Genomic DNA, 68143 nt, shown 5'->3' with positions numbered 1-68143 from the left:
TTGTATAATTTATTTTTTTACGATTTGTTAAAAGGTTAGTCCTGTAGGATATGTTTTGCATTTATACATTAAACAGAAAATATTCATTGGATCTGATAAATTCATAATGTGTTTGTTACTCATCAAGTACTGCAATGATTCACACCAAGGACAAAGAAATGGCAATTAAGTCTGAAAAGAGAGGCAATTAAAAATCTATTCATATGCTAATTTGACCTCCTATTTCACCCACATCATAATTTATTTCACATGAAGAGTATTCTAGATGACATTTTAGAGAAGCTTCCTGAAGAATTCAACTTGCCAGAAATTATGGCTAAGACAGCGAAGCACAATCCTTATACAGTATTCTTGTTTGTTTCCAAAAATGCCAGTGTCTGAACATACTTACATTTGAGAACAGGAAATCATCTAAAGAACTGGATGTTGGACTGAGGGTAAAGTGCTTTGCAGTGCAGAGTTGATTTAGACAAAGTGTAGAATAAGAGTCAATTTTCAACCAAAAAGGCTTAGTTTAACAGATTTAGAAACCAGATATTTTTTCCCTTTTGCTTCAACTCAAGTTGCATTAAATTTCCCTGTGCTATTGTTATCTCCAGGCTTGACTTGACCTGTGAATCCATTGCAATAATGGGTAAATAAATAATGATTCTTATTTTTAGATAGGAAATGGCAAGGTCATGTCTATCATGACCTGTAGGATTCAAAGCCTCAGAGATATGTTACTCTGATTTATGTACAATTCAAACGTACTTGTTATAAATTTTAAGGAGAGTTCTTCCTCTGTAAGAGCATTAAATTTCTGAACAGAGGCAAGGCTGTGTTGTCTTAATGATTAGTAGCGCTGGAAACACATAGTTTTTAATCAATACTACATGAACAACAATCAACTTCACCAGTGAGTCTGCCAATGATTGCAGATAGCACTGGAGTCTGGCAGGTTTGCTAGTTGAGTCGTAGCGCTACACTGTACAGAAACATGCCTTTTGATCCAACTCAGCCACATACATCAAGATACCATAAAGCATAAGACCAGAATTGTGCCATTTGGCCCATTAAGTCTGCCGTGCCATTCCTTTGTTGCTGATGTATTATCCCTCTCAACCTATTCTCCTGGTTTCTCCCTGTACTTCTGGTGCTCTGACTGATCGCGAAACTATCAACTGCCACTTTAAATATACTCAATGACTTGGCCTCCACAATCGACCAAGGCAACAAATTCCACAGATTCACCAGCCACTGGAATCTGGTGATTCCTCCTCTCCTCCTTTCTTAATTGATATCCCTCTACACTGAGGCTGTGCTCTCTGATCCTCAGCGGACCCACTATACGAGACATCGTCTCCACGTCCACTCTATCTAGGTCTTTCAGTATTTGATTAGTTCAATGAGATTCCACCCCCACCTGCCACATTCTTCTAAACTCCATTGAGTACAGGCCCAGAAGCATCAAATTCTCTTCGTGCATTAACCCTTTCATTCCCAGAATCATTCTGGTGAACCTCCTCAGAATCTTATCCAATGCCAGTATATCTTTTCTTGCCTAAGAAAACTGCTAAGGTCCCCCAAACTGCTGACAATACTCCAAGTACGGTCTGACCAATACTTTATAGAGCCTCAGCAATACTTTATAGATCTTTGCTCTTGTATTCCAGTCTTCTTGAAACAAATGCTAACATTGCATTTACTTCCTTACCATTGACTAAACCTGCAAGCTAACCTTTGGGGAATCCTGCACAAGGACTCCCAAGTTCTTTTGCACCTCTGATTTTTGAATTTTCCCTCCACTTTGAAAATAGTCAATACCTTTATTCCTTCGACCAAAGTGCATGATCATACACGTCCCTGCATTATATTCCATCTGCCACTTCCTTTCCCATTCTCCTAGTCAGTCTAACTCCTTCTGCAGACTTCTTGCTTCCTCAACACTAGCTGCCCTAACACCTACCTTCATATCATCTGCAAACTTGGCCAGAAAGCTGTTTTCTAAATAATTGACCTCTAATGTGAAAAGAAGCAATCCCAAAACCGAATACCTAGTCACCAGCAGCCAACCAGAATAAGCCTTTTTTATTCCCACTCCTAGCCTCCTGCCAGTCAGCCAATTTTCTATCCATGCTCGTATCCTTCCTGTAATACCATGGGCTCTTATATTGTTAAACAGTCTCATGTGCGTCACCTTGTCAAAGGCCTTCTGAAAATCCAAGTAAACAACATCCACTGATTTCCCTTTGTTTATCCTGACTGTTATTTCCTCCAAGAATACAAACAGATTTGTCAAGCAAGATTTCCCCTAGGGAAGCCATGTTGATTTTGGCCTATTTCATCATGTGCCCCCTAGTACCCCGAAACCTCATCCTTAATAATTGACTCCAACATCTTCCCTACCACTGAATCAGGACAACTGGCCTATAATTTCCTTTCTTCTGCCTCCCTGCGAAGAGTGGAGTGACATTAGCAATAATTCATTCTAGAACCATTCTAGAACCATTCTAGAATCATTCTAGAAACTAGAGATTCTTTAAAGATCAATAATAGTGCCTCCAAAATCTTCTTGGCGACCTCTTTCAGAGGCCTGGGCTGTACACCATCTGATTCAGGATACCTTTCTAGCTTCAGGGCTTTCAGTTTCCCACGCACCTTCACCTCAGTAATAGCATCAACACTCACTTCTGTCCTGACTCTCTTGAACTTTTGCCATTCTGCTGATGCCTTCCAAAGTGAAGACTGACCCAAAACGGTCATCAAGTTTGTCAGCCAGCAGTCCAATACCTATTCTCGTCGTTCACTCTTTATATATCTGAAAAACTTCTGGCTTTATCTTTTATATTATTAGGTAGATTACTTTCATATTTCATCTTTTATCTCCTTATGGGTTTTTAGTTGTCTTCTGTTGGTTTTTAAAAGGTTCCCAATCCTCTAACTTCCTACTAATTTTTGCTCTATTATATACACTCTTCCTTTTATGCTACTTTTGACTTCCCTTGTTAGCCAGGGTTGCCTCATCCTCCCTTTAGAATATTTCTTCATCTTTGGGATGTATCTATCGTGTGACTTCCCAATTTCCCCTTGAAAATCCACTCATTGCTGTTCTGCCATCACACCTGCTAGCGTTCCAATCAACTTTCACCGGCTCCTCTCTCATGTCTCTGTAATTCCCATACTCCATTGTGATACAGATACATCTGGCTTTAGCTTCTCCTTCTTAAACTACAGGTTTAATACAACTATATTATGATCAATCTCCTAAGGGTTCCTTTATCTTAAGCTCCCTAGTCAAACCCTGTTTATTACACAATCCAGAATAGTCGATCCCTTAATGGGTTCAACAACAATCTGCTCTAAAAACCCATCCTGTAAACATTCTGCCAATTCTAGGAAGCCAAAATCAGCACCAAGCTGATTTTTCTAATCTACCCACATATTGAAATCCCCTATAACTATCGTAACATTTCCCTTTTTACATGCCTTTTCTATCTCCCATTGTAGTTTATATCCCACATTCTGGCTACTGTTTGGAGGCCTGTACATAAATCCCATTGGTGTCTTTTTACCCCTGCATTTCCTTAACTCTACCCACAACGATTCTATAGTTTCCAATCATATGTCACCTCTTTTTAAGAACTTAATTTCTTTTTTAACCAACAGAGCCACCTCTCCTCCTCTGCCTGCTCCTAACTATGATCTTCTTTCAGCCATGATTCAATGCCAATCTCTAAATGCACTACAAGTTCATCTACTTTATTCCTAATACTGCATGCATTCTAATATAATACCTTCAGTCCTGTATTCATCACCCTTTTTGATTTTGCTATGTTACACTTCCAAGTCAACCACTGATTGCATTTTTATCAGCTGCCAGACCTTCCTCAGTCTACTATGTACTGCATCAACTTGTATAACAACTGCTCCATCTTCAGCCCTATCACTCCAGTTTCCACCCCCGTGTCAAATTAGTTTACCCTCGAATTTGGTTGACAGAATACATGTGTATATATATATATATACCTTCCTGAGTTAGTCTCATATGCTTGCATTTAGCCTCCAAACTTTTCCAATCCAGGAACTTGTCCACATGCCTTTTGGGGCAGCAAAGTAGAATAGTAGTTAGTATAATGTTATCACAACACAAGTGACCCAGCTTCAATTCGACCACTGTCTGGAAGGAGTCTGTATGTGACATATGGGTGAGTAGGTTAATTGCTCAAATGGGTGTGGTTGGAACATTTTAGCATATGGACTGGCACAGTGGTAAGAGACTTTGTCTTGATTAACTAATTATTATCCAGGAAGAACTTGACTAGGATTAGTTTGATCTTGAGAGCATCATCAACTCATGATACAAATTGTATATCAATCAAGATATAAAGGGAGATGGTTTGGAAAATAAAGGGGAAATCAAATACAGTGCTTTGCAAAGGGTATGCATTTACTACTGGGAACAAGAAATTAGATAGCTAACTAGCAACATTTCTGTCAAAACTATCTCAACCAAAGGCACCTTTATGAAATCCAGGAGATGACCTGTATTTTTATGCTTCATCCGTTTGGGGCAAAGTCACATCATTCATTCTTAAGTTGTTAAGTGATTTTTGAGGTGCCAATATGACAATCAATGTGAAATTTATACATACCTCTTTCAAGCACATCATGGGTCAAAGGATGATCACCACCCTCCCTAAAGATGGTTTTGCAGTCAGGGCTTGGGTATAACTGGAGGTTATTTTCAATGCTTTTCCCGCTGAAATTAAGGATATTTTTCAAATCAGTTTATATAAAGATGTAGAAATATGCTGACTGGATTGTAAGAATTCAGGTATACAGATTAGTTACAACCATAGACCCTTTCTATTTAAGATTCAATTATGTTCTTTTGCATTGCTATAAACTTGGACTCAAGATCCTGTTTTTCCCACAGTTGTGTGGCTTTCTGTTTTTTTTTCAATTCTCAGTGTTAAAGATTAGTGCCTTGAATTGCATGTATAAATACGACATGACATGATTTGTTGCAAAATTCTGCAATTCTCCAGTGGAACACTTTGGAGCATTTAAAGCCACTCACACATGTTAAGTTGTTGCTGTTTAGATGATGCTGAAGCATTAAGAATTTTCATGCAAAGACTTCATTTTGTGAGATGTTATTCCACTGATTATTAAATGCTAATTTGGACCATAGATTTTTGCATGTTTTTTTTATCTTTGCAATGCTTACAGATACTTTAAGTGTTAAAGAGGGTCCTGGATACAGTTAAGAATCCTGCCATTAATGGACACTTATGACATAGCATGTGATGTAAAATCCTTCTTTATTTCCTAATGACCAGTCCAAAAGTCTTCATCCACACAGTCCACTGTGCTATTTTCCAAGACTACTTGATTGCAATCCAATTGAATGATGGGGCAGTTGCTTTGATCAATGATAACTTTCATTTCACTAATACAATCATCACTGAACTTGCTTCATTTGATATATTACTGAAACCCGTATCCATGCCTCCTCTGCTCCAAAAGAATTCTTATTGGTCTACTTTACTCTCCATGTAATTCTGCAGTTTAACCGTACACTTTGCCTGTTACATCTGTGGTCCTAATTAAGCAACACCGATGGTAAGTTTGGTAGATAGCACAGAAAATAGTCGTAGATTACAATGGGATATTAACAGGATGCAGATATCCAGTAAAGTGTTAAGTGATTCACTTTGGAAGGGCTGACTTGAAAGCAGGGTTAATAGCAGGATTCTTAACTGTGTGGAGGAACAGGGGGATCTTGGGGTTCACATCGATAGACCAAAGCTTCAATGTACATATTGAATTGACTTTATTACGTACATCCTTCACATGTGAATAAAAATCTTTACGTTACGTCTCTAAATGTGCAATTTATAATAAATAATATGTACAACAGGATAGTCAACATAGAAATACAGTTGTATCAGCATGAGTTAAGGAGTCTGATGGCCTGGTGGATGAAGCTATCCTGGAGACAGTTGGTCCTGGTTTTTAAGCTGTGGTACCGTTTCCCGGATGGTAGCAGCTGGAAAAGTTTGTGGTTAGGGTGACTCAGGTCCCCAATGACCCTTTGGGACCTTTTTACACACTTGTCTTTGTAAATGTCCTGAATAGTGGGAAGTTCACTGGGTTGTCTGCACCACTCTCTGCAGAACCCTGAGATTGAGGGGAGTACAGCTCCCATACCAGGCAGTGATGCAGCCAGTTAGGATGCTCTCAGTTTTTGGCCCTATAAGTAGTTCTTAGGATTTGGTGGCCCATACCAAACTTCTTCAACCATCTGAGGTGAAAGAGGCGCCGTTGTGCCTTTTTCACCACACGGCCGGTATGTACAGACCATGTGAAATCCTCAGTGTTGTTTATGCCGAGGAACTTCAAGCTGTTCATCCTCTCCATCCCAAGTTCAGTGTTGGGGTGAGTGAAGCTATCCCAACTGATTCGAGAGCCTGAAGGTTGAGGGGTAATAACTGTATCTCCTTCCTGAGGGCAGCTGCGAGACAAGAGATGACCTAGAGAGTGAGTGTCCTTGATGATGGATGCAGCTTTCCTGGAACAGAGCTCCTTGCAAATGTGCTCAATGGTGGAGGGGGCTTCACCTGTGATGGACTGGGCTGTGTCCACTACTTTTTGCAGTTATTTTTTGTTTGAGAGAATTGGCATTCCCATACCAGTCTTGACACAACCAGTCAATATACTCTCCATTACACATCTGTACAAGTTTGTCAAAGCTTTAAATGACATTTTATTCTGCACAAACTTCTAAAGTAGAGGCTCCTTTGTGACTTCTTTTAATGGCAGCTGCAGTGGACCCAGGACAGATCCTGAGGTGATAGCGTTGAGCCATTTGAAGTTGCTGCCTCTCCCTGCGTCTGCTCCTGATGAGGACCGGCTCACGGATCTCCGGTTTCCTCATGTAGTCGATAACTAACCATTTGGTTTTGCTGAAATTGAGGTTGTTGTGGCGCCACTGAACCAGATTTCCTCCCTCCCTCCTCTTTGCAGACTTATCATACTTCTGATCACTCAAAGTTGCAGCCTTAAGAAGGTGTATAGTGTGTTTGCCTTTATTACTCCGGAGATTGAGATCAAGAGCTGTGAGGTAATGTTGCAGCTCTATAAAACTCTAGACCATTGGAACATTGCGTTCAATTGTGGTCACTTTATAGGAAGGTGATGAAAGCTTTAGAGAGGATATACCAGGATGTCGCCTGGATTAGAAAGCATGTCATACAAGGATAGGTCAAGCGAGTTAATATTTTACTCTTACGAGAGGGGAAGAGGTGAAACGCCTCATAACTTTATTTAAACTTTCTAAATTGATCTTTATTGAAGTCTGTTCACTTATTGGAGGCAATTTTTTTCAGCTCCATGAAATTCTGAAGTTGAAGGAATTTGCTCCCCATCCACCCTTGATTTTATCTTTCAAAATAAAATATTAGTGAGACCAAAACACCTTATTTTTTTTACCTAAATGCGTATATGACAGCATAGATTTGCACTGACTCGTGTTAGTACTTCAAGAATTGATACCCTCAATAGGCTACTCCAGCAGGTAGGGAAGAATAGAATAATGTTTACCCAATGTCTTGTTCACAAAACCAAAATCAGAGGACCTACCTCTGTTTGGACATTCAATCTAAAGACCAAAGAGAAGCCTGCTAGAAAGATTATTTCTGGAGTAGCCTTGCTTCTATCAATTTAAAGATACATCGTCAAGTAGTAAAGATTAAACTGAAAATTACCTTTTAATCCAAGAATTAAATATTATTCAATATGTTCATGGACAGAATTGCAGAGAGGGGGCATTTTCCCAAACAAAGGTGTGTAATATACATCTCCCCCCCCTAAATGGCCATCCATTTTAATTCCAGTCATTCCCCCTTCTCCAGCCCTCTATCTCTTTCACCAACTTCCCAGCTCTTACTTCACCCCTTCCTCCCGATTTCATCCATCACCTTGTGTTTCTACCTCCCCCCACCTAACTTGTTTCCTCATTTTTTTTCTCTAGTCCTGATAAAAATCTCAGCCCAAAATGTCAACTGTACTCTTTTCCACAGACGCTGCCTGGCCTGCCAAGTTTCTCCAGCATTGTGTGAGTTGTGTGCAATTTATAAATTAGCTGTGTTCATTAATATCACAATTTGCCAGCAATAAATCCAATGTACAAATATAAAGATGACTTTGCAATGTAAGTAAGTGCAACGGACAGAAATGTATCCAGGTGATTGAAAGTCTAATGAATTGATTTTATCGTACAACACTTACTCATTTTTATTTTATAGTTTGCGTTAATGATTGAACACATTTTTACAACATTCTCTTTAGGCCAGAAATGCAAACTTGCAGACATAAAAAAAAGCACTCAGATTAGCGAACAGTCAAATCAAAAATCTAATGCTTTAATGTTGCTGGGTTATCAGACTCATAGCTTTAATAGCTTTAACATTTCCAGTTTTAATTATCAATCCTTACGATGTGTAAAGGACACATCAGATGCATGCATCAACACCATCAGATTATGCACAAGAGGACATCGTATTAACCCTCATTTAGTGTTAACGTGGTCACTGTAAACAAGATGTTACCACTGAACAGCATAATGTTTTCTTGCAACCTAGACAATAACATTACAATTAACACCAGAAAATGTAACAATGGTTTAAACAAACTTTTCGATTGCTAAGCTATTTATTTCAAAAAACACAAACTCAACAGACCTTATTTAGCTTCAATAACCAAGTGTTTCCAGGCATCAATTATGAAGCTAAAAATTAAAGTATGCTTTTATACATGTTCCACTAAGAAAATTAAAATGTAACATTATAAGCAGCCGCATCTTTACAAATCCTAGTTCTTGATTCAGTCTTCAGTTAGTTGTCTCTGTAAACTAAAGTAAAATACAAACATTACAGCAAGTAATCAAAATTTCTACCCATTACTAAATTAAGATGAGCTCTGGATAGACAAATGACAAATGTTGTATTTTGAAAGGGTCTTCAAAAATCTCATTCTTATTGTTGCCTGAGTTACTGTGCTATGGTGGATTCAACCGCAACATTCAAAGTCCAGAAGCCTGACATTTCCTTCCAAGATGGAAGCCATTTGGGCCCTTCATGTTCCTGTCACATACTGAACAAACTAATCTATTTCAATACTAATCCATTAATTACTCCCTACATTCCCCATCAACTGACTCAGATTCTATTACTTGCCTATAAAGTTGTTAATTAACCTATCGACAGATACATCTTTGGAGAGGTCACATGGTCTTGGGGAGAATTCACAAGCTCCACAGAAACAGCAGCGGAGTTCAGAACGGAACCCAGATGACTGGCCCCAAATAGAACCAGTTATACAAACTGTACTGCCCTTCCAGGGTTTAAATTTAATCCCTTAATTCAGGAACCGTGGATAACAGCTGAAGAATTAGCCAATATCCTAGTTGATGGTGGTAGTTTCAGGAGTTATGGCCAACTCCAGCAATTCTTTGCAATAATCAAGATCATATCATCTTTATTATCCCCATGGACAAATGACCACAAAATTGCACAGCACAGAAAAAGGCCATTTGGCCCACTTCATCTGTGGCGACATTCTAATCACACCTCCCACTATTTGTCTATTGTCCTGTATTCTTTGCAATTTAAGGGTTCAGAGTGGACAGTGGATTAATCAACCTTCACTATATAACATAAGGGACACCCTTGGATTCTGCAAGTCAAAATGTGCATCGGAAATCTGGGCAATGTTAAATAAATAGTTAGAAAGTTATATGCAGCAGAGGTCAAAGTTCAGCTGCATACACTCCATTCATTTGCACCTAACCTAATGAAGAGGAAAATATAGAGGACAAATCTAATTAGTATTATGTAGAGATTGAAATCTTTGAATGTAGAGAATGTTTTCGCCATTAATGTTGAGGAATTTATATTATTAATGTACAAATCCATATAGGTGCAGACAGCCAGGTGTTAGATAGATAAATGATAGTAGTTGTTAATAGACAGATGATAGGGAAGTGATACATAGAGAGTACAACAGTGGACAGGTAATAGCAAATGGATCATTTGCAACTAATTTTCAAGCTTTAATTTCAAAGACAAGAGAGGAAAATGGTCTAACTACAGAACTTCAAGATAATATTAAATCTAAGGATAAAGCATTAGGTTTGCCAAGGTGGCAGTTAGTGGAGTTGTCTCACAGCACTAAAGACCCAGGTTCAAACCCAGTCTCTGAGTGAAGCTTGCACATCCTCCCTGTGACTGTGTGGCTTTCCGTCTGCATTCCAAACAGCGTGCAAGTGAATATGAGAATGTGGTATTAATATGCAGATAGTGCATGTTTCCATGCTGTGTAACTCTTGACTGCCATATTAAAAAAAAGCAAGTCTTTGAGGACAGGGTGTCTGAAATCCAAAAAAGGAGAACCAGGACCTTAGGGGGAGGGGAAAAAAGAAAGGTGAAATGAAAACAAGAGCAACACACAAAGAACACACAAAACCAATCTGCAAGGACTTCATCGGCACGGGGGGGGGGAAAAAATCAAGAGTATTCAATAGAGAGTAAGGGGAATACGAAAGCAGCAAGTAGCTAGTGTTGGTCTTCAGAGGACAAAAAAAACCTCCCACAAATTAGCCTTTAATTTGCAAATGAAGATGTGGAAGAAATTAATCAGCCTGAAACATTAATACCAAGCTCCTGAGTATGAGAATATATTGTGATCACCACCTTTCAAAATACAATATACTCTGGAATGTTTCCTGCAAACAGAGGAAACAAATGTAACTCCACTATTTGAAGTAAAGAGAATACAGGGAACTACTAATTATTTCCTGACAATATTAATTGGGAAAATGTTGGAATGTATAGAAGATGTGATAGCAAATCTTCTAAAGAATTTGGTACAGTCATTGTAGCTTTACAAATGGGAAATATTTGGAGTTTCTTCGAGATCTACACAGAAATAAATGTGGAGTACTTGGGTTTTCAGAAAACCTTGGCCAAGATCCTACACGCATGGTGAATAAGGTCACAGGGCAGGGAATGGGGAACAGTGTATGAATGAAAATTGAAATTAGGTTAAAAATGGAAAATGGATGCAGTTACAAAGCCGTAAAGTGACCAGTAGATACTGGAAGGATTGGTTTCAGGTTCTCGTTGAGCAGACCAAAGTTCCACCTTTTCAAAGGACATGAAACTAAATCAGAAAAAGCCCAGTGAACAGAATGCAGAGGATTGGTTCAAGGACAGTAGACAAGTAAAATGGGAACCCACATCTGAAGTTATCCACATCAGAAGGGAAAATAAAAACGCTGTTTCTTTAAATTTTAAATGTTAAGATTGTTTAGTGTTGATGTTCAAAGAAATTTGCTGTCCTTGTAATCAAATCAGAAAACTGAATGGCAAATGCAGCAGGTAGTTGAGAAGGCAGATGATTCACTGGCCTTTACTGCTTTGATAATTTAAATACAACACTTCATTCCACAGTTATACAGAGTCTACATAAGACTTCCAAAAATACTGTATACAATTATGGTGCTACATGTAACTTGCTCTAGGAGGTGCAGCAATGTTTCACTTGACTGCCTCTGGGGTGCAACATCTGTAAAATTAATACAGAGTTGACTACACCTCGGAGTTCAGAAGGATAGACAGTACCCTCACTGAAATGTACTGAGAAATCAAGGGATATGGGACAAGATAGCGCATTGTACTGATGTAGAGAACAGCCACAACGTTATTGAATGGCACGTCCATCTTGAGAAGCTGATTGAGGGAAACGAAGGGCCCTATTATAGGCAAAATACGGAGAGGAAGCAGATACCTTTCACCAGGACACTGCCTGGATTAGTGGTTTATGAGTTACAGGAAAGGCTGTTCTCCCTAGAGCACTGGAGGCTAAGAGGAGACCTTACAGGGAGTTTTTAAATTATGAGAGGAATAGAGTAGGCAGTCAGAATTTTTACCCTTGGGGTAGGAACATCAAACACTGGAGCAAATGCTTTTAAGGTTAGTGAGAGAAGCTTAAAGGCATTTTTTTTTAATTTTCACTTTCCTTCTTCATTTATTCAGAGAGAGTAGCAGGTTCCTGAAATAGGTTTCCAGTAGAATCGGCCACATCAATGTGGTTCCAGAGGTTTTCAGATAAACACATAGGTATGGAATGGAGGGATATCGATGATTATATAGGAGGAGATTTCAAGGCTGACACAACAGCGTAGACCAAATGGTCTGTCCAGTATGTTCTATCGTACGAATGTACTACACCTGAAGAGATTTATTAGCAGCACGAGCAACGTTGCTGAGGTAGGCTGAAAGAGCCCGTTGTGCTATGATTCTCCCATGTTCTCATCACTTTTAGGTGGTGAAAGTAATTTGATACGGAAATGGATAAAAATCCTAATTGATCCCATTCCCTCAACAATCCAACTGATCCCATTCTCTTACCTTTCTAAATAGGCTTGAACATTGTCATATCCATAAAATTTTGCCAAATGAACTAGAATCCCAGTGGCACACCGCCCATCCCGACGACGGCAGAAGCTACAATTACAGATGCCTCTGCAAGGAGGGCACACCCAGTCCTACAAAAAACAAAGCAGTTACAACATTACAGAAGTCAGCAATGAAGAGGGGAGAAGTAGTTTTGATTCCTCTTGGTTACTTACAACTTAAAAGAACTAATTTAATGCACCATAAAATGAAGAAATGCTAATCCAGACCTGGGGCATGCTTTAACTGGCAATATTATTAATGTATGCCAAAAGGCAAACAGGTCTTAAAGTATTTAACACCAGCCAGAAGTAGTACAAACTTGTTTTAGGATTCAAAATAATTGCAATTCATATGAGACAAATAACTACATGAAAATGCACCCTTAGAAAGGTGTACATATGGAAGCAGCTACATACTGATCTTGTATTTTATCGGAACTGAATTTAGTAGAATACAGCATGCTACCACTATTTCATATGCAGATAGCATAAACTAGCGTTTTATCCTTTCAAACAGAAGAATGAGCACAGTAATTGTATTGCCATGGAAAAACTGTACAGTATGATCTGGCACAGTACAGCAAATGTTTAGTACTTTTATCTGTATACATACTGGATTTAAAAGGGCTGATCTCACATTTTCCCCGTATCGGTTGCGCAAACAAGGTCCACAAAACTGTCCTCTTACGCCAAAACAATCATGATTACGACAGATTGTTTTTGTATCTATCGTCTTCTGTCGACACTGATGGCATGTGCTTCCCTACATGCAGAAAGTGAACATTTTGCCCTTTAGTACAATATTAAAAGAACACGATTCAATTATAAAGTGTGGTATAAAATTATTAATGATTTCCTCAAATAATATTTAGCAGACTCCATATTTAGTTATAAAAAACTATACAAATTATAATCAATTTATTTACAGTAGAATTAAAATTAACTCCATTGATATGTTTAATCTTAGAGCCAGAGAGCATGGAAACAGGCCCTTTGGCCCATCTGGTCCATGCTGGCCATAGCATCCTCCATGTCACCCCAGTTACCTGCACTTGGCCCATAACCCCCGAGACCTTCCCCTCCGATGTACCTATACATTGTCTCGTGAATATCACAAGCTCAGACCTAGTACTCATTCCCTTCTGTGTAAAGAAGCTACATCACAGATCTCCCTGACATCTCTTCCCTCTTATCTTCTATCTGGCCCCTCTAGTTTTGTACTCTAACCCCGGGGAAAAAGTTATGAATGTCCATCTTTTTCATACCATTATTTTAAACTTCTAGACTCTGGAAAGTCATATAAACATGATAGGAATATTATGAAACAGACAAAATACAAATAGTTAATGATAATGAACAGCCATTCCTAAATGAAAGCAGCCCTGAAGTTCAATATACATGTGATATACTGACTTATTACCCTGTTAAACATGTAAACAACAAAATAGTGTACCGGTTTCTGGTTTAATGAAGATTTGTTCAATGGTGTTATTAAAAAAGTCTGAAAATTACCATACAACGATCGTATATTTTATCTTTAACAGTGATGGCAATATTTTCTAAATCCTCTTCTGTGATATCATCAGCAAGTCTGGGCTTACATTTGGAAGATCTTCGCCTCTTTTTCTTTAAGCTTCCATCCTATTAAGTGATGTAAAGAAACAAAATTTAAACCAGAAATTCAAATTAACTATTAGAAGTAACCTTAAACTATTCAGTCATGCAACCACAAAATTATAGCTATACAATTATCTATTTTTGTAGCAACTTTTAATCTAAAACTTCATGGATGAAAATTTACTGCAAAGGAAATGCTGTAATTATTGTGGTTACTGTAGTTTGTCATTTTTTGGCAAAATGCTAAAATAGAAGATCCTTTCCTGAAGACCAACTACCTCAACAAAACGTTCTGACAAATCATTTCTCAAGCGGAAGTTTTTCACTTGGTCCATAAGTTTGGTAGGAGAAATCGCCAACTTCTCCACAGAAAACCCCTTCGGAGGCCGCGCACTTCTTGTTGGATTCACGCGGCGCTCAATCTTTCCTTCAGAGAAAGTTCTTTTTGGGGTTCGTTTCTGTTTCTGAAAAGATAAAAGGTCACTGTACTTAAATAGAGTGGAACAAATAGATACCACATCATGCATACAGCTGAAATCTAACACATAAAAAACAATAGCAAATGTTTATATCACAGTATTTTGTTTGTACTGTACAGTAAAGGTATGTCAGTCCACATGCTTGTCTGGAGTGAAGGTGAAGCTAGTAGCTCTCAATGAAAGTTATGTTTCTTGGTAGTCAATCATTTACTGTATATCGATAGTAATTTTATTGAAAAATGTACTCTTGCTGCTTTTGTAAACTAGCCATTATTAAAAACCCCATTCACCCCGGACATTCTTCCTTCTCCCCTCTCCTATCAGGCAGAAGATACAAAAGCCTGCAAGCACATATTCAAGGATAGTTTCAAACATGACGATTAAATGGTTCCCAGGTACAATAAAATTGACTCCTGACCTCACCAACTACCTTATTATGATCTTGCACCTTATTGTCTACCTGCACTACATGTTCTCTTTATTCCGCATAGTTATTAATTTACCTTGTGCTACCCTCTTAATGAACAGATCTATATGATCAGTATGCAAAGAATGCTTTCACTGTACCTTGGTACATCTGACAATAATAAACCAATTTCAATTTTGGATTGTGGGCAATTAGACAATACTTACTGAAGGTGAAGGAGTCTGTACATTCACTGGAAAGAGTCCAGGGATTGTTTTTAGTTCTGCCATTAGTTTAGCAAGCTAAAAGAAAAATTCAAATAATACTTAAAAAGGTAAGAACATCTAAACAAATGTAAGATTAAAATCACAATATATCACCGGGTATGAGAAGCACAAAATTACACAACATACAAGGACAAGCTGAAGTTGCTTGAAGAAGCAATTTAGCATGCCCCACCAACCATACGTTAAAGCTATGCTTCTCATGTAAAAATGGTTATCTGCAAAACAATTACTTTTAGCGCCATCTTTAGTTTCATTTTGTCAGTGAATTTTAGTTGTATCCAAAAATATCAGAAGAGCGGAGAATTTCACATGCAAAAAACTGGGTGCACAGCAATCATTACTGATACATTTTTGTTGTAAAAATGAGCAGAAATTTATAGCAGCTAATTCAGACTGCTGAAACATGTTTTGGCTGCTGTGACTGTTGGTGTTCCACAGGTGTCTGTGTTGGGACCAATTCTTCTTACATTTTATGTCTGTGATTTGGATGATGGAATTGACAGCTTTGTTGCAAAGTTCACTGACTATATGAAGATAGGTGGAGGGGCAGGTAGTTTTGAGGAAGCAAAAAGGCTACAGAAGAACAGACAGATTATGAGAATGGGCAAAAAAAAATGGCAGATAGGAAGTGTATGGTCATGCACTTCGGTAGAAGGAATGAAAGCACTATTCTCTAAATGGAGAGAAAATACAAAACACTGAGGTGCAAAGGGACTTGGGAGTTCCTGTGTAGAATTCCCTGAAAGTTAACTTGCAGGTTGAGTCTGTGGTGAGGTGAGGAAGGCAAATGCAATGTTAACATTCACTTGGAGAGGACTAGATTATAAAAATAAGGATGTAATGCTGAAACTTTATAAAGCACTGGTGAAGCCTCACGTAGTACTGCCAGCACGTTTGGGCCCCTTATCAAAGGAAGCATGTGCTGAAACTGGAGAAGATTCAAAGGAGAGTCACAAAAATGATTCTTGGATTGAAAGGCTTGTCGTATGAAGAGCATCTGACGACACTGTACCTGTATTCACTGGAACTCAGAAGAATGAGGAGTGGCCTCATTAAATCCTATCGAATGGTAAAAGGCCTTGATAAAGTAGGGTATTTCCTGAGGTGGGAGACTCTAAGACCAGAGGACACAGCCTCAGAATAGAATGGGCATCCTTTTAGAATGGAGCTGAGGAGGAATTTCTTCAGGCACAGAGTGGTATATCTGTGGAATTCTTTGCCACAGGCAGCTGTGGAGGCCAAGATTTTATGTATATTTAAGGCAGAGGTTGATAGATTTTTGATTAGTCAGGGCTAAGGGATCCGGGGGGGGAGGAGAGAGAAAACTGGATCAGCCATGATGAAATGGTGGAGCAGATGTGAATTCTGCTTCTATATCTATGGTCTAAAACAGAGTACTTCCTACTGACACTAGGAAGTTTCCACATCAATACCACCTCTCTTTGTATCTACACAAAAGGAAGGTGCCAGGTAGAGAAAAGCCACTCTCCCTTCTGGGATGAAGGTAGTAAAGCGGTCAGCTTTGTCCCAGCTGGGAATCCCACTGACATCTGAGGCCCTTTGCACATTTTCCTACATAGCAAGATGAAGAGAACAGGGGAAAAAATATTGTAGATATTTGTCAGTATTCACCTTACATTTACACTACCCCATTCTGCTGACCTTGTGTCAGTGAACAGAAAAACATTCTGCTTATACAAGCATGAAGTAAATTAAATAGGTAACGTGGCTGCAAAAGGCACAAAACTGATTTGTGTGGACTTGCTTTTTGGATTGTCATTTCATTATTGGAAAAAAAAAAGCAGTCATTCCACAAATGTTATACAAATACTGTACATAAACGACAGGTCACATCCTCTGGCAAATAAGTTCTGAAAAAGTACAAGGAATCTTGCATACAGGACAATTGCATATATAACGGCTTTAATTGAAAGTATTTAAGCTGCTTCTCAGAATTTGTGCTGCTTTTGTCTGATCACAATTACACACTTCATTAACCGAGTATTTTGTAAAGCGGTACACTTACCATCTCTTTATTCTCTTTAATGTTCATAGCTCGCTTTAGCAAAACATTAGACCTCTTCTTCTTTGACCCAGAATCATCATCTGATTCAGATTCAGACATAGCCAGTTCATGCTCCTTTCTCTTTACTGGCCGCTTTGTGGGGAATTTAAATGCTACACGCAGTCCAAAATGGGTTTTCTTTGGCATTGGTTCCATTTCACTTTCAACAGAAGATATATCATCTTCATCCTCCTCATCACATTCAGTGAAACCTTCATCTTCATCCTCATCCTCAATTTCTGAATTTGCAGACTGCAATGAAGATAAACTTAAGATATGAACATCAACTAAAACAACACCTACAATATTATGTGAATGCTTTTATGCTACGGGCCACATTTACGATCTTTAACTTCAGATTCAGATCATTTACTTATCATAGGTACTGCATATTGAAACCTACAATGAAATACACTGTTTGCATCCACAACCCAAGGATGTACCAGGGAAGCAGACAAGTGTGACCACACGTTCTGGCATTGACACAACATGCCCACGATGTCCAGCAGAACAACCACAAGAAAACAACAAAGCTCAGACCCGTTCCTCCCTCACACCCACACAACCCCTCCAGTCCTCCAATCCCAGCAAAAAGAAAAATGGCACAGACACAAATGGGTACTTTCAGAAAACAATTTGATATTCAGTCTATTGCCATTTTACCCAAGTCAATGAAACAGATTTACTGAATGGCCAATTCAGTCACATCTATTGTGGTGAGGAGTGGCTGGGGGCCGACAATAGATGCAGAAGTAGACCATTCGGCCCTTCGAGCCTGCACCGCCATTTTGAGATCATGGCTGATCAATTACTATCAATACCCGGTTCCTGCCTTATCCCCATATCCCTTGATTCCCCTATCCATAAGATACCTATCTAGCTCCTTCTTGAAAGCATCCAGAGAATTGGCCTCCACTACCTTCCGAGGCAGTGCACTGAAAATCATTTACACTTGCCACTGTATTAGTAACTAATTTACTAATCGGGAGCAATGTAAGCATCTAAGAGGGCAAACAAAAATAGTAAAGTTTAATTAATGCGTTAATTCAGTCAAATACAGTCCTCACCTTCAAATCCAGCTCACCATTAGCTTCAAAATTGTTTGAAGGAAACCCTTCAAAAACATAATCAGTTGAGCAACTATCCTCTGTGAAAATTTCAATCAGCTCTTCTGTAATGTACTTGGACTGAAATTTGGAAACCTGCAAACAAAAAGGAGCAGAGCATGAAGTACAATTAATTAGATCTATGTAAACAGTGATTCACTGGTAGCTGCAAATATTAATATAATTCATAAAGTAACATTACCAACAGCTTCAACTTTCCTACAGTCATGAATGTTGACATACCTGGTCTGAGAATAATTATTTAAACTTAAGATAAAGTTACAAAAATGTCATCATTATACAGATTCACGAAGCAGGCATTATTGGCATGATATTTATTAGCCATCTTAAATTGTCCTGGGTTGGGGGGTTGGCAGGGGGAGGGGTCTACAAACAAGAAAAGCTTGCATGACACTTCTGGAGAGCAGATAAGATCTCAGCTTCTTCTTCACCCAGAGACTTAACGAATAAAATGAAGTTGCCAGTGTCATTTGTACTGGTGGGGTATTTTCCAATAACACTGTGTCTGTGATTGGGATGGGTTGCTAGGGTAGTGTTGCAAGTGTGATAATGCCACTTAGCAAACTTCTGGACAAGCACACAGATGTTCAGGGAATAAAAGCAAATGGATCATGTGCAGGTAGAAGACATTAACTGAATTTGGCATTATGGTTAGCCTGGATATTATGGGTTGAAGGGCACTTCTTACCCTCTATAGTTCCACGTACCCCAATCTCTGGAATACATTACCGTCCATTTCTTAATTAAGTATTTCTATTACAATGTAAATGCCCAGTAGCTATAAAGTGTCATTAGAGGCTCCCAAAATATGAAGGAGACGAAATACATGATGACAGGAAAGCAGGAGAGTGCAAATCATTGGGGAGCAACAGGTCAGTGATATTTACCACCATGTCGCAAGTTCGGAATTGAACTTCTGCTAATTTAAAGTCCGAACAATGTGGATAATTTTGTAGAATACACCATGCAGGACAAGGCAGTGCACTTGACTAGCACCACATCTTACCTCACATGGTAAAGTTGCAGATTAGACCACAAGCTACCACAGCAGAATTAGGCCATTCAGCCCATCGAGTCCTGACATTCCGTCACGGCTGATTTATTATCCCTCTTAACCCCATTCTCCTGCCTTCTTCCCGTAACCTTTGACGCACTGACTAATTGAGAACCTATCACCACCACTTTAAATACACTCAGTGACGTGGCCTTCACAGTCATCCGTGACAATGAATTCCAGACTCACCACCCTCTGGGTGCAGAAACTTCTTTTCATCTCTGTTTTTAAAAACAGGAAGTCCTTCTATTCTGAGGTTGTGCCTGCTGGTCCTAGACTAGCACTCTAGATAAAACATCCTCTCCACATATGGCACATTGAATGACAACCTTGCTATTTCTTTAGCATTTGTCTGTTTTTTCTTTTTAAAAAAAGAGGCAGAGTTACTAGCTCGATGCTCAACCCAGCATGGATGGAAGTCCTGCAAGGAGCCGGCTGGATCTGAATCTGGGACCACTTGCCTCGAAATCCAGTGTGGATGCCACTACACCACCAGCCGGCTTTTTCCACTCTATCCAGGCCTTTCAATATTTGATAGATTTCAGTAAGAACCCCCCCCCCCCCCCACAATTCTTCTAAACTCCAGCGAGTACGGGCCCACAGTCAAACGCTCCTCTTTCATTTACCCTTTAATTTCCAGAAACCATCTTGTGAACCTCTCCAATAGCAGGCAGCACATCCTTTCTTAGATCAGGGGCCCCAAACTGCTCACAATACACCAAGTGTGTCCGACCAATGCCATATCAAGCCTCAATATTACATCCCTGCCTTTATATTCTAGTCTTCTCAAAATGAATCCTGACATTGCATTTGGCTTCCTCACAACTGACCCAAACAGCAGGTTAACCTTTAGGGAATCCTACACAAGAACTCCCAAGTCTCTTCGCAGCTTTGATTTTTGAACTTTCTCCCTATTTTGAAAATTATCTACGCCTTTATTCCTTCTATCAAAATGCATGATCACACACTCCCCTACATTATATTCCATCTGTCACTTCTTTGCCCATTTCCCCAATCTGTCTCAGTCTTCAGCAGACTATCTGCTTCCTCAACAATGCTGCCCCCCCCCCCCACGTATTTTCACATCATCCTCAAACTTGGATACAAAGCCATCAATTTCATCATCCAGACCATTGACATATGTGAAAAAAGTAGTCCCAAAAAACAGTTCCCTATATTCCCACTCTTTCCCTCCTGCCAGTCAGCCAATTTTCTACCCATGCTAGTATTTCTCCTGTAATGCCATAGGCTCTTATCTTTTTAAGCAGCCTAATGTGCAGCAACTTATCAAAGGCCTTCTGAAAGTCCAAAGAGACAACATTCACCGATTTACCTGTCTACTCTGCCTGCTATTTCCTTAAATAATTCCAACAGACTTATCAGACAAAACTTCCCCTTAAGGATACCATGCTGATTTTGGCTGATTGTATCGTGTGCCTTCAGCACCCTGAAACCTCATCCTTAATGGACTCCAACATCTTCCCAACCACTGAAGTCTGGCTAATTGCCCCATAATTTACTTTTACTGCCTCACTCACCTTCTTAGAGTGGGGTGACATTTGCAATTTTTCATTCCTCAGGAACCATTCCAGAATGTAGAGATTCTTGAAAGATCATTACTAATGCCTTGACAATCTTTTCAGCTACCCCCATTTAGAACCCTGGGGTGTAGTCCATCTGTTCCAGGTGACCTATCTACCTTCAGACCTTTCAGCTTTCTCTCTTTAGTAATAGCAACTACACTCACTCTGCCCCAACACTTTTGAATTTCTGCTAAACTGATAGCATCTTCTGCAGAGAAGACTGTCGTAAACTACTTAATAAGTTTGTCTGCCCTTTCTTTGTCCCCTATTACTACCTCTCCAGCGTCCAATATCCACTTTCGCCTCTTTACTTTTTATTTATCTGAAAAAAACTTGATATCCTCTTTATTGGCTAGCTTTCCTTCTTATTTCCTCCTTTTCTCTTATTTTTTAGTTGCTTTTTAAAAGCTTTCCAATTCTCTAACATTTTACTAATGTTTTCTCTATCATATGCTCTCTCTTTTGCTTTTATGTTATCTTTGACTGGCATCTAACTGTACCAGCCAATGTCCTATCACCGTGGTTCCCATTCCCCTGCCAAACTAGTTTAAACTCTCCCAGGCAGCTCTGGAAAACAAAACTTGGTTCCCAGCAATAGAGAAGACTTTGAAGCACGATTTGATTTCAAGCCAAGGTAAAAGTCACTTCAGGCTTCCACAATCATTTGAATGACTGCTACAATCCTCACTTCCATTCAGGTAAAGAGATCAAACTAACAAGTATCCTGACCACTCTGTCACCAGTGAACTAGATGTGGCATTGCATGAATGTCTAGGCTCAAAACTAGCAGTCCACTGTACTGCCAGCCTCAACATACTCAAAAAGGTCCAGTTAGTGTGAAGAGAGCTAAATTTTGGAATTTCCAATCTAAGCAAGCTGTTTTGACATAATTACACAAGAATTCACTCATAGTTGCACAAAACACAAGAACCAGTAGGTTTGATAGTATTACTGACAAAAATTAACTGCATCTTTAAATTCCATTTTTACTAAATGCATCCTTAAAATTTTGAACAAATTACATCCTATTCATCTCCACTCACATTTATGCCCTGGTTAAATTTGTCCTCAGCAGAACCAAGTAATGCGTTGGATTCTTCATCTGGAAAACCGAAAAACTCTTCATCACTTGGTGCATCAAATATATCCGCCAAAAACTTTGGTATCTGTGAACATAATGAAGAAAGTAAGATCAAATGAGAGAAATTTATCTAGCGTACAGGATTTTAACACTTTGACAAGCAAAACTGAAAATGTTTCATTCCAGCAGTCTGGAGAGCTCAACAAAGTTAGCAAAATTAAATCTCTATGGTCAACCAAGACCTTTTTGAATAGCACAACAGATAGGAGAGGCCAAGCAGTAAATGAAAGCAAGAGCTGACTTTGATCTTAAGCTGTAGATTATCTGGAAAGAACTAAGAAGAGCATAAAGATAGAATCAAAATAACAAAAGAGTTTAAATACAGGCCACTTTAAATTACTGAAAACTGGAGCAGGGATTAAAAAGGCTACAATAGAGTTCAAACAAGGAAATAAAAGACTAAAAACGGAGATAATAGAGTGGCAATATAGCTGTCGGTAAATCAGATAAGCGCAAGACCATGCCGAAAGTTAAACAAAGTGGAACAGGTACAGATGCAGCACCCAAAGGTATCAGAGTGGCAACTAGTGGAGTGGTTGTGGGGAAAAAGGTCGTTACGCCTACATACAAAGACAGGAATCGAAAGGTTGAGTATGGTGCGAATAATGCTCTGAGTTGCATCATTTCAGTACAAGTATTGTAGGTAAAGCTGAACATAAATTCAGACATGGAATGAACACGTTGTAGTGAGACTTGGATTCAGGGAAGGCAGGACTGGCAGCTCAATGTTCCCAGGTTCCATTGTTTTAGACGTGATAGATCGAGAGGCATTGAAGAGGGAGGAAAGGCATTACTAGTTAGGGAAAATGCCATAGCAGTTCTGAGACAGTCCCCTTGGATCCCATGCCTCCTTACTTTCTCAATAAGCCTTGCATGGGGTACCTTATCAAATGCCTTGCTGAAATCCATGTACACTACATCTACTGCTCTACCTTCATCAATGTGTTTAGTCACATCCTCAAAAAATTCAATCAGGCTAGTAAGGCACGACCTGCCTTTCACAAAGCCATGCTGACTATTCCTAATCATATTATGCAACTTCAAATGTTCATAAATCCTGCCTCTCAGGATCTTCTCCATCAACTTACCAACCACTGAAGTAAGAAACACTGGCCTGTAGCGATGTGCTACACACAGCGCTGAAATAATGACACACAGTCGATAAGTCGTTTCGAGACTAGTTTATTCGAACTTCGCGGCGCTGGCATTTAATCCCCAGCGCCCGCCCTCTCTGGGCGGAAATGACGTCAGAGGTGCACTATCAAAGTCTCCCCCCACGCGCTGGCTATTTGTGAGCCGGTTCGCCTGCGCAGAAAGTGGGTTGCCACATAAACCCCCCAGAACCGGCGATACACCCCCTAATGTCCACATTCTGGAACAGCCTCTGTTTGGGAAGTCTGCCTCTGCGCCGCGGTGCCTGAACCTCGACCGGCTGCACCAAGCCCACATGGGCTGGTTTGAGTCGGTCCACCGTGAAAACCTCCTTTTTCCCCCCAATGTCCGGAACGTACATGGACCCGTTGTTGTTGATCACCTTGAATGGCCCCTCGTAAACACAACTGTAGCGGTGCCCGGTGTCCGTCCGTGCTGTGAAGTCGGTACGGGGGCCAGGTTGCTGAGCCTTTAGCGTAGCCCATCCAGGACTGCTGCAGGTTCTTCCTCTTGCCCCCTTGGGGCTGGTATGAACTCTCCCGGGACGGCCAGGGGTACGCCGTACACCAACTCGGCCAACGAGGCGTGCAGATCCTCTTTGGGCGCGGTGCGAATTCCAAGCAGGACCCAGGGAAGCTCATCCACCCAGTTAGGTCCTCTCAGGAAGGACATGAGAGCCGACTTCAAGTGACGGTGGAAGAGTTCCACTAGTCTGTTCGACTGTGGGTGGTAGGCAGTTGTGTGGTGTAGCTGCGTTCCCAACAGGCTGGCCACAGCCGACCACAGGCTGGAGGTGAACTGGGCGTCTCTGTCGGAGGTAATGTGGGCCGGTACGCCGAAGCGTGCTACCCAGGTTGCAATCAGTGCTCGGGCGCAGGAATCGGCAGATGTGTCAGTGAGCGGGACCGCCTCTGGCCACCTCGTGAACCGGTCTGCCATAGTTAGGAGGTACCACGCTCCTCGGGACACTGGTAGGGGGCCCACGATATCCACATGAATGTGGTCGAAACTCCGGTGGGTGGGTTCGAACTGCTGCGATGGGGCTTTAGTGTGCCACTGCACCTTGGCTGTTTGGCACTGCGTGCACGTTCTGGCCCATTCACTGACCTGCTTGCGAAGTCCGTGCCATGTGAACTTGCTGGAGACCAGCCGGACGGTTGTCCTGATAGATGGGTGCGCCAAACCGTGCATGGAGTCGAAAACTCGCCGCCTCCAGGCTGCTGGGACGATGGGGCCGGTAGCCACGTCGCACAGGAGGATCCTCTCACCTGGGCCTACGAGAAAGTCCTGCAGCTGCAAACCGGAGACTGCGGTCCTGTAGCTGGGCATCTCGTCGTCTGCCTGCTGCGCCTCCGCCAGTGCTGCATAGTCCACCCCCAGGGACAGGGCCTGGACAGCTGGTCTGGAGAGTGCGTCCGCCACAACGTTGTCCTTTCCCGAGACATGCTGGATGTCCGTCATGTACACGGAGATGTAGGACAGATGTCACTGCTGGCGAGCCGACCAGGGATCGGACACCTTCGTGAACGCCAAGGTCAACGGTTTGTGGTCCGTGAACGCGGTGAACGGCCTGCCTTCTAAGAAGTACCTGAAATGCCGGATTGCCAGATACAGTGCCAACAGCTCCCGGTCGAAAGCACTGTACTTGAGTTCGGGTGGTTGTAGGTGCTTGCTGAAGAACGCCAGGGGTTGACAGCGCCCCTCGATGAGCTGCTCCAGCACCCCACCAACTGCTGTGTCCAATGCGTCCACCATGAGGGCGGTCGGAACGTCCGTTCTGGGGTGCACCAGCATCGCGGCATCTGCCAAGGCTTCCCTGGCTTTAACGAAAGCGGCCGCGGCCTCCTTGTCCCACGTAATGTCCTTGCCTTTACCCGACATCAGGGTGTACAAAGGGCACATGATACGGGCTGCTGAGGGGAGGAAACGGTGGTAGCAGTTCACCATACCAACGAACTCCTGCAGGCCTTTGACCGCGTTGGGCCAGGCAAAGTGGCGGATCGCGTCTACCTTGGCGGGCAGAGGTGTTGCAACGTCTTTGGTAATCCTGTGGCCCAGGAAGTCGATGGTATTGAGACTGAACTGGCATTTGGCCGGGTTGATCGTGAGGCCGAAATCACTCAGGCGGGAGTAGAGCTGGCGGAGGTGGGACAGATACTCCTGGCGACTACTACTGGCTATAAGGATGTCGTCCAAATAGATGAACGTAAAGTCCAGGTCGCGTCCCACCACGTCCCTTAGCCGCTGGAACGTCTGTGCGGCATTCTTCAGGCCGAACGTCATTCGGAGGAACTCGAACAGGCCGAACGGGGTGATGAGTGCTGTTTTGGGGATGTCTGCAGGGTGTACCGGGATTTGATGGTATCCCCGGATGAGGTCTACTTTGGAAAAGATTCTTGCCCCGTGCAGGTTTGCTGCACAGTCCTGTATGTGTGGCACGGGGTAGCGGTCTGGAGTGGTAGCCTCGTTCAGTCTGCAGTAGTTGCCGCATGGTCTCCAACCCCCGGCTGCTTTGTGCACCATGTGCAGGGGGGAGACCCATGAGCTGTCCGACCTCCGTACGATCCCCAATTCCTCCATCCTCTTGAACTCCTCCTTCGCCAGGCGGAGCTTTTCTGGGGGGAGCCTTTGTGCGCGGGCGTGGAGGGGTGGTCCCTGGGTCGGAAAGTGGTGTTGTACCCCGTGTCTGGGCATGGCTGCCGTGAACTGCGGTGCCAGAATCAATGGGAAGTCCGCCAGGATTCTGGTGAATTCGTTGTCCGACAGCTTGATGGAGTCCAGGTGTGGGGCCGGCAACTTGGCTTCACCCAGGGAGAACGTCTGGAAAGTCTCGGCATGTACCAGTCTTTTCCCTTGCAAGTCGACCAGCAGGCTGTGAGCTCGCAAGAAGTCCGCCCCCAGGAGTGGTTGGGCCACCGCGGCCAGTGTGAAGTCCCACGTGAACCGGCTGGTGCTGAACTGCAGCTGCACTGTGCGGGTGCCGTAGGTTCGTATCGTGCTGCCGTTTGCAGCCCTCAGGGTAGGTCCTGGCTTCCTGTTGCGGGTGTCGTACCCCGTTGGGGGCAAGACGCTGATCTCCGCTCTAGTGTCGACCAAGAAGCGGCGTCCCAACTGTTTGTCCCAGACGTACAAGAGGCAGTCCTGGTGGCCAGCTGCCATAGTCATTAGCGGCAGCTGGCCCTGGCCCTGGCCCTTGCAGGGCGGGCGACAACGGTGGGCTTTTGTGCCCCACCACTGGTGGTAGAAACACCACTGTTCACTGTCCTCCTCACTCCTGCCTCTGTGTTGTGTGCGCCCCCCTGCTGGGCCTGGTCTGGTCTGCTGTTGGGCGTGTGGCTTGGTAATCTGACGGAAGGATGCCACGCTCTCCCTCTTGGCTTTCCACAGCACGTCTGCCTGGGCCGCCACCTTCCGGAGGTCACTGAAATCTGCGTCGGCCAGCAGCAGACGTATGTCCTCGGGCAGTTGCTCAAGGAACGCTTGCTCGAACATGAGGCAGGGCTTGTGTCCGTCAGCCAGGGACAGCATCTCGTTCATCAATGCTGACGGCAGTCTGTCTCCCAAACCATCCAGGTGAAGCAGGCGGGCACCCCGCTCACGCCGTGAGAGGCCAAAGGTCCCAATGAGCAGCGCTTTGAATGCTTCATATTTGCCTTCTTCCGGAGGCAACTGTATGAAATCCGCAACCTGGGCGGCCGTCTCCTGGTCAAGGGCGCTCACCACGTGGTAGTAACGCGTGGAATCAGAAGATATCTGCCGAATCTGGAACTGGGCTTCTGCTTGGCTGAACCACACGCGTGGTCGCAGCGTCCAGAAAGTCGGCAGTTTTAGCGAAACTGCGTGAACAGATGAAGAGTCGGTCATCTTTGGTCCAAATCCCGTTTGGACCGTCGGGGTCACCAATGTAGCGATGTGCTACACACAGCGCTGAAATAACGACACGCAGTCGGTAAGTCGTTTTGAGACTAGTTTATTCAAACTTTGCGGCGCTGGCATTTAATCCCTAGCGCCCGCCCTCTCCGGGTGGAAATGACGTCAGAGGTGCATTACCAAAGTCTCCCCCCGTGCGCTGGCTATTTGTGAGCTGGTTCGCCTGTGCAGAAAGTGGGTCGCCACAGGCCTATAATTTCCTGGGCTATCTCTACTCCCTTTCTTGAATAAAGGAACAACATCTGCAACCCTCCAGTTCTCCGGAACCTCTCCCGTCCCCATTGATGATACAAAGATAATCGCCAGAGGCTCAGAAATCTCCTCCCTCGCCTCCCAAAGTAGCCTGGAGTACATCTCGTCCGGTCCCAGTGACTTAACCAACTTGATGTTTTCCAAAAGCTCCAGCACATCCTCTTCCTTAATATCTACATGCTCAAGCTTCTTAGTCCACTGTGTCATCCCTACAATCGCCAACACGAGTGAATCTGCAGATGCTGGAAATAAATAAAAACACAAAATGCTGGCAGAACTCAGCAGGCCAGACAGCATCTATGGGAGGATGTAGTGAAAACGTTTCGGGCCAAAACCCTTCATCAGGAGTGCAGTAACAAAATCGCCAATTTCCTTTTCCATAGTGAATACTGAAACAAAGTGTTCATTAATACCTCTGCTATCTCCTCCGGTTCCATACACACTTTTCCATTGTCACAGTTGATTGGTCCTATTCTCTCATGTCTTATCCTGTTGCTCATCACATCCTTGTAGAATGCCTGGGGGTTTTCCTTAATCCTGTCCGCCAAGGACTTCTTATGGCCCCTTCTGGCTCTCCTAATTTCATTCTTAAGCTCCTTACTGCTAGCCTTATAATTTTCCAGATCTCTATCATTTGCTAGCTTCTTGAACCTTTCATAAGCTTCTTTTTTCTTCTTGACTAGATTTACAACTGCCTTTGTACACCACAGTTCCTGTACCCTACCATCCTTTCCGTCTCATTGGAACGTACCTATGCAGAACTCTACGCAAATATCCCCTGAACTTTTGCCACATTTCTTCTGTACATTTCCCTGTTCCCAATTTATGCTTCCAAGTTCCTGCCTGATAACCTCATATTTCCCCTTACTCCAATTAAACATTTTCCTAACTTGTCTGTTCCTATCCCTCTCCAATGCTATGGTAAAGGAGATAGAATTGTGATCACTTTCGCCAAAATGCTCTCCCACTGAGAGATACAGAAGTATTTGGATAGACAGCGACTGTTTAGGGATAACCAACATGGCTTTGTGCATGTTAGGGCATGTCTAACTAACCTTATAAATTTTCAAGGTTACCAGGAATGTTGATGAAGGAAAGGCAGTGGATATTGTCTATATAGACCTTAGCAAGGCCTTTGACAAGGTCCTGCTTGGGAGGTTGGCCAAGGCTAGTCATTTGGTATTCAGGATGAGGTAGTAACTGGATTCAACATTGGCTTCAAGGAAGAAGCCAGGATGAGATAGCAGATGGTTGCTTCTCTAACTGGAGGCCCGAGACGAGTGGTGTGTCGTGGGGATCGTTATTGGGTCCACTGTTGCTTGTCATCTATATCAATGATCTGGATGATAATGTGATAAATTGGATCTGCAAGTGTGTGGATGACACCAAAAGAGGGGGCACAGTGGGCAATGAGGAATGCTATCACGGCTTGCAGAAGGATCTGGATAGGCTGAAAAGATGGCTGATGGAATTTAATGTGGACAACTGCGAGGTGTAGCACTTCAGGAGGACCAACAAGGGTAAATCTTGCACAATGAATGGTATGGCACTGAGAAGAGGGTAGGACAAAGGGATTTGGGAATATATACATAATTCCTTGAAAGTGGCACCAAAGGTTCATAAAAAAAAACTCTTGGCACATTGGCCTTCATAAATCAATGTAGTGAGTACAGGAGCTGGGATGTTGAAGTTGTACAAGACGTTGGTGAGGCCTAATTTGGAGTACTGTGTGCAGTTCTCATCGCCTACCTACAGTAAAGATATCAACAAGATTGAAAGTTCACAAGGATATTGCCTGGACTTAAGGATATGAGCTATAAGGAAAGGATGAATAGGTTGGAACTTCTTTCTCTAAAGCATAGGAAATTGACAGGAAATTTGATAGATGTATACAAAACTATGAGGGGTATAGATAACGTAAACAAGCAGGATTTTTCCACTGAGGGTGGTGAGTGGAATAAGCTGAACAGTGGAAGTGGAAATGATGGATCCAGGTTTAAATTTCAATATTTCAAAGAAGTTCAGGTAAGTGTACAGATGGGAGGATATGGAGTGCTATGGTCCAGGTGTAGGTTGACAGGGATAGGCAGTATAGTAGTTCAGCACAGACGAGATGAGACAAAGGCCCTATTTCTGTGCAGAAGTGCTCTGTGACTTGGCAGAAGAAACTGTGATAAATGATATGGTCTGGTAGCCATTACGTGGAGGCAGCTCATGTCATTACTTGACAATTCAAAGGCATCGCAACAATGAGAAAGAATCTTCGTTCAGAAAAAGAGAATGGACACGTTATCTGATGAGGAGAGGCTGGAAGCTGGACAAACTAAATATATATCAGATAGTATTTAAAAGACCAAAAGGAGACTTCATTGAAACATATCACCCCAAGAAGTCTTGATGTTGGTCTTGGCTAGAATCAATCCTGTCTAAGCAAGGACTTTGACCCACTGCAATTTGCCTATTGCCACAATAGGTCTACACTGGATCTCAAAAACAGAAAACTATGAGTTCTGGTGAGAGGATCATTTTCACACCTACATTTTAAAAGCGGGGTTTGAGGCCACTGCTGTTTTTAATTTACGTTAATGATCTGGAAAAGCACATAACAAATAAACTCATAAAGTGTGCTGATGACACAAAATTAGAGGGACGGGCTGATAATCTGGATGTGGGCAGATACATGATAGATTAAATTTAATATAAATAAATGTGAAATATAACATACAAGTAGAAATATTAGATATAAATATACAATGGGAGGGTTTAAGTTAGAAAGTGCACCGCATGAGAAGGATTTGGATGTCCTGGCAGATATCGCTATCAACATCTAGACAATGCACAGAAGCAATTAGGAAGGCTAATATAATGTTGGGCTATTTAATGTGCTCAGTGGAGTTCAAGTCTAGAGATAATCTCCTTAAGCTGAATAATTTCCGACAGATGTGAAGGCACGGGAGAGTTCAGAGAAGGGTGACTAGACTCATTCCAGGTCTGCAGAGTATGAGCTATGAAGAGATTGAAAGAATTAAATCTTTTTAGCCTAAGAATGCGTAAAATGACAGTGGACATGATAGAGGTGTTCAAAATCATCAAGGGTATAAGTAAGGCGGATGCCAGCAGCTACTTCAAAATTAATCTATCAAGGGCATGGGGCCATAGGTGGAGACTGTTTAAAGGAATTTTTCAGACTGACATCAGAAAGGATTTCTTTACACAGCGAGTTCTGGACACATGAAACAAACTATCTAGCTGTGTTGTTGAGAAATTTTCAAATTTGAGCTTGTGATGTTGTTGTTAATCCAAACTGACCGAATCTAAAAGTGAAGAAATCAAGGTCCCAATTGCACAAGGAGGTTTTGAGGCCAAGATCTTGAAGCTTATTAATTTGTTTTGAGATGAATGTCGAGCTGTAGTCAATAGACAGCATCCTGATGTATGCACCTTTGCTGTCCAGATGCTCTAGGCTTGTGTGAAGAGCCAATGAGATGTTATCTGCTGTGGACCTGTGGCTCCAGTAGGCAAACTGGAGAGGATCCAAGTTGTTTCTTGGACAGGAGTTGATACTCGTCATCAATAACCACTCAAAACATTTCAACATTCAAGACAACACAAACACGAGGAAATCTGCAGATGATGGAAATGCAAGCAACACACACAAAATGCTGGTGGAACGCATTTATGAAACGTCCAGGCAGCATTTATGAAACGTCGACTGTACTTCTTCCTATAGGTGCTGCCTGGCCTGCTGCGTTCCACAAGCATTTTGTGTGTGTTGCAACAATCAAGACAAGATGGTTTGATGTTTAATATTCTGGGCATTATTTGCTTGTTTTATTTTGCTGTTTGTGCTTTGGTTGTTTGAACAGGTTCCACGGAGTTTCTTTCTTTCGTGGCTGTCTGAAGGAAGACCAGTCTTGGGGTTGTATTCTATATACATACCTTGATAAATGTACTTTGAATTTTTGACTTTGATCCTGTTGATGCAAGTGCTACTCTTTGATAGTAATTGAGGCAGGTTACCACGTTCTTCTTAAGCATCAGTATAATCGAAGCCTGCTTGAAGCAGGGGGCTACCTCCCAACTGCTGAAGTGAGAGGTTAAAGATCTCAGTGAACACTCTAGCCAGTTGATTAGCACAGGTCTTTAGTACTTGGCTATCTGGGCTGGATGATTTTCAGGGATTCGCCCTCAGAGACTGAAATCACAGGATCACCGGGGGCTGTGGAAGTTGGTGGTGGATCCACCATGTTTTGACAAGTCAAAGCAAGGACCGAAAGTATTGAGCTCATCTGGAAGCCAAGCCCTGTGGTCACCCACGGTGCTTGATTTTACTTTATAAAAAGGTGATATTTAAACAGTAGTTGAGCCCTGTGTTGATTTAAGTTTAGTCCAGAGTTGCCACTTCACCTGTGAGATGGCATTCTGGAGATCGTACCTGGACCTTTTATAATTTTCTTGGTCACTAGACTTGAATGCCTCTAACTGAGGGCCCTCAGGTTACTAATCTCATGGTTTATCCAGGGAAGATTGGGGAAGACTCTGAATGATCTTGTGGGCACACACTCATCTACAAACGTTTTAATGAAGTCTGTTGCAACCATGGTGTATTCATTCAGATCTACAGATGAGTCCTTGAACAGGGCCCTGTCCACCGAAATCGAAGCAATCCCATAGCTGCTCTTCTGCCCCCTGCGACCACCCCTTTGTTGTCCTAACCTCTGGGGTTTTCTACTTTAGCCTCTGCCTGTATGCAGAAAGGAGAGAGACAGCCAAGTGATCAGATTTACTGAAATGTGATCAGGACATGGAAATGTAGGCACCTTATCGTAGTATAACAGTGTGCTGGGAACCTTGGTGCTGCAAGTTATAAGCTGATAGTAATTGGACAGGGTTTTCTTCAAACTAACCTGGCTGAATTACACGACTATGATTTGAAATGCGTCAGGGTGGACTGTTTCTTGTTTGGAGATGACATCATGTAATATCTCAAGCACTTGACTATGGTTGACTGCTCGTGGTTACGTAAGATGCAGTCAGGATTATGGAATTCCCTCAGTAAATAGAACTGACAGCATTTGACCATTAGGTGTTCAAAGTGGGGGAAACATGAGTTTCTATGACACACACACCTCCATCTTTTACCCTTACTGAATCAGCAGTTCGGTCAATCAAAGGTATTGAGAAGCCTATGGGTCTGATCGCCGTACCTGCCAGGATGGGAGTAAGCCACGTCTCATTCAAACAAAGAACGTAACTATCCCTCATTTCCCTCTGATACAGCTATCTTGCCCTCAGATCCTCAATTCTGTTCTCCAGTGACTGCATATTTGCTAACAAGATGCTGGGTAGAGAGGAGGTCTCACCCCTGTATTTCAGACTGGCTTGGAGGTCCCGCCCCTCCCTCCCCCCCAACCATTGTAATGAATCTTCAGGTTGTGAAATCTGTACATCATTAAGATGATTTAAAAGTACATTTCTTCAAGGGAAAGTACACACTGCAGATTGCAGTGAGAGTAATCCAAAAGAGATACATTTAGAAACATTGTACATATCCCATATAATGTCACCATGGATCACTGGCGCCATCTTCTATCTTAGTATAACAGTGGTCTAGTGTGTTGGGACTTCTGATGCTCAGGTTATATACTAATGGTTAATTGGACAGGGTGTACCTATTTCGGAAATTAAGTATATTTAAAATTAAGCAGCAAGGCTCAAGCTCAGTCGGAATTGTTCTAAAATAATGCAACTAATTTGCTTGTTTAATGTAAACACTATCTATTACTAAAAACAAAATCTCCTTTACTACACCTGATAGAGGTGTATAAGATGATGAGAGGGCACAGTTTTAAGGTGCTTGGAAGTAGATACAGAGACATCAGGGGTAAGTTACCTTTTTTTTTTACACGGAGAGTGGTGAGTGCGTGTAATGGGCTGCCGGCGATGGTGGTGGAGGCGGATACAATAGGGTCTTTTAAGTGACTCCTGGACAGGTATATGGAACTCAGAAAAAGAGGGCTATGGGTACTCCTAGGTAATTTCTCAGGTAAGGACATGTTCAGCACAGTTTTGTGGGCTGAAGGGCCTGTATCGTGCTGTAGGTTTTCTATGTTTCTATTATATTTTAGGCTACACCAGAACCAAGTCACTGGCTGAAAATCTATTAGCCCTTTTCCCTTAAGGCATCTTTTTTTCCCCCGAAAATATTCTTTGGCTTAAATTAATTTAATACCTCCAATACCTTATTCTCTTCCTATACTGGCCCAATCCATTCTGTTTAAGGTCATTGCTTCAATTTCAGTTCAATCCATTGCTTCAATTCAGAATATAATTATGTATCAAGTGGCATTGTGAAGACGTCAAATTCTACCAAACAACACACACAAAATGCTGCTGGAACACAGCAGGCCAGGCAGCATCTATAGGAAGAAGCACTGTCGACGTTTCAGGCCGAGACCCCAAATTAAACTGCATCAGCACATTTTGATTTGCCCCTAGTCACAATGACCAATTCTTGATGCATGTTCTTCAGCTTTTCTTGGATCTACCCCTTTTCCCCCACAGGACCTTACATGCCATCATCAGGCAGGCAAGGACATCAAGAGTTCTTGAAATGTGGCCGTACAATTTCCACCATCTCTCAGCGTAGGTTACAATTTCAGAGTACATTTATTATCAAAACTTGTATGCCATATACAACCTTGAGATTCATCTTTTTGCAGCCAGCGACAAAACCGAGGGGGGAAAAAAAGCTTCCATGAAAAGTCCCACGCCACAAAGACTGCCAAACAAGTCGTACGAAGGACAAAGAAAGTAAACAGACAATGCACAGAACGTGAATCAGAGTCCCCGAAAGTGAGTCCCGCAGCCACGGAACCAGTTCAGCACTGAGGCAAGTGACCACGACTGGATAAAATTTCTTCTATGACTTCCAACTTGCCACATCCTAAAACACCATATTCCAAGCTTACTTTTAAGCATCAGTGTCTTACCCCAATTGAAACTTCCCAGAGAGAACCACAGAATACACCAGCCAAGTCACAAAGCTAATGAAATTCTGATCCACAGCAATAATTGACTGAACATTTTAAGAAATTCTGAAAAAAAATCTTAAGTGGCAGGGGTTGAATTCCTACACACACTCTGCTGTAGTCTTCATTTCTAACTGGCTTTTGCCAAACTCGTTTTGTTTCAGGGGATCTGGTCATGTCACTGCTTTGCATCGTTGGAGTAGGTTTGAAATCGAGCTATGAGCACACGTTTGACAGACATGCAGATCTAAATGTTTGAGCATGGAACTTAGTGAGTGACGTCCTCTACTAAATCAGAATATTGACAAAACTGAAGTTAAACAAGGAATAGCAATCATGGAAATATAAAAGCAGGAAGTGCTCTAATCACATTCAGGTTATGCAGCCTCTGCTTACAATCCACAAATGCTGCCTGATGTATTGTGCCTTTGCAGCATTTTCTGGTTATTTTTCAGATTTCCAGCACCGGCAGTTTTTCCTTTTATTTGCACCCACCAGTAGTATATCAAGGAAAAAGTCTAATTTCATATTCTGAACAACCAAATTCTGAACAACTAAATTATGAAGTCGTTTATACATAGCTCCACTTACATGTTTAAACTGTCCACATTCATTCCCAATATCAGAATCTTCAAAACCCATAAATTCTTCATCATCACTCTCTGCATTAAAGATGTCTGTAACCATTTTTGACATCTATAAAATGTGGGGAAAAAGTCAACTATTAAATTTTAAACATAATAATGTAAAAATAATTGCAAAAGCGCTATATCAAGTAAGAGGCTTAATGTAATTATGCTCGTAATTGAGTATTAAGCAAAATGGTATTGCTAAGGGAAAATATTGCAAACATTAGTTTCCTTCCTGTTGTGTTGTGTTTATGTTTAGCGTAAACAAAGATCCAAACACACGACTACTGCGTCATGTTGTTGATGACTGTGAAAGAGCACCGAAGAATGACAACGTCGTGACGGTTATAATTATTAAATTGCAAATAGGTCGTTATGAAGAATTCAGTAACTTTTGCAGCTCTTCAGATTGCTCCGCCTATTCAGTAGGAAAACTCTGTAATAACACGTGTCACTATTATGCAGAGTTCTCTTGGGGCTAAAACTTTACTTTAACGTATTCACATTCTGCTTTATGCGAGAAACCGTGGTTTTAAACTGGAAGCCAAGCTCGGTGGGATTTCTGACACTCCAGCACTGGCCGACACTGGAGAAAAATGAACTTTTAAGATATTTCGCGCCATCCGATTCCACGCCAGCGTTACCTACCCGGTTAAGAATGGAAAGTGGGACGGTTAGCGGACAGTGCAGTGGGGAGGAAGAATCACTCACCTGGCCGGGGGGCTGCGCCATGCCGCAGGTTAAATGTCCCGGGATTGGGACCCGGAGCGCACGGATGGACCCGGAGCGCTCGCCGACTCGGGACAATGGAACCCTGCGCTGCAATCGGGCCAGCCCCGCGGGGGAGCCCGCCGCTCCGTCCTCACTCCCCACACCAGCTCCCGTCCTCCTCCCATCACTGATACACACCTACGCACAGTTCCATGCCATATCTATCCTTTTACGCACTTTACTAACCAGTGACTTTGAAAGTCTTGAGTAACCTTCCACTTCCCAAGTCTTCGCCCCCCCCCCGTTCCACAGATGGTATCGGCCATCAATTTAGAAAGGCGCTGTATCTTTTGGCGCGAAAAGCTGCGCTCGGCTTTGGGTTGTAGGAAGTAAAGTTCAAAGTGCAAAATGAAGTTCAGAGTACATGTGTGTCAGCGCACATGCAAACCCGAGATTCTTCTTTTCCCTGTCGGTATGCTGAGCGGATCTATAAAACAGTAAGTGTGAACAGGATCAGCCAACAACAAACTGTGCAATTGCAGATATAAATAAATAACAATAAGCAAGGGGAGCATGAAATAACAAGAGAAAGAGTCCTTAAAATGAGATAATTGGTTGTGGGAACACCAAAAATAGAATGAGTGCAGTTATCCCTTTTTGTTCAAGATTGAGTACTATCTGTTCTTGAACCTGGTGGTGTGAGCCCTGAGACACCTGTACCTTCTGCCAGATGGCAAAAGCAAGAAAAGAGCATTGCCTTGGTGGTGAGGATCTTTGATAAAGGATGCTGTTTTCTACAGCAACATTTAATGTAGATGTGCTCAATGGTTCAGAGGGCTTTACCCATGATGTACTGGGCCAAATCACTACCTTTTGTAGGATTTTCCACTAAAAGGCATTGGTGTTCCCATACCAGGCTGTAATGTGGCCAGTCAGCACACTTTCCACCACACATCTACAGAAGTTTGTTTAGGTTTTTGATGACATGCCGAATCTCTGCAGACTCTTGAGGAAGTAGAGGCATTGTCATGCTTTCTTTGCGATTACATTTGTATGACATGTCCAGGACAGGTCCTCTGAGATTCTGACACCCAGGAATTTAAAGTTACTGATCCCCAATGAGTACTGGCTCGTGGACCTCTGGTTTCCCTCTCCTGAAGCCTACAATCAGTTCCTTGGTCTTGCTGACATTAGGTGAGAGGTTGGGGTCTACAAGTGAGGAAATCCAGGATCCAATTGCACAAGGGGGTATTGGGACTCAGGTCTTGGAGTTTACTAATAGTTTTGAGGGGATGATGGCATTCAGATTAGTTTTGAGGGGATGATGGTACTGTAGGAGGTTATGAGATACAAACACTGCCTCAGCTGTCGAGCATCCCTTGTTGATTCCAGTCTAGCCTGGAATCTACTTCGCCCATGAGATGGTTTTTCAGAGATCATACCTGCACCTCTTGTAACATTCTTGATCTCCAGACTTAAATGCCTCTGATCTGACCCTCAGCAAGTTCCAGATTTCATGGTTCATCCAGGGCTTCTAATTGGGGTAAACCCTGAACGATTTTGTGGGGACACAATCATCCGCAGTTGTTTTAATAAATTCTGTTACAACCCTGGTGTAGTCATTCAGATCCTTACCTGAGTGCCTGAACACAGCCGTCTACTGACTCAAGGCAATCCTGTAACCGTTCCTCTGCTTCCCGTGACCACCTCTTAGCCGTCCTGATCTCTGGAGCCTTGCTGTTCAGGCTCTGTCTGTATGCATGTAGTAGGAATACTGCAAAATGGTCTGATTGGCCAAAATGTGGTCTCGGGAAGGAACAACAGGCTTTTCTTATCATAGTGTAGCAGTGATCTAGTGTGTTGGGACCTCTGGTGCAACAGGTGATGTACTGGTGATAGTGGCTCAAGGTTTTCTTCAAACAGGCTTGGTTGAAGTCACCAACTGTAACTTGAAATGCATCGGGATGGGCTGTTTCTTACCTGCAGACAACATCGTGCAGTTTTGCAAGTGCTTGCTTATAATCAGCCATTGGTTGTGTAATAACTGTGGTCAGGATGACGGATGGGAACACCCGATGCTGTTAGAATTGTCTACATTTGATCACTAGGTGTTCTAAGTCAGGGGAATAAAAGGTCAACATAACCCTTAAGTCTGAATGCCAAAGACAATTGACTAAAAACTGTAAAACCTTCTGGTTGGATTGGTGGGGCAGGCATATCCACTCTTAACCAAGTCTCCATGCAACAAATTCCTGATTCTGCAGCTGTGCCCTGAGATCATCAGATTCCAGCAACTGCACATTCACCTACAAGATGGAGAAGGCCTCATTCCTCACTGTCTCAGCCTGGTTTGACTTCTGCCTCTCCTGCCATGTTTCTGTCCATGGCATGGACCCTAACAGGCACCGCGCTTAACTGCTCTGCTAGAACTAATGACTTATGCTCTGCATTCAATTGTCGAGCATGAGATCTGAAGATCATTGATGTGATTTTGTAGTCTGTTGTTAAGACGAAATTTACGTGCTGCAGAGTGCACTGAAAGTAATTCAAAAGAAGTATATTTAAGAGGAAAACTGCAACAATTTTCTGCAGCCTGCAGAGAGTCACCAATGTATACCAGCGCCATCTTGCAGAGTTTTGTACAGAGAAATAAGGACTGTTAGGAAAATCTTGATGAAGGGTCTCAGCCCGAAACATCGATTGTTTACTCTTTTTCAAAGATGCCTCCCGGCCTGCTGAGTTCCTCCACCATTTTGTGTCCATTGCTTGGGACAATTTAGTGGTGTTCCACTTACTTGTAGTATTTTGATTTCTTTATTAGGAGTTTGAAGAGATTTGGCATGTCAACAAATACATTCAAAAACTTCTATGGTTGTACCATGGGGAGCATTCTGACAGGCTGCATCACTGCCTGGTATGGAGGGGCTACTGCACAGGACCGAAAGAAGCTGCAGAAGGTTGTAAGTCTAGTCAGCACCAACTTGGGTACTAGCCTACAAGGTACCCAGGACATCTTTAGGGAGTGTCGTGGTTTCTCGTGCCCCACAAATGACCAGGAGACGCAGAAGATTCTTCAAGAAGTATTAAACTTTAATTTGCAAATCAAAGCTGAGACAGTCATTGAGCTAGTCGCTGATTGCCCACCGATCCTTGTACATAGCATTTTTTATAGCAATCTCCTGGTTTAGTTGTATTAGCATATCCAATCGGTCTACAGTTGCGTATCACAAGTACATCCGCCACTATTGTTTCTACCCATTGACTTAATCCTGTTCTAATCTACATCTCTTAGCTACCTCTCATTAACACACCATTGTCTTCTACATTCTCCTACTAAATTGGATACATGCATAGCAAATAGCAAGTTCAAAGCTGACTACATAGTTTTGATTACACAGCAAACAATGCAACTTTTATACTCCAATAGGAGCGGTGTTTCACAAAGGAAGTGTCCATTATTAATGACCTCCAGCACCCAGGGCATGCTCTTTTCTCACTGTTACCATCAGGTAGGAGATACAGAAGCCTGAAGGCACACACTCAGTGATTCAGGAACAGCTTCTTCCCCTCTGCCATCCGATTCCTAAATGGACATTGAAGCTTTGGACACTACCTCACTTTTTTTTAATATACAGTATTTCTGTTTTTGCACATTTTTAAACCTATTCAATATATGTAATTGATTTTACTTGTTTATTTATTATTATGTTTTATTTTATTTATTATTATTTTTCTCTCTCTCTGCTAGATTATGTATTGCATTGAACTGCTGCTACTAAGTTAACAAATTTTGTATCACATGCCGGTGATAATAAATCTGATTCTGATCTTTTCCTAACAGCTGCTGGCTTAAAGGAATAGTTAGTCTATCAATTTAGTTACTTACAACCTGGAGACCAGTTCGTTCAGCATTTATTTTTTTAAAAAGATGTAGATGCCAGATATAAGTGCATAATATGGTGAGTTTGTAAGTTTTGCAACCTCTTCTGGAAGTTCTTTCTTCCCAAGGTCCAGAAGAGTTTTAGATCAGGGAACATCTGAAGTGGGAAAAGTAGTTAATAGTAACCTCAAGAGATTCTGCAAATGCTGGAAACCCAGACTAACATGCACAAATACTGGAGGAATTCAGCAGGTTAGGCAGCATTTATGGAGAGGAATAAAGAGCCTATGTTTCAGGCTGAGACCCTTCATCATTAACCTCTCTCTTCAGATGTTCCTTGATCTAAGTTTCCCCGATTTTCAGTCGTATTTATCTGCATTTGCACAATTTTGCTTTTGTACCGCCTTTTCACCAAGGTCACTCAACACTACACTTCATCCTCTGCCAACTCTCAGGGTCGATGAACTTGATGTCATGATCCACACCAGGTCATACAGACACCTCCCAAAGGCTGTGGATTGCCGTGATTGTAGCCCAGAAAAGGTGTATTTAATATAGTTAGTAATTTTATCTGCTGCTGGCAAAATGTTGCCGCACCTCGCGAGCACCATGGCTAGAAATGAGTTTCACTTCTCAGGGCAGCTCTGGCACCTGTAAAGAAATGTTCCAGTGGGATGGGCTCCTGACAAATTGCAGAAATAGGGCTGCAAACAGGGCTTTGAATTTACTATAGTAAGTGGGGTGGGGGGGATCTAGTGGATGGGATGTTCAATAAATCAAAAAATGAGGGCAGTGGCACGGGATAGTGAAGGAATAATGGCACTGAAATGTAACAAGGAAGAACAAAAAATAGAAGTGAAAGCATGCAACAGAAGTGATAAATTGCAAAAAAAAACTAGGATATATATCAAAATGCATGTAGCATTTGCAGCAGGAGTGGTGGTCCGATAGCACAAATAGCAACATATGAGTTTGATCCAGAAGCTATTATGGAGATGTGGTTGCGGGGAGATCAGGAGTCAATGTTCCCTCTAACTTGTAATGACCGGTGTGCACAAAAATCTTGTGCTGTGCAGGTTTTTGCCCGGTAACAACGTGTGTACTGAGTTTTATGTATAGAGGTATTCATTTTAACAGATACCAAAACACTGTCAGTAAGAACTTTGATCTCCTCTGGGTTTGATTGTCCTCACTCTCGTTCATCTGCACTCTGGCAAATCATACGAGGCAGGCCTGAAGGAGGTAATGAAGGATTTTCTCGTTGGAGCTTTTGCACACAGTACATATGTGATTTGCTTGCTAAATGACAGTTTGAAAAGTCAGGTTTCCAAATATCACTTCACTTCTTCCCACTTGTAAATTCTGCAGCAACTTTTGCATTACAACAATACACACAGTTTCTGTATTGTACATAAATATTTCTCGTAGCTGCACATTCCTGACCTCATGAGCTATCGGTATAGCAGTTTCTCCTGTTTCATTAAGCCATTCCTCTTTAAATGAACTAGCAGCTCTTTTGTGCTTCACGCCCTTTGCTTCTTTGGAATTTGACATTGTGAATCAATAATTTATTCAATAAAAACAGTATAAATAAGCCAGTTCTAAAATCTACAGAAATATCATCACAAACTCCATGCTGTCAACACTGTCCACATAAGGAACCAGAAAAGGAAATATAATTGTGTATGATTGCGAGATATACTTAACATGCCAACGAGATAGAGGGTGACAACCTTTTGTGCGCTGTTTAAATTCCTTTGTGCAAAAAGTAGCAAAAGATGCGTGGGTGTACATGCACACACCTTAGAGGGAACGCTGTCAGGAGTGGGTATTTAATATTCCGCTTTGCTATTTTTTATTAAAATAAACTAACTTCATTCATAATAATAAAAAGGTATTTACAAGAATAAACCATGCAATGCCTTTTCACTCTTGCATTCATAGACAATACATTGATAAGTAGATTTCTTAAATCCAATAGCAGTGTTGCCACTCGTGGCCCCCTAAGGTGGTACACTACTACAATAATTGAGGGGCTTCCTCACCCGGCCACTCACTACCCAGTAGCAGGTGAACTCTACGCTGGTTCTTAACCACCGAGCCTTTGCAGTAGCTGCACCAAGCTTCAGTATGTCCCTCAGCACCTGCTCCTGCAGCCTGGAATGTGGCAGTCAGCAGCGTTCATCTGCGGACTGCTCCACGTGGTGGCAGACAAGCAGGCTTTGGGCAGACCAAAGGATGTCTTTCACCGATTTGGTGATCTTCCAGTGGCACCTGATGTTCGTCTCTGAGAGCATCCCTGGGAACGGCCATAGATTGGAGAGTCTTTGGTCATGCAGTTACTCGGGATGAATCATGACACGGGCCTTTGCATCTTTCTTCATACCCTCTTCACAAACCCGGAGCAAAGAGGCGAGCAGGCAGCGTGTGGTGGAAGTGGTGCTCCCGGCATCCAGGAATGATCACACAGCCCTCCGTTTTTCTTTGATCCATGTGCTTATCTAAGTGTCTCTCAAATATCCCTGAACTATGTACTTCTACAACACCCCTGGCAGTGAGTTCCACATAGCTACCACTCTGTAAAAAACCTGGCTCTGACATCCCCGCTATAGGGTCCTCCCAATTCCTTAAATTGCTGCCCGTTTGTATTAGCCATTTCCACCTTGGGACAAAGCTCCAGCCGATCTCTGCCTCTTACCATCTTGTACTCATCTATCAAGTCACTTCTCATCCTCCTTCTCTCTAAAGAGTAAATCATAAGATCACTCAACTTATTCTCATAAGACATGCTTTCTAATCTATGCATCACCCTGGTGAACACAGGTGCTGGAAATCCAGGCCAACAAACACAAAGTGATAAAGGATCTCGGCAGCTCAGGAAGCATCTACGGAGAGAAATAAACAATTGACATTTCAGGCCAAAATGCTTCATCACGTCTGGAAAGGAAGGGAGATGAAGCCAGAATGAGAAGGTGGAGGAGGGGAAGAGGTACAAGCTGGCAAGTGATAGGTGAAATCGGGTGAGGAGGAAGGTAGGTGGGTGTGTGGGACAGGGTAGATGAAGATAAAAGCTGGGACATTATAGGTGGAAGAGGTAAAAGGAGGAAGAAGAATGAATCTGATAGGAGAGGAGAGTGGACAATGGGTGAAAGGGAAGAAGGAGGGGCAAGAGGGGAAGTGATGGGCAGGTGTGGAGAAAAGAACGGTTGAGAAGGGAGCCAGAATGATGAATGGAAAAAGAGAAAAGGGGGATGCTGGAGAAATTACCAGAAGGTAGAGACATCAAAGTTACTGGAAGTTAGAGAAATCATCCTGGTAAATCTTATCTGCATGCTCTTCAGAACTTCCGCATCCTTCCTATGATGAGGTGACCAGAAATGAAGGTTTAACCAAAGATTTAAGAGCTGTGGCAATACCTCATGACACTTGAACTCAATCCCATGACTAATGAAGGCCATATGCCTTCTTAACCACCTTATCAACTTGTGCAGCAACTTTGAGGCATCTATGATTGTGAATCCCAAGATCCCTCTGTTCTTCCACATTGTTAAGAATCCTGCCATACTGCCTTCAAATTTGACCTTCCAAAGTGAAGCACTTCACCCTTTTCCAGATTGAACTTGAGCTGCCACTCTCAGCTCAGTTCAGCATTGTATCGATATCCCGTTGTAACCTACCAGAACCTTCTACACTATCCACACCACTACGAACCTTCCTGTCATCTGCAGACTTACTAACCCACCCCTCTACTTCCTCATCCAAGGAACGAAGAGCAGATGTCCCAGAACAGATCCCTGCGGAACATTATTGGTCGCCGGCCTCCTGGCAGAATGACTTCTATCTACAGCCACCCTCTGTTCAGTGAGCAAGCCAATTCTGAATCCACACAGCTAAGTTTCCCAGGACCCCATGCCTCTGACTTTCCAAATGAGCCTACGAAGGGGAAACTTCTTGGAAGCCTTACTAAAATCTGTTCAGACCATATCCATTGCTCTGTCTTCGTTCGATAAATCTTTGTTACTTCCTCAAGTAATTTAATCAGGCATGTCAGGCATGACCTGCCCCTCACAAAACCATGTTGACTATTCCTAATCAGACTATGCTTTTCCAAATGCTCATAAATTCTGCCTTTAAGAATCCTCTCCAATATTTTCCCACTACTTTCAGAAGATACACTGGTCTATAAGTGGCAGGATTAACTATATTCGATTCTTGAACCAAGGAACAACATTTGCAACCCTCCAATCATCTGGTACTACTCCTGTGGCCAGTGATGACACAAAGGTCATTGCCAAAGGTGCAGCAATCTCTTCCCTTGCTTCCCGTAGTAACCTGGGGTGTATCCCATAATCCCCGGGGCCTAATGCATTTCAAAGGCTCAAGTGCATCCTATTCCTTAACCAACAAGTTCCAGCAAATCAGCCTGTTCTATGCTGACCTCACAATCATCAAGGCCCCTCTCACTGGTGAATACTGATGCAAAGTATTCATTAAGAGCCTGCCTACCTCCTCTAACTCCAAGCACGTTTCCTCCTTTACCCGAGATCTGTCCTAACCTTACTTTAATCATCCTCCTGTTCTTCAGGCCTTCTCATGCCTCCTTCCAGATTTCCTTAGCTCCTTCTTGGCTACCATGTATCTTTCAAAAGTTCTGTCTGCCCCTTGCTTCCTAAACCTTAAGTAAGCTTCTTTCTTCCTTTTGACTAGATGTTCTACACCTTTTGTCAGCCACAGTCTCTTCACCCTGGCTCAATGGGACAACCTGTCCAGAACCCCATGCAAATACTCTCTAAACAACTTCTACCCTTCTGTTGTGTATTTTCTCAATTTCATCGTTTCCAATTTACACTCCCAAGTTCCTGGCTAATAACGTTACAGTTCACCCTCCTCCAATTAAATGCTTCCTCATGCCATCTGCCCCTATCCCTGTCCAAAGTTATGGTAAAGGTCAGAGAGTTGTGGCCACTGTCACTGTAATGCTCACCCATTGAGAGATCTGTCACTTGACCAGGTTAATTACCTAGCGCCAAATTCAATATGGCCTCTCCTCTAGTCAGCCTGTCTACATACTGTGTCAGGACACATCCAACAAATTATACCCCATCTAAATCTTCTGCACTGAGATGCCAATCTATATCCATGACAACAACCTTGATATTTTTGCATTTTTGTAAAATCTGCTTCCCAATCTGCTCCTCGGTATCTCTTTTGCTATGTGGAGGGGGGGGGGGGAGGGTCTATAGAAATCTTTCAATGGAGAGATTGCTCCCTTCCTCTGTCTTACTTCCACCCAAATTGACTCAGTAGAGGATACCTCCAGGATATCCTTCCTTGCTACATTTGTGATACAATCTCTGATCACCAATACCTCTCTTTTACCTCCCTCCAAGCCCTGCAAGGGGGGTAGCTGAGGGATTACAGGTGTAATCTAAGATATTAATTACTTATTATAAGTATTTGATCCTCAGTGCCTCAAAATGAACTATGATCACAATCACCTCATCTGGTGCGAAATCACCATTCTGTTAGACTGTGCTCGAAGAACATTATGGTTGTTGAAAAGCAATGTGACGCTTCTGTATTTGGTATATCATGAGAAACCCAGACTAAAGAAATCGTGCTATTTCCGGGCCTGGGTCATGTATTACTGCTCACTTTTGCAGTACAGTGTTAGCTAATAGAAATTCCTATGCTCTCACCATGCAGTGACACAGTTCCTGTGAATTAGGGTATGGTGTTCAATGGGGTAAATTTCAGAATCTGCCCTTTCAAATGGTCTTGACTGCATTTCTCTAGCCCAAGGTCCAACAGAGATATCGCTGCTCAACTTTATGTACGCACATTCAGGCAGAGTCAGTTTTAACCTGAACTGTGATGATGTCATAACTTTTCCCTTTATTGAGGGTGGACTTAAACAATAGACGATTGACCATGGTCATTAACCCATAACGAAAATGACAAGAGGCAGACCAACTGATAAAGTGAGTGATAAACTGATCAGTGAGTGAGTGGGCCAGTAAAGGAGTGCAGATTTGAGGCTTTGACTTGAGAGATTCTGGCAGTTTTGGCAGTTGGACTGTACAATCAAGATTTGAATAGCTCAGCAGAAAGCCGTTGATTAGACAATCAAGATTTGAATAGCTCAGATTCAGCAGAAAGCAGCTGATTGGGCAATCGAGGTCAGGTGACTAAGCACTTTGAAAAGCTCAAACAAATAAATAGAGGGTTACCTCAAGTGGAGCGGCTTGTGGAAAGCAGCCAGTGAGTGAGTGGGCCACTGAAGGAGTGTAGATTTGAGGCTTTGACTCGAGAGATTCTGGCAGTTTTGGCAGTTGGACTGTACAATCAAGATTTGAATAGCTCAGCAGAAAGCCGTTGATTAGACAATCAAGATTTGAATAGCTCAGACTCAGCAGAAAGCAGCTGATTGGGCAATCGAGGTCAGGTGACCAAGCAGTTTGAAAAGCTCAAGCAAATAAATAGAGGGTTACCTCAAGCGGAGCGGCCAGTGAGTGAGTGGGCCAGTGAAGGAGTGGAGATTTGAGGCTTTGACGAGAAGAGGCAGAGGACAAGCTTCACTCCAAGTGAGGTTCCTTTCAAAGAGAAAGTTTCAAAAGTTGAGGCAAGTATTGGGTAGGTCATGGCAGCTGAGATCAGTGCTGTGGTTTGTTCATCCTGCAGCATGTGGGAAATCAGGGATACTTCCAGTGTCCCTGACGACTATGTGTGCAGGATGTGTGTCCAACTGCAGCTTCTGGCAGACCGCATTGAGCATCTGGAGCTGCGATTGGATTCATGCTGGAGCATCCGCGATGCTGAGAAAGTCGTGAATAGCACATTCAGTGAGTTGGCCACACCGCAGGTAAAGGCTACACAGGCAGAAAGGGAAGGGGTGGCCACTAGACAGCGTAGCAGTAGGCAGGTAGTGCAGGAGTCCCCTGGGGTCATCTCCCTCCTAAACAGATATACTGTTTTGGATACTGTTGGGGGAGATGTCTCATCAGGGGAAGGCAGCAGCAGCCGAGTTCATTGCACCATTGGTGGCTCTGTTCTGCGGCACAGGAGGGAAGGAAAAGGACTGGGAGAGCTATAGTGATAGGGGATTTGATTGTAAGAGGAATAGATAGGCGTTTCTGCGGCGGCAAACGAGACTCCAGGATGGTATGTTGCCTCCCTGGTGCAAGGGTCAAGGATGTCTCTGAGCGGCTGCAGGTCATTCTGGAATGGGAGGGTGAACAGCCAGTGGTCGTGGTGCACATAGGTACCAACGATATAGGTAAAAAACGGGATGAGGTCCTACAAGGTGAATTTAGGGAGTTAGTAGATAAACTAAAAAGTAGGACCACAAAGGTAATAATCTCTGGATTACTACCAGTGCCACGTGCTAGTCAGAGTAGAAATAGGAGGATATTTCAGATGAATATGTGGCTTGAAAAATGGTGCAAGGGGGAGGGATCCAAATTTCTGGGGCATTGGAACCAGTTCTGGGGGAGGTGGGACCGGTATAAACAGGACGGTCTGCACCTGGGCTGGACTGGAACCAATGTCCTAGGGGGAGCGTTTGCTGCTGCTGTTCAGGAGGCTTTAAACTAATGTGGCAGGGGGATGGGAACAAGTGCAGAGAGACAGTGGGGTGTAAATTGAGGGTAGAAGCAAAAAGTAGTAAGGTGAAAAGTAAAAGTGGCAGGCAGGCAAATCCAGAGCAAAAAGCAAAAAGAGCCACTTTTCAACATAATTGTATAAGGGCTAAGAGTGTTGTTTAAAAACAAGCCTGAAGGCTTTGTGTGTCAATGCGAGGAGCATTTGTAACAAGGTGGATGAATTGAATGTGCAGATAGTTATTAATGAATATGATATAATTGGGATCACTGAGACATGGCTCCTGGGTGACCAAGGATGGGAGCTCAACATCCAGGGATATTCAATATTCAGGAGGGATAGACAGGAAAGAAAAGGAGGTGGGGTAGCATTGCTGGTTAGAGAGGAGATTAACACAATAGAAAGGAAGGATGTTAGCCTGGAAGATGTGGAATCGATATGGGTAGAGCTGCATAACACTAAGGGGCAGAAAACGCTGGTGGGAGTTGTGTACAGGCCACCGAACAGTAGTAGTGAGGTTGGGGATGGCATTAAACAGGAAATTAGAAATGCGTGCAATAAAGGAACAGTAGTTATAATGGGTGACTTCAATCTACATATAGATTGGGTGAACCAAATTGGTAAGGGTGCCAAGGAAGAAGATTTCTTGGAATGTATGCGGGATTGTTTTCTGAACCAACATGTCGAGGAACCAACTAGAGAGCAGGCCATTCTAGATTGGGTATTGAGCAATGAGGAAGGTTTAGTTAGCAATCTTGTCGTGCGAGGCCCCTTGGGTAAGAGTGACCATAATATGGTGGAATTCTTCATTAAGATGGAGAGTGACATAGTTAATTCAGAAACAAAGGTTCTGAACTTAAAGAAGGGTAACTTTGAAGGTATGAGACGTGAATTCGCTAAGATAGACTGGCAAATGATACTTGAAGGGTTGACGGTGGATATGCAATGGCATGTATTTAAAGATTGCATGGATGAACTACAACAATTGTTCATCCCAGTTTGGCAAAAGAATAAACCAGGGAAGGTAGTGCACCCGTGGCTGACAAGGGAAATTAGGGATAGTATCAAGTGCAAAGAAGAAACATATAAATTAGCAAAAAAAAAGCGGCACACCTGAGGACTGGGAGAAAGTCAGAAACCAGCAGAGGAGGACAAAGGACTTAATTAGGAAAGGGAAAAAAGATTGAGAGAAAGCTGGCAGGGAACATAAAAACTGATTGTAAAAGCTTTTATAGATACGTGAAAAGAAAAAGATTGGTCAAGACAAATGTAGGTCCTTTACAATCAGAAACAGGTGAATTGATCATAGGGAACAAAGACATGGCAGACCAATTGAATAACTACTTTGGTTCTGTCTTCACTAATGAGGACATAAATAATCTTCTGGAAATAGTAAGGGACCGAGGGTCTAGTGAGATGGGGGAACTGAGGGAAATACATGTTAGTAGGGAAGTGGTGTTAGGTAAATTGAAGGGATTAAAGGCAGATAAATCCCCAGGGCCAGATGGTCTGCATCCCAGAATGCTTAAGGAAGTAGCCCAAGAAATAGTGGATGCATTAGTGATAATTTTTCAAAACTCCTTAGATTCTGGATTAGTTCCTGAGGATTGGAGGGTGGCTAATGTAACCCCACTTTTTAAAAAAGGAGGGAGAGGGAAACCGGGGAATTATAGACCGGTTAGTCTGACATCGGTAGTGGGGAAAATGCTAGAGTCGGTTATCAAAGATGTCATAACAGCACATTTGGAAAGAAGTGAAATCATCGGACAAAGTCAGCATGGATTTGTGAAAGCAAAATCATGTCTGACGAATCTTATAGAATTTTTTGAAGATGTAACTAGTAGAGTGGATAGGGGAGAGCCAGTGGATGTGGTATATTTAGATTTTCAAAAGGCTTTTGACAAGGTCCCACACAGGAGATTAGTGTGCAAACTTAAAGCGCACGGTATTGGGGGTATGGTATTGATGTGGATAGAGAATTGGTTGGCAGACAGGAAGCAAAGAGTGGGAGTAAACGGGACCTTTTCAGAATGGCAGGCAGTGACTAGTGGGGTACTGCAAGGCTCAGTGCTGGGAACCCAGTTGTTTACAATATATATTAATGATTTAGACAAGAGAATTAAATGCAGCATCTCCAAGTTTGCGGATGACACGAAGCTGGGCGGTGGTGTTAGCTGTGAGGAGGATGCTAAGAGGATGCAGGGTGACTTGGATAGGTTAGGTGAGTGGGCAAATTCATGGCAGATGCAGTTTAATGTGGATAAATGTGAGGTTATCCACTTTGGTTGCAAGAACAAGAAAACAGATTATTATCTGAACGGTGACCGATAAGGAAAAGGGGAGATGCAACGAGACCTGGGTGTCATTGTACACCAGTCATTGAAGGTGGGCATGCAGGTACAGCAGGCGGTGAAAAAGGCAAATGGTATGTTGGCATTCATAGCAAAAGGATTCAAGTACAGGAGCAGGGAAGTTCTACTGCAGTTGTACAAGGCCTTGGTGAGACTGCACCTAGAATATTGTGTGCAGTTTTGGTCCCCTAATCTGAGGAAAGACATTCTTGCCATAGAGGGAGTACAGAGAAGGTTCACCAGATTGATTCCTGGGATGGCAGGGCTTTCATATGAAGAAAGACTGAATCGACTAGGCTTATACTCACTGGAATTTAGAAGATTGAGGGGGGATCTTATTGAAATGTATATAACTCTGAAGGGATTGGACAGGGAAGATGCAGGAAGATTGTTTTCGATGTTGGGGAAGTCCAGAACGAGGGGTCACAGTTTAAGGATAAAGGGGAAGCCTTTTAGGACCGAGATGAGGAAAAACTTCTTCACACAGCGAGTGGTGAATCTGTGGAATTCTCTGCCACAGGAAACAGTTGAGGCTGGTTCATTGGCTATATTTATTTAAGAGGAAGTTAGATATGGCCCTTGTGGCTAAAGGGATCAGGGGGTATGGAGAGAAAGCAGGTACAGGGTTCTGAGTTGGATGATCAGCCATGATCATACTGAATGGCGGTGCAGGCTCGAAGGGCCAAATGGCCTACTCCTGCACCTATTTTCTGTGTTTCTATGTAAAGAAGTATGGACAGTTTTGTGTGGAGTATCTGAAATATGAATTAATACCAGCATCAAGCAACCAACATGCCTGCTGTGTGAAGTACTTTTCACTCATTTTAATGGACTAACGAATACATCTGTGGGATTCAAACCTATGCCAGTAGTCCAGCAATTTAACCACCTTGTATACTTACACCTGCACCTGCATTTAACTCAAGAAAATTGTGCATGTAGCTTATGTCTACGAGACCACTTCAGTCCTCTTTGGGTGGAAATGATGTCATTAGCCTGCCTTTCTTCTCCTTCCTTGCATTGTTTCAAAAAGGAACTTTAAAGGAAACTCTGATGATGACATACCAAGTAGATTCAAAGACCCATTATCTTTTGAATCATTTACAGGAGTCCATGCAAACACAAACTTTTATGCCCTGTTTGAACTTCTCTTTGGGGAATAGTAATTGCTGAAAAGGTGTTTAGGGCACATTATGTTTACAAAAGATTTTAATTTTCAATTACGCATGCCAGAATAGAGAATCAAAATGTGTTGTTTTAATGTCTTCACTTCTATATTTCTGGATGTGCCTAGATATTTGCCTTTAATTTCAAGTTCCTTTTAACCACAGTTTGACAGCTGCATGATAACCACTAAAACCCCACTTATATCAACACGGGGATGCAATTCAGTCCCCGTGAAAAATAAGACACAGTATAATCGAAAACAGAGGATTTATACTGTATATGTACTGTTAGAGTGATTTTGGGGTTTGGGTCATTTACATTTAGCAAATGGCTTTGGCTACCAGTCTTCTGTTCCCTGACAATGTATTGTGGGTTTAATTTGGAACAATGCATTTCCTAAAAGCTGTGAATCCTAGTCACAGACGATGCTGTCGTCTGTGGGATGTGAACCAGAAGGTGTGAAGCTTGTAGTTTCAAAGAAATCATTACCTATACTTTGTAAATATGGAATTGTCCTTTATGTTTAGCACATAAAATACCAAGTAAATGTATTGTGGATTCGGTTTGGAACAATGGATTCCTAAAAGCCCAGTCCAAACGCTGCTGCCGTCTGTGGGATGGATGCAAATCAAAAGATGTGAAGTTTGTATCTGGAGCCTCAATTGTCTATATTTCATAAATATGGAATTGTACTTTGTCTTTAGCAAATAAATATTGAGCCCCACATTGGGCCAGCAGACCTTTCCACTGAAAGTGTCTCCATATGATGCCTACTGTACCTTGTTTTGTCGAATAAAGAAGCTGCTTTGTATCTACCAGTAACTCTCTCCTTCACACGATTTCATTCACGCAACAACATGTACCACTGTGAGTCTGGCATGTTAATGCATGGATGAGCTGTACATATAATCTTCAATAACTGTTATGTGCTCCACACATCTCTTGGCACTGGGAATCTGCATTAGGTTAAATTCCTTCACATAATGGAACATAAATAGAACTTAGAACAATACAGGAATAAACAGGTTCTCAGCCCATCAATGGCAATTTATATTTAGTGTTCTCCACCTGTGTATCTTCCATTCACTCATACTGATGTGTCTATCTAAAAGCCTTTTACCACCAGACCCCCTGCTTACACTGCTACCGCTGGTAGCCTATTGCTATTAAAAATAAAACTTGTTCCTCATGTCATCTTTAATCTTACCTCTTTTAACCTTAGAAGCATGTCCTCTGGTGTTTGACTTCACTATATTGTGGACCAGTTTCTGACGGTCTACCTTATCTCTGCCTCTCCTATTTTAAACACCTCTATCTGGATTCTCCCCAGCCTACACTGGTCTAGAAAGAAGAGCCCAAGTTCACCTAACCTTTTGTTATAGCTCATTCCTACAAATCCTGGTAAATGTCTTCAGCATCTGCTTCACAATCTCCATATCCTTCCTTAAGAAGCAACCAGAACCACACAAAAAAGCACACACAAAACAAGTGTGGTTTGACTTCAGTTTTATACACTGTAGCTGCAGCCTGACTTCCTTACCCAGCACCCACACCAGTGAAGGCAAGCATGCCATATGCCCTCTTTATGATACAATTTTTAGCCTATGTTTACATTTCTCCATGATCTCACCTCCTCTTTCTCTAATATTGCAAATGCTTCTGATTTGATTTCTTGTGCGCAATGCACCCCACTCTTTTTAACTCATAATTAGCAGATTTGGGTTTTGTCACCTAGGTCTCATGCTCCTGAATTCTCCCTCTAGATCCCTCTGTTTATTCCCCACCCCACCCACACCACCCATGCTCCTATCTTCTGAAACCTTTTTACAAGCTATGTGTGTTAAAAATAACATTAATTACCCTTCCCTCCATGCCCATCATCCAGTTTTTACATATATATCTTTGCATTACGTAGACATTTTTGTATGTTAGGGGACTGCATATAAAAACTCTCAATGTATATCGTTACATATTTGGTATATTTATTAATTATTTCAAGTAACTTTTATCTTCCTCTGTACTTCATTCTGATATCAACAGTTGGATATAAATGAAATCTTTTGGATTCCCTCTGAAAGTTCTCTCCTGTTATTTTAACAGTTTAACTTATGAAAACAATACATCTAACCAACAGAAGAATTTTAGAGTGTTCATATTCCAGGCATAACTTCTAGACTTTTGTGTAGAAAAATAGAAAAAGTATTTTAAAATAATATCCATCAAAGCAAGCAAGAATAGAGACGCTTATTTCACAAAGAACTTAGTTCTGTTTTTCAGGGGCATTCCCATGTGTCGTGAAATATTGTTTATTGATAAGTTGCAGAACAAAACTTTAGACTGTCTTTGCAGTCTGATACTGCCCTGCTCAGTAACTGTGCAAGTGTGTAGATACTGTGTGAGGTAGCATTGGAATCAGCTTTGAGCCTCAGGTCATTCAATAGCTCTTGGGTTTATATAAATAAATCTTTCAAGAAAGGCAATGATGGATGGAAGGTAAAAAAAAGGGATGCAAAATCCGGTGATTAATCATGAGTCTATTCACATATTATCTATCTTTCCCAGGAAGAATATTATAAAACTCACCAAATAGTCCAATGGATAAGCTGCACATATTTTATTAGTTTCTACTAATAACAATGTTAACTAAAGTGTTCGAAATATTAGAAGTGCTTTGTTAACAATTCAGCAATAGTTCAGTGCAAGCAACAAATCTTAACTATTCCTGTCGTTAAACCATGTTAACATTATCAAATCCATGTTTTAGCATGTTTGCTGCGAAGATCTGGAAAGTTGTGGCATATTTTATATTTCCCACTTATGCCTGTCAAAAGGGCAAGCTAGCGTCATTGAGCATGGAGAAAGACTGGTAATCGGAGCGGCACAAACTGTCACCCGTTCGTTTGGGAAGATTGATCAACTAGATAACTAGGCAGAACTGTTTTGTTGTCTGGTGGTAATGAGGCAGAACCTGTATCCATGTAATACATCTGATGGCAAGCTGCCAGGCAGACCTCGCTGTTCTTTTTCCATCCGAATGTTCTTTTTTTAAAAAAGGACCAATAGCAAAAAGTCTGAAAGGTATTTAGAAATGCAAAGCATGTAATGGTGCCCATATCAATGGGTAATCTTTACCATCTGTAAAGGGCTTAGTCAGTATGTGATGGACTGACTTTGGCTAGAAATCCATTAATGCCAATTGCATTGTCAACAGACCTGTATACAGATTCAGAATGTCTCCATAGTTTCACACTGTATACTATGTACAACCTTGAGATTCGTCTCCTTATAAGCAGCCACAAAACAAAGAAAACAATAGAACCCATTAACAAAGACCATCAAACACCAAATATGCAGGGAAAAAACTGTGAAAACAATAAAAATAAGCAAATAGCATTCAGAACTGAAGTTCACAAAAGTGAGTTCACAGACGTGAAACCAGCAGCTGATTCAGGTGCTCAATAATCACCACTTAAATAGTAATCTGATCTTCTATTTCCCTGCCACAGTGGATGGCCTCGCGTTTACCTGCATTGTACTGCATCTGCCAGATCCATGCCTGCTCAATTAACCTATCAATATCTATCTGCAGACACTCCATATCCTCTTCACAATTTGCTTTTCCACTTAGATTAGTGTCATCAGCAAAATTAAATGTATCGCACTCAGTCTCCTCTTTCCAAATAATTAATATGCATTATGTTGTGAACAGTTGCAAGCTTAGCACGAACCACTGTAACACTTCATTCACCACTGATTGCTGACTGGAGGAACACCTATTCATTCCACCTCTCTACCTTCTATCGGTTAACCAATCATCTATCTATTACCCACAGCCCCATGCATACTTATCTTATAGATAAGTCTTTTAAGTGGCACTTTATCAAATGTTTCTGGAAACCAAGTATACATCATCCACTTGTTCCCTCTATCCACTGCTCTCATTATATTCTCTAATGATTTCAGTAAAACAGGATCTGCTATTCCTAAATTGATGCTGTGTCTGATGGAACCACTCCTTTTCCTTAATGATAGCTTCAAATGTTTTCCTGACTACGCTCATTAACTGGCCTATAGTGCCCGTTTATCTTTCGTAAACAGTGGTGTGACATTCACTGTCTTCTAATCTGTTGGGATCTGTCCAACATCCACAGATTTTTGGCAAATTATCACAAGAACTGCCTTTTCTTTCAGTACCTTAGGGGACTTGTTTACTTTTAAGCCCATTAGTTTGCCTAGTACAACCTCTTTAGTGATAGTGGCCGCATCAAGTTCCTTACCTCCCATTGCATCCATAATATGGTATGTTAGACATATCCTTCACTGTGAAGACTGGCATAAAATAAAACCACAGCTATTTCTGCATTACCCAACATTCTCATCTTCAAGGGACCTTTGTTCACTTTAGCCAATCTTTTCTGCTTTACTATCTGTTTTAATATGTTGTGATAGTTTGTTTTCATAATCTGTTTCCCTATTTTGATTACTTGCTTAGTGGTTGCTTGTTGCTTTTTAAAATTTGCTCAATCTTCCAGGTTCCCACTATTCTGTGTGACTTTGTATGCATGAGATTTTAGTTTGATGTCTTCCTTTATTTCCTTAGTTAACCAAGGCTGGATCTCTCCACCCTTACTCTCCTTGCTTTTAACTGAAATATGCTTTTGTTGACAACTGTGACCAATCTTGTTGAAATTCTTTCAAAGATCCTCAATTGTCTCTCCATGTAGTCTGTGTTTCCAGTCTACTTAAGCCAACTCTTCCATCATCCTGTTGTAGTTCCCTTGATCAGTCATAATACACTTCTAGATTGAACTGTTATGAATTTGTATGAAGAATTCAATCATACTGTGAATTTTTATGAAGATCCCTCAATCCAAGATTGTTAATTTTACTCATCTCATTGCACAGGACCAGATCTAAGATAGCACGTTTCCCTGTAGGTCCAGTAACATGCTGTGCAAAAAAAGCCTTTACAGATGCATTCTATGAAGCCCTCCTCAAGATAGCCTCAACCAACTTGATTCGCCAGAACTGTGCAAGCTGAAGTCCCTCATGACAACTGTCATTCAATTCCTATATGCATCAGATATTTCTTGTTTTATTGCCTATGGCTCTGTAATGTTATTATTTGGTGGGTTGTGGATAACCCCCACCAGTGACTGTTCTCTCACCTTTACTATTCATGATCTCTACCTAAATGGATTCAGTATTCTGCTCCTTAGATCTTATATCATCTCTCACTATCACCCTGATCTATCAGTGTTCATCTTGTATCGTAAGTCTTATTATATCTATCTTGGATGTTCCATCATCTATCACTATCAGCAGGCTTGAGATACCATGTGGAGTTGCTTGTTTAGAGGATCGAATGTGAGCTTTAAAATGTGAGTAGAGTATTTCAGAACATTTTGCTGGCCCTAAGATATTGCAAGCAATTGCTTCTTTGAAGCACTGAGTGTGAGCTTTAAAAAGCGACTGGGGGCTTTTGAAACTTTTCGATGGGCTTGAGATCAGAAGCAGAATGGAGCCTTTCAGAGTGGGGTGTTGCAACTGTGGACACTGCTGAATGGCCTAATTCTGCTCCTCTGGCTTATGGTCTCCTTCACTCCAAAGAGAAAATCCCTAGCTTATTCAACCAATCTTCAGAAGATGTGCTCTCTAGTCTTGGTAGCATCCTGATTAAACTACTCTGCAGCCCTTCCAAAGTTCCCACATCTTCCTGTTATGAGGTGACCAGAACTGAACACAATATTCCAAGTCTAACTAGGGATTTATAGAACTGCAACATTATCTCACGGCTCTTGAATTCAAACCCTCCAACTAATTAAGCCTAACACACCATAGGCCTTCTTAACAACCCTTTCAACTTGCTCAGCAACTTTCAGGGATCTATTGACATGGACCCAAAATTCCCCTGTTCCTCCACACTGCCAAGACTCCTGACATTAATCCTGTACTCAGCCTTCAAATTCGACCTTAACAAAGTGAATCACTTCACACTTTTCCCAGTTGAACTCCATCTGCCACTTCTCAGCCCAATGCCCTGTTGCAACCTATGACAAACCTGCACACTATCCACAACTCCACATCTGCAAAGTTATAAACCCATCCATCTACTTCCTCGTCCAAGCCATTTATAAAAATTGCAAATACCGGTAGTAGGAGCCTCAGAACAGATCCCTGCAGAATGCCACCAGTCATACAGCTTTTGAACTCAATCCCCAAAAGAGATGCAAGTGCATTACTTGGAGTACACGAACAACTTTTTGTCCAGGCAAAAGCAGAGGTCAACTGCAGCTCTTTTAAATCTGACATCTAACTTTAGAGGATGTGGGCCATTCAGTTCATTAGTTCATGTTGGGACCCAACAGAGAAATCTCATCAGTCCTATTCCGTCTATTCTTTTCTGTAACCAGATACTATTGCAATTTCATATGCCTATCTCCCCTTGATTCTTTTACCACTCAACCAGACAAAGGGACAAGTCACAGCAGACAGTAACCTACCAGCATGGCTTTAGTTTATGGGATAAAACTGGAGCAACAGGTGAGAATCCAACAAGGTGATGGAAGCCATTCAGCATGGCTGTGCCAGTTCAGCGCTGAGAGATGTTTTAATTGTAGAAATTGCACATTGATTATCTTTAGATAAGGGATATTTCTTCTAAGGATGTATTCCTTCCACTCCAGTTCTGCAGGTTCTGATGTGACAGATGGAAGCTGTAGACCCTTCTGTAAATGGGCTGAGTGAATCTCGTCTCGCACATCCTTAATTTGTTCTGTTTACCAGGGAAACTGCTCCCATGATAGGGCTCAGAATCTGAGTGTCTAATTTAGTATTCTGGCATAGGACTTATGAACAGTGTAGCCTGCCCAATAGAACAAAGGAGTTTATTAGAACATCAATGCCGCGTTTGTTGACCTAGAAGTGTATATTTACATTGATTTACTTGTCCTGTCTGTGGATTTGGAAGTTCCATGGACAGGGACAGTGATGGTATCTTTTCCAGTGTTGTAGTGTGCCTGCTGTAGTTATCTCCAGTGGGTGATAAGATATTGTGGAAATCATAGACTGATATGGGCCAAAGTGGTGTTTTCTGCAAACTGGAGAGGAATTCCACATTCCTGCAGATCATGAAATGCTGAGTAACGAAGAGAGCTGTGAGATCAAGGATATTTCTGAAGTACGTCTATCTATAGTTCAAGAGGAATCAACATGCGACATGTTGATGAGAGGAAAGGTGAGGTGATATTATTAGGTCTGGGGATGGATAATCCTCCAATATCTGGTAAGTCTACAACTGTAACTTAAGCAGCAGCACCATTGTTGAAAATAATCAGAGTGTAGAAGCCAGATAAATCTGTAATTCTATAATTAATTAATTAATTAATTTAGAGATCCAGCATGGTAGCGGACCCGTCTGGCCCAATGAACCCAGCCCACCCAATTAACCTACTAAACTCACGGGAAAATAATGCAAAAGTAGCTCACGTTTTCTTTGTGTAAATACTGATCGTTTCTTTGATGCTGTCATTATTTTAAAGATTAAACAATGGAGTGCCTTTGAATATTTCAGAAACTCTGTTTAAGCCCCTCCTGACTCCTTTGGGTGAAATAGAGATGGGGGGAAAGACGTGGGGTATTTGCTTTTTTTGATTAAGGGGAACATCACAGTAGTAAAGGCAGAGCAATCCAGCATAGATACAGGCCCTTCCATCCAACAAATCACTGCTGACCATATTGTCCATCTAGCTCATCCCAATTTCCTACATTCACCCATATCCAAAGTCCATGTACTGTACCTATTCAAGTGTTATTGTACCAGCCTCAACCACTGTACTAACCACCCTCTGCGTTAAGACATTACTGTTCAGTTCGCTCTTAAATCTTTCCCTGCTCACCTCTGCCCCTAGTAAATTCATTGAACAGAAATTGGTTTATTATTGTCACATGTACTGAAATGCACTTCTAAAAATAATAAACCAAAACAAAGAAAGAAAGGGAACTATAGGCCAGTTAGCCTGGGCTAAATGGTTAAGAAAGTGTTGGAGTCCATTGTTAAGGATGAGGTTTCAGGGTATTCGAAGACACATGGTAAAATAGGTCATAGTCAGCATGGTTTCCTTGAGGGGAAATCTTTCTTGACAAGTTTTGTTTGAATTCTTTGAGGAAATAACAGGCAGGATAGACAGGAGAGTCAGTGGATGTTTACTTGGATTTTTAGAAGGCTTTTGACAAGTTGCTGCTCATGAGGCTGTTAACATGATAAGAGCCTGTGGTATGACAGAAAATATGTTAGCATGGATAGAGTTTTGACTGATTGGCAGGAGGCAGAGTGGGAATAAAGGTGGCCTTTTGTGGTTGGCTGCTGTTGTCTAGTGGTGTTCCTCAGGGGCCAGTATTGGGACTGCTTCTTAAAGCATTATATGTCAATGATTTGGATGACGGAATTGGTGGCTTTGTGGCCAAGTTTGCAGATGATGCAAAGATAGGTAGAGGGGCAGATAGTGTTGAGGAAGCAGAAGGTCTGCAGAATGTGTTAGAAAAATTAGGAAAATAGGCAAAGAAGCAGCAGATGGAATATTGTGGAGGAAGTGTACAGTCGTGCACTTTGATAGAAGGAATAAGACATAAACTGTTTTCTAAATGGTGAGTGCAGAAGGATTTGGGAGTCCTCATGCAGGATTCCCTAAAGGTTAACCTGCAGGTTGAGTCGGTGGTAAGGAAAGCAACTGGAATGTTAGCATTCATTTCAAGAGGACTAGACTATCAGAGCAAGGGTGTAATGCTGAGGTTTTATAAGGCCACACTTGGGAGTATCGTGAGCAGTTTTGGGCCCTTTATCCGAGACTATATGTGCTGTTATTGGAGAGGGTCCAGGGAAGGTTCATGAGAATGATTCAGGGAATGAAAGGGTTTGGTGGCTCTGGGCCTGTAGTTGCTGGAGTTTAGAATTAGGGTGGGGGGAGGGAAGAACTCATTGAAGCCTATCGAACATTGACAGGCTCAGATTGGGTGGATGTGAAGAGGTTGTTCCTATACTGGGTGAGTCTAAGATCAGAGGGCACAGCCTCAGAATAGAGGAATATCCATTTAAAACAGAGATGAGCCAGAAGGTGGCGAGTCTGTGGAATTCATTGCCACAGATGGCTGTGAAGGCTAAGTCACTGGGTTTACTTGAAGTGTAGTTTGATAGGTTCTTGATTTGTCAGGGTGTCAAAGGTTATGGGGAGAAGGCAGGAGAATTGGTTGAGAGGGGTAATAAATCAGTCATGATGGTATGGCAGAGCAGATTTGATGGGTTGAATGGCCTAATTCTGCTCTTATGGTCTTGTGTTTTGCACTGTTCAGAACAATTCAGCATATGAAACTGCAGACCAATTCTAACCACTTCCAGAACAATTTTAAAATTAGCAGCACTATGGTCACTGGTCCCAAAGTGCTTCCTCGGGGCTTCAGTCATGTGCTCTTGCTTATTTCCCAGGAGAAGATCAAGCCTTGGTGTATAGAAGATTACACTCAGGAATGAAATTGGGAGGGCCAAGAGGACCATGACTCAGTTTCAGCAGAGATAAGTAAGGAGAATACTAAGAGCTGTTTGAAGTATATTAGGCATATTACGAGAAAAAGAATGACAGGGAAGAGACCAGGGCACCTCAAAGACCAAGATGGAAATCTATGTGTGCAGCTACTGAAGATGGTCAGAGTTCTCAATAATTATTTCTCCACTGTTTTTACCATGGAGAAAGATGTTGTAGGGGATATGTATTATGTGTTGTGTGTTTATTATGTGTTGGTATGTGGCCAAGTGGTTAAGGCGTTGGTCTAGTGATCTGAAGGTCGCTAGTTCGAGCCTCAGCTGAGGCAGCATGTTGTGTCCTTGAGCAAGGCACTTAACCACACATTGCTCTGTGACGACACCGTTGCCAGGCTGTATTGGCCTTACGCTTCCCTTGGACAACATCGGTGACGTGGAGAGGAGAGACTTGCATCATGGGCAACTGCCAGTCTCCCATACATCCCTGCCCAGGCCTGCACCCTGGAAACCTTCCAAGGTGCAACTCCATGGTCTCTCGAGACTAACGGATGCCTATATGGTAAGATGCTTATATGGTAACTATACACATAGTGTCTTACTATACACATATACACATATGCGCATAACTATACACATCAGTGGGATAGTGGAAAAAGCAAAGGGGTTAGGTTATGTATTTGTGCTTATTTCATGTCAGTTTGTAGCTTGGGACCACGGAGCTGACCACTGAGATAACTTTCAATAATGCTTAATTGTATGCTTGCTAATTGTTTATAAAGGTTTGGAAAAGGGAATTTGACTTCTTGGAGCAATCTTTGGAGCGGTGGGCATGTCACACAAGTATAACAGCTCTGTGGGGTTGTAGATGGCAATAATTGTTTTGATTTTTGATTAGTTCTTTTTGCCGCTATATTTTGTCAGCAAATATTCTGACAGTTTTACCAAACAAGCAGCAGCTTGTGGCAAGTATGTTGTTATTGTTCACGTTGCATGTTTGTATTTGAAACACAGTTTTGATGTGGTCAGACGTTGCCGTGTCCAATTTGGTGTAGTGGTGGTTGCCTGAGTGGTCGACCCTTGGTTCTGTTGAGTGCTGAATAATTCAAATCATTGAATTGCTTCTATCATTGAAAAGCTGAGTCGAAACTGCCATTGTTTTGTCTTGTTTGTGCACTTGGAAGATGAAATGGTTTCAGTTAGAAGCAAAGAGAGAACTTAAGCAAACATGTGCTACTGAAGCTCAGTCCTGTAAGGGAGATGAAAGTATTTACAGTCGGTTCCGGTGACATCATCATCGAGAATGGCAGCTTAAGTCACTAGCTCCTCCAGAAAAAAGCGTATTAAGCCCCGTTAACTCATCAAATATAGTATTTTTTGAAAAATATTTGAACTGAAAAGAGGCAAGAATGGGGAAAAAGAATGGAAATAAAAAAAGTGACACTGCGAAGCCTGTGGCTGAGAGGAGTGCAGCAAGCGGCTCTCCTACCCGACCGCGTGCTAGTGAGGCGGACGCTGGGCCTCGTTCAGGCGAAGCGGTGAATATGATCAAAATTCTTAAAGAGATAAGGGAATTTAAGAAAGATATAAAGCAGTAGCTACATGATATTAAGTCAGAGCTCACAACGTCAATCAAAAAATAGCGGTGGCAGAGACTCGAATTGAGAAGGTGGAAGATCGCGTTCAAAACGTGGAACGGATACTGAGTAAGACAATACAAATATTACATCACCAAGAAGGTAAACTGCTTGATCTGGAGGGAAGATTACAGCGGAAAAATATCAGAATCTACAACGTTCCCGAAGGAGCGAAGGGCTTGTCTATGACGGAGTTTGTCAGAAAGTTGCTGTGAGATGCGCTGGAGCTTCCCTTGACTATGAAGCTGGAAATCGAGAGAACGCACCGCGCGCTAGTCCCGAAGTCTACCCAAGATAAACCATGCTCAATAATAATTAAATTCCTTCGGTACAGTACCAAGGCGGAGATTCTACGAAGGGCCTGGGGTAAGACGAGGGTGTTTTTAGGCAATAAATTAATATATTTCAACCAAGATTACCCCTCCACAGTCCTGCAGAAATGTAAAGAATACTCTGAAGTGAGTACTAAAGCAAAAAATAATTAGATTTCAAACTCCATACCCTGCTAAACTTCGAGTGTTTTATGAAGACGGGACACAGTTGTACCAGACAGTGGAAGAGGCGACTACAGACATGAAGGCCAGAGGGTTGCCCGTCAGCGTGATCAAACCAAGGGAAAGCCTGGCAGAGGAATTATCCTGCTCCACTTGGGAAATAATGCGAGAATCGAGAACGCAGGAGATGGGAGGAGGCCGAGAGAAATATATCAGGAAGAGACAGTCCTCACCCCCTTCAGAAGAGCCATAAGGTTTGGCTAACTTTAAAAATGTTGAGAATCTAAACGGAAACAAAAGTAGACGGTGATATACCTATCTCAAGAAATACTTATTATAATGTGGATTTTATATTCCTTAGTTGTTATTCTTTATTTGCTCACTTACTCCTTTTTCCCCTCCAAAATGCGAATATATATGTGTGTGTGTGTGTGTGTGTGTGTGTTTGTGTGTGCGCATATATATGGATTTGTTCACTGACTTTTATGAATACTGCAATGGGGGCCCTCAACTCACAAGTAGGAGGGGTTATCCCCTACAGCTAGACATTTCCTCTAGCTCAACACAGGGTCATCTACTCGAGACCTCAGCCTTGGAATCACACGTTCATTGCCATTTTTGTTATTATTTGTGTTTCTTGGTTCTAATTTGTTCAGGGAGTAGATCAATTAATTTTTATTCTGCTAATTTCAATGATACATTGACAGATAAATACAGATGGCTAAGGACAAAGTAAAATTCATTTCAAACAGTAAAATTACGAACACCAGGCACCGCTACAGCGGCTGTACGAGGGGCCGTTCAAGGTGATCAGCAACAACGGGTCCACATACGTTCTGGACATTGGGGGGAAAGAGGAGGTTTTCACGGTGGACCGACTCAAACCAGCTCATGTGGACTTGGCGCAGCCGGTCGAGGTTCAGGCACCGCGGCACACAGGCAAACCTCCCAAACAGAGGCTTATCCAGACTGTGGACATTGGGGGGTGTATCGCTGGTTCTGGGGGGAGGGGGGGGTTATGTGGCGACTCACTTTCTGCGCAGGCGAACCGGCTCACAAATAGCCAGCGCGTGGGGAGAGACTTTGGTAATGCACCTCTGACGTAATTTCCGCCCAGAGAGGGTGGGCGCTAGGGATTAAATGCCAGCGCCACGAAGTTTGAATAAACTAGTCTCGAAATGACTTACCGACTGCGTGTCATTATTTCAACGCTGTGTGTAACACATCGCTACAGGATATTTATCAAATAGTCTTACTGTAGAAAGGGGTACGAGACAGGGTTGTGCATGGTCACCGCTACTCTTCGCATTATATCTGGAACCATTAGCTCAATACATCAGACAAAATGAAGTTACCAGGGGAATTACTATTAAAGGGACAGAGCAAAAATTGGCTTGTTACGCAGATGACATTTTGATCTATCTAGGGCAACCAACATACTCTTTACCTAAATTGATGCAATCCTTTGAACAATATGGTCAATTATCAGGATACACGATCACCATAGATAAAACCCAATTACTTTCATATTACTGTAGCCCACCAAGAGAAATTGAAAGTAGATATCCCTGGGCATGGCACAGAGTCTTTCAAATATTTGGCATCATTATGCCAAAAGATTTGGCAAAATTATCAGAATGTAATTATCAGCCTTTATATAAAAAAATTAAGGAAGATATGGCAAGATGGAACCTGATTCCTGGATCCTCAGTTCAAGGATTGAGTCTATTAAAATTAATATACTGCCCAGACTGTTATATCTCTTTCAGACCCTACCAATAGAGATTAATCAAAATCAGTTTAATGAATGGAACAAGATGTTATCAAGGTATATTTGGCAGGGTAAAAGGCCTAGAGTTCGTCTCAAAACTTTGCAATTAGCAAAGGAAAGGGGGGGGGGGAATGGGACCTACCATCTCTTAGAGATTATTATTTTGCAGCACAGTTGAGAGCTGTGATATGTTGGTGCAACCCATCATATGACGCTCAATGGAAAAATGTTGAGGAGCAGGTACTTCCCATCCCTATACAAGCAATTTTGGCTGATAACAACCTACAAGGGTACATAAATACTATTGATAACCCATGGGTGAAATTGACTCTTAAAATATGGAAAACTACTATATAAGAATATAATCTAGAGGGAGATACTGCAATTCTTAAATGTTGTGCATATGACTCAGATTTTACACCAAATAAATTGGATGCTAGATTTAAGGACTGGACAGCTAAAGGAATAACAGTTCTTTGCAACATAACGAAAGAAGGAACACTGTTCAGTTTTGAAATGCTTAAAGAGAAACAATTATTAGAAAAACAAGATTTTTATCGATATTTACAGTTGCAACAATATGTTAATAAGACGCTTAAAAATGTAACCAAGGCAAGTACATACTTGATAGAGCTATTTAGAAAAGTATATAATTCAGATAACAGTAGTAGAATTATTTCAAGCATGTATAAGAGGTTGTCAAATCTTAAAACACGTTCGACTTCATACATTAAAACAAAATGGGAGAAGGAAGGAGGGATAATTATATCTGAGGAAGAATGGACAATAATATGGAGATATCAATGGAAGTGTACCAGTTCACAGAAAAGGAGGGAGTTCGGATGGAAAAACATGATAAGATATTTTATTACACCCTCTCAGAAATCCCATTATGATAGTAACTACCCTGTTTGCTGGAGAAATTGTGGAAATCAAAATGCAAATCATTATCATATTTTTTGGGACTGCCCTGTTATCAAAAACTATTGGAGGGGGATATACAATGCCCTACAAGACATTTTTAAATGTGAAATACCCTTGGAGAGTAAGACCATATATTTTGGATACATACCTCAAGAATGATTGTAAAGAGATAAATATTTAATGAATGTACTGTTGGTGGCTGGTAAAAAGACTCTTACTAGGAAATGGTTATCATAGGAGAGCCCAACTTTAAATGCATGGATGGAAATTACAATGGACATTTACAAAATGGAGAAGATAACAGCATCTGTTAATCATAAGCTGGAACAATTTGATTCATACTGGGAAAAATGGTTTAAGTACATAATGCCTCATAGGCCTGATTTTATTCTCACAAATCAGTGAATATGTTGTAAAAAAAAATCACTCCCTACTTGTACATAGTTTTTTCCTTTTGCTTGTTTTTTCTTTCCGCTCTTTTCTATAAGTGTATACCTCAGATAAATACTTTGTGGAGATTTATGATATATATGATTATATGATATATATATGAAATGTCTGAAATACATCTAATGGAAATGTTTGTTTGATGATGAACTTCAATAAAAAATAAATTACAAAAAAAAATAAAGTATATACAGTCAAAGAATAAGCTCTGACAACTGATAAGTTGCAGGATGGCATGCATGCTGAGGGGCACGTTCTGTTGCTGGTAAATCGACACCTGATACTACACTGGCACTCATGAGAATGGAGACTGATTTAGCTGAGCTCCATGCAAGACATCAGATACTGAAGGATAAACACGCCTTAGATGAACAGGCAAACCAACTCCGAAGAAGCCAGGAAGAACAGGCAGAACAGCTTCGAAGAAGCCAGGAAGAACAGGCAGAACAGCTTTGAAGAAATCGGGAAGTACAGGCAGAACAACTTTGAAGAAGCCATGAAGAACAGGCAGAACAGCTTTGAAGAAGTTGGGAAGTACAGGCAGAACAACTTCGAAGAAGCCAGGAAGAACAGGTGGAACAGCTTTGAAGAAGTCGGGAAGAACAGGCAGAACAGCTTCAAAGAAGTCAGGAAGTACAGGCAGAACAACTTCGAAGAAGCCCGGAAGAACAGACAGAACAGCTTCGAAGAAGTTGGGAAGTACAGGCAGAACAACTTTGAAGAAGCCATGAAGAACAGGCAGAACAGCTTTGAAGAAGTCGGGAAGAACAGACAGAACAGCTTCGAAGAAGTCGGGAAGAACAGGTAGAACAGCTTCGAAGAAGTCGGGAAGTACAGGCAGAACCGCTTTGAAGAAGTCGGGATGTACAGGCAGAACCGCTTTGAAGAAGTCGGGAAGTACAGGCAGAACAACTTCGAAGAAGTCAGGAAGTACAGGCAGAACAGCTTTGAAGAGGCCAGGAAGAACAGGCAGAACAGCTTCAAAGAAGTCGGGAAGTACAGGCAGAACAACTTCGAAGAAGCCAGGAAGAACAGGCAGAACAGCTTCGAAGAAGTCGGGGAGTACAGGCAGAACAACTTCGAAGAAGCCCGGAAAAACAGACAGAACAGCTTCGAAGAAGTTGGGAAGTACAGGCAGAACAACTTTGAAGAAGCCATGAAGAACAGGCAGAACAGCTTCGAAGAATTCGGGAAGTACAGGCAGAACAACTTCGAAGAAGCCAGGAAGAACAGGCAGAACAGCTTCGAAGAAGTCAGGAAGTACAGGCAGAACAACTTTGAGAAAGCCAGGAAGAACAGGCAGAACAGCTTCGAAGAAGTCGGGGAGTACAGGCAGAACAACTTCGAAGAAGCCCGGAAAAACAGACAGAACAGCTTCGAAGAAGTTGGGAAGTACAGGCAGAACAACTTTGAAGAAGCCATGAAGAACAGGCAGAACAGCTTCGAAGAATTCGGGAAGTACAGGCAGAACAACTTCGAAGAAGCCAGGAAGAACAGGCAGAACAGCTTCGAAGAAGTCAGGAAGTACAGGCAGAACAACTTTGAGAAAGCCAGGAAGAACAGGCAGAACAGCTTCGAAGAAGTCGGGGAGTACAGGCAGAACAACTTTGAAGAAGCCAGGAAAAACAGACAGAACAGCTTCGAAGAAGTTGGGAAGTACAGGCAGAACAACTTTGAAGAAGCCATGAAGAACAGGCAGAACAGCTTCGAAGAATTCGGGAAGTACAGGCAGAACAACTTCGAAGAAGCCAGGAAGAACAGGCAGAACAGCTTCGAAGAAGTCAGGAAGTACAGGCAGAACAACTTTGAGAAAGCCAGGAAGAACAGGCAGAACAGCTTCGAAGAAGTCGGGGAGTACAGGCAGAACAACTTTGAAGAAGCCAGGAAGTACAGGCAGAACAGCTTTGAAGTCAAATGGAGCAGCTTAAGTGCTAAGGACTGGGTGCTAAACGTGCTACGGCAGAGCGGTTCTTTGGTGTGAGTTCCTGTATTGACATGGAACAGAGAAAATCCAGCACGTGCAATGTCAAGGTGGGTACATCTGAAGATGAAAAGCCTATGAGGCATGAGTTTGAACCCCAAGGGGTAGTTTGTTTTCAGCCTGCACCAAGGAGGCACTCAGAACCTATGCAATATCCAGTAGCACAAGGTGCTTCTGAGAACATGTTTCAGATGATGAAGGTCTAAATGCCGCACTGGAAGCCATAGGGACGTGAAAGGAAATAACAAGCAGCAACAACGCATCACATCTCTGCCTAAAAGAGGTTCCAATCTTCAACAGCGATCCATTGCAGTATCATTCATTTATGAGGGCTTTCGAGAATAGCATTTATAGATCTATAAATAGCATCTTTCGAGTAAGACTGGAAATTATG

The 68143-nt window shown here is 42.1% G+C and overlaps 1 protein-coding gene across 2 annotated transcripts; it reads right to left on the bottom strand.

Annotated features, from left to right (window-relative positions):
- Positions 1-8254: 8254 nt before the first annotated feature.
- Positions 8255-36097, bottom strand: LOC140732014 (cell division cycle-associated 7-like protein). 2 transcript variants are annotated; one of them, XM_073054083.1, is made up of 11 exons: positions 35967-36097; positions 35218-35322; positions 22164-22286; positions 18424-18558; positions 17318-17608; positions 15232-15306; positions 14398-14583; positions 14015-14143; positions 13116-13265; positions 12456-12592; positions 8255-8896 (listed from the first exon to the last, which is right to left on the bottom strand). In XM_073054083.1, exons 1-11 carry the CDS (start codon positions 35985-35987, stop codon positions 8869-8871), a joined length of 1380 nt encoding a protein of 459 aa, XP_072910184.1. In that variant the 5' UTR covers positions 35988-36097; the 3' UTR covers positions 8255-8868. The 2 variants fall into 2 exon arrangements, with proteins under 2 accessions (XP_072910184.1, XP_072910185.1); XM_073054084.1 differs by lacking the exon at positions 35218-35322 and having other exon boundaries at positions 35967-36044.
- Positions 36098-68143: the final 32046 nt, after the last annotated feature.

Source organism: Hemitrygon akajei, chromosome 8, assembly GCF_048418815.1.
Source record: "Hemitrygon akajei chromosome 8, sHemAka1.3, whole genome shotgun sequence".
Taxonomy (NCBI): domain Eukaryota; kingdom Metazoa; phylum Chordata; class Chondrichthyes; order Myliobatiformes; family Dasyatidae; genus Hemitrygon; species Hemitrygon akajei.
Note: the sequence above shows the minus strand (reverse complement) of the source record. Positions and strands in the feature narration are given on the sequence as shown.

Coding starts and splice junctions, on each gene's coding strand:
- LOC140732014 (XM_073054083.1), bottom strand. CDS start 35,987: ATGGCGCAGCCCCCCGGCCAG. Junction 17,609..18,423: donor ATGGTGAGCTGGATTTGAAG/GTGAGGACTGTA, acceptor TCTTCATTGCAG/TCTGCAAATTCAGAAATTGA. Junction 14,144..14,397: donor TGTCAGAACGTTTTGTTGAG/GTAGTTGGTCTT, acceptor ATCACTTAATAG/GATGGAAGCTTAAAGAAAAA.